The 71,054-nt window shown below is 43.3% G+C and overlaps 5 protein-coding genes and 1 long non-coding RNA gene across 9 annotated transcripts in view; 4 read left to right on the top strand and 2 right to left on the bottom strand.

Annotated features, from left to right (window-relative positions):
- The first annotated feature begins 20,607 nt into the window (after positions 1 to 20,607).
- Positions 20,608 to 27,676, top strand: LOC134092635 (cytochrome c1, heme protein, mitochondrial). The gene is made up of 7 exons (XM_062545654.1): positions 20,608 to 20,753; positions 22,252 to 22,442; positions 22,574 to 22,700; positions 22,956 to 23,113; positions 24,215 to 24,375; positions 26,966 to 27,066; positions 27,232 to 27,676. The coding sequence occupies exons 1-7, from the start codon at positions 20,673 to 20,675 to the stop codon at positions 27,334 to 27,336; spliced, it is 924 nt and encodes a 307-aa protein (XP_062401638.1). The 5' UTR covers positions 20,608 to 20,672; the 3' UTR covers positions 27,337 to 27,676.
- Positions 27,677 to 28,076: 400 nt separating this feature from the next.
- On the top strand, positions 28,077 to 39,635 carry stau1 (staufen double-stranded RNA binding protein 1). Of its 4 annotated transcripts, none has more exons than XM_062545653.1 (15): positions 28,077 to 28,241; positions 29,226 to 29,591; positions 29,823 to 29,944; positions 30,569 to 30,713; positions 31,104 to 31,254; positions 31,539 to 31,710; positions 32,825 to 32,920; positions 33,185 to 33,397; positions 33,670 to 33,813; positions 33,949 to 34,095; positions 35,606 to 35,681; positions 36,042 to 36,364; positions 36,648 to 36,770; positions 37,119 to 37,192; positions 37,755 to 39,635. In XM_062545653.1, the coding sequence occupies exons 2-15, from the start codon at positions 29,399 to 29,401 to the stop codon at positions 37,840 to 37,842; spliced, it is 2,067 nt and encodes a 688-aa protein (XP_062401637.1). In that variant the 5' UTR covers positions 28,077 to 28,241; positions 29,226 to 29,398; the 3' UTR covers positions 37,843 to 39,635. The 4 variants fall into 4 exon arrangements, with proteins under 4 accessions (XP_062401637.1, XP_062401636.1, XP_062401635.1 ...); XM_062545652.1 differs by having other exon boundaries at positions 31,101 to 31,254; XM_062545651.1 differs by having other exon boundaries at positions 30,569 to 30,725.
- Positions 39,636 to 39,951: 316 nt separating this feature from the next.
- rdh20 (retinol dehydrogenase 20) lies at positions 39,952 to 44,402 on the bottom strand. Its single transcript, XM_062545649.1, has 5 exons — positions 43,834 to 44,402; positions 41,980 to 42,078; positions 41,060 to 41,208; positions 40,822 to 40,953; positions 39,952 to 40,657 (listed from the first exon to the last, which is right to left on the bottom strand). The coding sequence occupies exons 1-5, from the start codon at positions 44,284 to 44,286 to the stop codon at positions 40,537 to 40,539; spliced, it is 954 nt and encodes a 317-aa protein (XP_062401633.1). The 5' UTR covers positions 44,287 to 44,402; the 3' UTR covers positions 39,952 to 40,536.
- Positions 44,403 to 48,281: 3,879 nt separating this feature from the next.
- si:dkey-7k24.5 (somatomedin-B and thrombospondin type-1 domain-containing protein) lies at positions 48,282 to 56,718 on the top strand. Its single transcript, XM_062545422.1, has 5 exons — positions 48,282 to 48,680; positions 49,008 to 49,199; positions 54,856 to 54,934; positions 55,048 to 55,230; positions 56,601 to 56,718. The coding sequence occupies exons 1-5, from the start codon at positions 48,461 to 48,463 to the stop codon at positions 56,716 to 56,718; spliced, it is 792 nt and encodes a 263-aa protein (XP_062401406.1). The 5' UTR covers positions 48,282 to 48,460.
- Positions 56,719 to 58,842: 2,124 nt separating this feature from the next.
- LOC134092412 (uncharacterized) lies at positions 58,843 to 60,900 on the top strand. Its single transcript, XR_009940220.1, has 3 exons — positions 58,843 to 58,964; positions 59,138 to 59,227; positions 60,491 to 60,900. It is a non-coding gene; the product is annotated as an uncharacterized LOC134092412 (long non-coding RNA).
- Positions 60,901 to 66,266: 5,366 nt separating this feature from the next.
- The window catches only part of kcnb1 (potassium voltage-gated channel, Shab-related subfamily, member 1), a 22,669-nt gene continuing 17,881 nt past the window's right edge, over positions 66,267 to 71,054 (bottom strand). Inside the window, exon 2 of the mRNA XM_062544939.1 lies at positions 66,267 to 68,246. Coding sequence (XP_062400923.1) covers positions 66,267 to 68,246 — 1,980 coding nt within the window. The remainder of the gene's footprint in view (positions 68,247 to 71,054) is intronic.

The raw sequence follows: 71,054 nt of genomic DNA, 5'->3' as shown, positions 1-71,054 counted from the left end.
CAGCACATGTATGAAGGTTTGTGATGGACTTGTAACACTCTGCCATCACGTTAGCCTGTGTCTGTGCCATATTTCTGTGCCACTCTGTGCCACACTCTGGCAACATCTCTGTCCGATAACAGCACAATTTCTTGCTGCCAATCTATTTCAGGCCGCTGGCAATGTGTGTTTAGTGGTCCAGCAGGTCAATATCCCCCTACCACATCTCCACTAGATGGGAAACATTTGGTTCTATATTGGCTCTACGAGATGTTTTTGTTGTTGTTGTTGTTGTTGTTGTTGTTGTTGTTGTTTGTTTGGGGAAGGGGGCCGAGTTGAACAGTGTAAGAGGAACAGTTTTCTTGTTTTGTGAGTGATGTCTGCACAGTGTCCAAGAATCCATTTGTCATATTGGTGGCCTCAAACCCATGTGAATAATGCTTTGACGAATGTCCAGACGTTTGTAGCTCATTGCCAAATGTTAACCTTTATCTGTATATTTTTGGCTTTGTCAGAGAAACATGGGAGATAAAGGGTGAACAATTTCAGCAACATAATAATCTTTAAAGCAAATCTCAAATATGCGACGTGAATCTTTTAAAAGATAACGTTTTATTTCCAGCAACCTGCATTTACAATTGCCAGAGACATTGGTTTGAAACTGCAAATGATTAATCAGTATGAGTCCAACATTACTGTAATGCGGATTCTGCTGTAGCATATTCACTTCCTTTGTGCACTGGCCCCAGGTCAGACCAATGTTCCCTGACTTCATCCCACAAATTTTACAATTATGGAGAGCAATCAAGAAGTAAATTAGATTATATGGATCATAAAGGCCTCCACCATGCTTTCTGTTGTCCCATGGAGAGAGTCGGTCTGAGAGGCTGGATGGAAATGGTTATCTACTGTAAAGCCATATGTATGCTGGCCAGGAACTACTTGTAGTGGGGGTCGGGGGGTGGGAACGCGCTTTCCATCAGATGAGCACATGCACATAAGACCTTCCTGCCAGATGTAGTTATCAAAGGAACAGTTCAAAGGATGTTTTTTGTTGTTGGTTTTGCTCAAAAGGGACAAATCGTCAGTGAAAAACTTTTGGCACCCCGATCCCCCTGCTGTTTCTCGTGTCTTGTGTCTTAACACCCGCTATTGCTTATTTCAGCACTTATTCCAGAATAATTAGCCTGGCTACCCCACCGCGCCTCACCTGCCATCACTCAGAGAGCCATTAGAGACATGAGCGCCCACTCACCCCCCTGAGGTGTGTGTGTGTGTGTGTGTGTGTGTGTGTGTGTGTGTGTGGGGGGGGGGGGGGGGGGGGGGGGGGGGGGGGGTACAGTATGTGTGTGTGGTCTGAAGGAGGCAAGAAAAGCCTGCATTAGATTAGATTATAATCTGCTTTCCTGCCCGCCTGCTGGGGATGGGAGAGAAAGCCCATGTCTCCCTGCACAAGCCTTTGAATACTCTCTCTCTCTCTCACACACACACACACACACACACACACACACATGCACAGAAATATACACATGAGTGAATATGATTATTAGTCCATAAATATGCTCCAAATATTTTAAGAAAGGAAAACAAAAAGGTTTGAGTAAAAGTGGAAAATCTGGAAATCACATTTGCACGATTGTGCATTGCACACTGGTATCATAGAGGATAAAAGAAATGGACAAAGCCATTGACTGGAGGGCAATGAAGTCTCCTCTCTGGGTGGGCTGTGTGGTACAGCTCTGCCTCGAGCTGAGTTTGGGGAGATAGATGTGGCGTTGAGCAACACACTGAAACACAGGCCATTTGTCTAGTAGCAGCATCCAGAAAATGATGACTGACATCAGAATGTGTAGAGTGCTTCAAGTTCGAGTGCAGCTTTTGGCAGTCTGTTCTGACACGGCACCAATCTCACCAAACGTCACTGAGTAGCATTTATCAGGTGCTCTCCTCTACGGTGCAGTTTCTTTGGAAAATAATAATGGTCTCTTCAAGGTACAGAACACTTCAGATGTAGTTATTTGAGGGGTCAAAGGAATGCTAACTCTATGTAGGCCTCTTTTAACTTCAGACCCTCCCATAGGTGATATTATTTCCGAATGTCACCGCACTCCCCTGATTGTTGTGGGCTAGATAAAAAGAATAGTCTCTATTTTCCTCCGTAATCTCTTCATTCGACATATCATCCCTGTAAAAATCTACTTTTTCGATCTAACCCATCCTGCTATTTCCTGTTATTCGTGCCATGCCCTTATTTTAACATAATCAGAGAACTACTGCACCCAAGAAAGCGCTACACTCAGCTAGATCCTTGAGGAGTTGAACACTTCTGCCTGAATTAAAAGAGCATGCTCCACTATTATTCTATATAGAGATGAAAAATAAATATATAGTTGAATACAGTTATTCAGAGATGTATGAAAAAATAATTAAATACATAAAAATGCTGATGAATCGTATGAAACAGCTAATATTCCAATTCATTGCCTGAACTGATTGATTATGTCCACGAGAAGCTTGTGTTTGCAAAATGGACCACTGTAGTCTGCAGATCCACAGCAATAACATAACAAACTAGAAAATGTAATTCCATGGAAGGAATTACCATTGCATGCAAATGCAAAAAGGTTGCTGACTGTGTAAAACATTGTATTAGGCCTATAGTTAAAAAGACAACTAGGCTACACAGAAGAATAGATAAATAGCCTAACAATAACCCAATTACAATTCCACTGAAATTACTTGGAAAGTCACATTTAAAAAGTGATTTATGAAAATGCATCAAAATTGTGGATATAGGCTATTATGGAAAATAACTCTTCATTTAGGCCTATTCGAATTTAAAAGACTGAAATGAAGTTGCCAACAGTGGCGAGGCGTGAGGAAAATTTCTGAGGAAGCCAAGTGACGAATGCATATTTATTTATTTATTTGTTTGTTTGATTTTTTTTTTTGGGGGGGGGGGGTATACATTTTACGCCATGCATACTCTGACCAACAGACCACGTAACAAAACAGACTGGACGAGGGACATTGACTGCAACACACGCGCGCTGTCTCTCTCCCTCCCTCACACATCTCCACACAAAGTTACTCGGTCACTACATTAGGCCTATGCGTGGACATAGCGAAGACTACGGAGATATGAATAAGCTATACAACTACACGCATTTTCAAGGCAATGTTTACAAGCTAACAACGCAGCTTGGAGTAGCCTACTGCCACTCATAACTCGCAACAAACAGGGGCCATCTCTCCCTCCCTTGAAAGTTCTTAACACTTTTACCCTCTCAATACAAACCTCCAGATTTAGTAGTGGACTGCTGTCGGATTTAATTTGAAGTCGTTGTTGAAGAAATAGTTTACTAAAATAAAATTGTAGGCCTGCTAAAATCTCCTCTGTCCTTAAAGACACTTGCTAACGTGATCTGACCTCGATGAAACTCATAATTATCGCATCTAACGAAACGACTGGTAGAAAGGGACAGACGAGGTGGATGGCTTCCCTTTCTAAGGTGCTGACGAATCACAGTTTGAGCGCGACCGTGACATTCCCTAATTTGATTGGTTGATCGTCTTTTTTGTTTACACGTTACTTGGCGATAAGGAATCCAACTCAGGCTGGGTGCCACTTGGAGACGACGGGAGTGTAATTACTGTGTTTCACCACATTCACATTCATACAATTTATGGGGGCGCTGTTTCAATCATTGCAAAATACAAAATGAAAACGGGAGATGACAGCACAGAAAGAATGCACAAAAACGTAAAACGATTAGATGTATTTACAATAGCGATTTTCGGACGAAATAGGGGAAGCATGGCTTCCCTTGGCTTCCGGGAGAAAACGCCACTGGTTGCCAACTTCAAACGAGTTGCAAGAGCTGACACTTTAGTAGCCTACAGTGAAACGACTTGTAGGATAGCATATAGCCATATCTACACTAATGCAGGTTAAAAGTAGGACATAAGCTATTAGACACCATTGGAATACGGAATACAATCTCAAACAACGCCAATCAACGATGATGCAGCAACAGGTAGGGTATCTAGCAAATGTAACGTTAGCTTACAGTAGGATATTTTATGGGCTGGACCAAGTTTGGTTGTCGTTAGCTAAATAGGCCTACAGGCTACAGTGTTTACGTTGACGTTAGGTTAGATTGTCTTTAGCTGTTGATAACGTTACCGAGAGCAAACCGGTTAGGCTACTGTAACGATATAAACAAATCAAGTAAGGAGTAGGCTAGCCTAACAGGAGACAAGACGATAACGTCCTGGTTTACAGCAGCTGCAGCTGCCTGTTACAGCTTAATGAGTAGACGTAACGTAACATTCACGTTTAGCCTGGTTCAGCGCAGCGGCGGTGGCATGGCTTTGGATCAGAGATCCTTGATTACTGACAGCTGCGCACTGACGTAACAATTAATCTTTGCCGCCAAAGGGTCTCAATGTAAACTCTATGGGAATTTTAATTTCTTTTATCGTAAATATCTCAAAAAGTATAAAGTTCACACATTTGAAAAATACATAGAACAAATCTCCGTTACAAGAGCTGTGTAAGAGTATTTGAATGACGTCAAACGGTTCAGTGGTTTTAGAGCCTTTGATCGTTGATTTTGGTCGGAAGATATAATAAGAAGAAGAACAGTGATAACAGTACATTGCATTTGCATGCAATGTAATAATGCTGTCTCACCTGAAGGCCCGGAGCAAAGGGAATTTGATAATTAAAGTTACATTCATTTGTATTGATTTGGCCCAGAGCATTTAAATTATTCTGGGCTGGAAGTGTTATGAGCGTGGGAAAGCCTAATGAAGGGCCCTGGACTGATGTTTTAGATATGCTTTCACTCTTCTAAGCGTAAGTATTGATTCTGAAAGTGCAGGATGAAAGAGGCCAACACATTGCAGGCAGAAACATCAAATATTTATGCGCAGAAGCAGGTGTAATTAACTTGCAGATATAGCAAAATACCAACCTCTCAACTACAGCCTGTATGCACAATGACTTGCAGTAGACATTTTTTAGTCCCACTTTCTGAAGTTTCCTTGAAAGTATGATGTGTGTCAATGAGGTGTTCATATTTCAGTGAGATTTTACACATCGTTAGCTGTGATCCCTGATCCATTCCTACAGAGTTCTAGTCAGGTGTGGGGTGAAGCAGTGGCAACATTGCCACCCATGAAATGGTTTGCCAGGATTTGATACACTGCAAGTACCTGTAGGCTAAGGTGTCCGCTAAATCCCATTAACTTTACTTTACTTTAACTCAGAGACATGTAACATATAACATTGTTCAAGTAAGCATTAAAGGTATACTATGCAACGTTTTTCAGTTCATCAATTCATTCCATATTGTTATATATGATTAAATGAGTCAATACCGGTCGAACAGTGTTTTTTTCGGCCGCCCTAGTTGTCTGTAGCGGTAGAACCACGCTTGCAACTTCAGGAGACCTCGGGCACGCACCCATGCTCTACTCCAGGAAGTGTCATTTAAAGTCTCATGAAAAGGCACGGCAGACTGACCGATTGAGGAGTTTTGTAAAAAAAATACACGCTAAAGCTATAGGGGAAGCTCTGCAGAGACATATGCATGCATAAAATGAGTGAAAACGAAAATTGAAAGCGAAACCGGCGATGAAATCGCCAATCCTGCATAGTATACCTTTAACTATAGTCCAGTATAATAGACTATAATAGTCTCATACACTTAAATGCAATCTGTCTGTCTGCTATACATGCATTGGTATGCAAAATCCAATGGTATCCAATGCAAAACAACTTGGTAAATACTTCCCAACAACCAGAGAGAGAGAGAGAGTGAAAAGAGCAGCTATTAGCAACGTCTGACTGTCACGGCCTCATCATCTCTCGTAGATGCCTGTCAGAGCGATGTACTAAAGATGGCGGGAGCGGTCCAGGAGGCACACCCGGGGGTCAGAGGTCACAGATTTGAGAGAGGATGGGAAGTGGCAGTTGGAGCACGGACTGGCATCCAGGAAATCTTGGGATCGCTACAGCAAACCAGATGAGACAAATTGACAGGAAAAGAGCAATGCATGGGAGTTGGGGGGGACTAATCTAAAACAGGCTGTGACCAAACCAGAATGGTTGGAGCGAACAGTGGCGAGGTGAGATTAGCTTCTCAGGGAGTTTGAATTGTCTCCTGCGTGATTGTGTTTGTCACAGTTTTGTTCCCTTTCTTAAAGTAAATCACACATGAATGCACCTCAACAGTGTAGCTCTTGATAAAGGTATTCTGTGTTTCCCGTGAACACAAGCTCCTTTCGCATCTTCATGATAGCTGTCTGCTGACAGACTTCTCACAGACAGCAACAACAATGAGAGCTCTGACTAAAAGCATTTTCAGTGAATAGCATTAATGTGGTATTATGTGGTATCATTTGGCGGGACTACATTGACTCAGAAGATGGTTCACTTTAATCTGGAGCCTTTCTGATCTTCAAAATTGCAACAGCAGCCAGATAGACAAAGCAGACAGGAGAGCGGAGGGAAATTTGCATGAGTAATTTTCCTAATGGGATGCCCTTCTGGTGTCTCTTTTGCCTTTCATTTTCTGAAAAGCTATATTAAGACCTCTGTTCCTTTGATACAAGCCTATTTCCATTCCAGGCAGATAGAGCACATATTGACTGGGAAAGCTGGGCACCTATGTAAATATAGTATTTTTCATCATCATATAGACATTTCATGTCTTTAAGAGTCAATGTGATAGTATCTACAATTGACACGTTTTCTCAATAGACCAGTCTAGACAGTGTTTATGATTTCTACCTTTCTGCCTTTTTTCATGAAATATATGGTGCATTCAGTAGCCTACTTTTCCATTTCTACTTTTATACACTTTATTTAAGATATATGCAGGACTGCTCTTCAGCTTGATGATTGACAAATCACAGATTATTCATGACAGAACAAGGGGTCAGATATCTTAAAATAGTCTCTGAAGTGAACTTAAGTGAAATAATAACAGTGATGCAGGGAAGCAGTGCATTATTCAGTCAGCTTAATGATGCCTACCTTAATTTAACTCTCTCTCTCTCTCTCTCTCTCTCTCTCTCTGACACATGCAGTCACACACACACACACACATACAGTACACTCTCTCTCTCACATGCACGCACGCACACATACACACACACACACACACACACACGTGCGCACACACACACACACACACACACACACACACACACACACACACACATGATTATGCACCACAGCAGTTAAGTAAAAAGTATGATTGATGAAATGAGAAAATATTCCTCATCTACCCAGCATGTGTCCCCATCTAACATCCATCACATTATCGCAGATATAGCTGTCATCTACCTCGGAGGCCCAGGTCTGTATCAGGTGATTGAAGAGTTATCCCAGTGGAGTTATGGGTGACTGACAGCCATCAGCTCAACTCATATATTATATACACCAGTCTTGTCCAGTCTAAATCATCGTTTGGAAACTCCTGACATGATATTTACAACTTTCCCTCCATTACTGGGAGATTACAGGTGATAAATACCCTTCTGGTCTCAAACTATCACTGTATCCAGTCACCATGGCAAACTTTATAAGAATGTGCAAGCGTAAATAAGGAAGTAATAACCATCAAACAGTAATTAACAAAAAAAAACAACAACAAAACATATATAGCAATATCTAAAAACATAGCATGTGCTTTAACTTACAAACAGTACAGTGACAATCTATCCATGAGTTAAAGCATATCCATAGTCACTTCAGGCACCTCATCTACAGAGCATAGTGACAGAGGACCATGTCAGTTCCACACGCATGCAGCTGTGTGTGGCAGAGCAGCACTGATTTCTAGGTCATCCAGGGGAGGTGATGTAGGGCCGGGCCCTCCTGGTCTCCCTCCTCCATAGGTTCCTATACTCCCAGGATGAAATCTGCATACTGTACATACACAAACAGCACACAGACGCAAGTCTGCCTGACGGTGCCCTTCCTCTTCTCTGCAGTGCTCCACTGCGCAGAGGCTCCGCTGGGGTTCATTAGAGCGGTTTGCAGGAGCACTGGTGTGCTTCAGTGGCCCTTGGAGCACTCCTGGAGCATTAACAGCGTTTGACCCTGCCGGCCCCACGAGCTTTGCCCCACCAGTGAGCTCACGCTGAGAGAGAGAGAGAGAGAGAAAGAGAGAGAGAGAGCAGGAGAGAGAGAAAGAGAGCAAGAGAGAGAGGCGGCTCACTTTTCTGTGACCCTTTTATAGGGATAACACTGAGAGGAGGATCTCAGGAACTAAATCATTTCACGGGTTGCATTTATAAAATCACTTCCGAGAGTGGCACTGGGTATGACTGTGCTTGTTTTCAAAGTTCTAAATTCAAGCTGTATATTTGACAGGTACTTAAATGTATTGTTATTGTAACCTTGGCATCACTGAAAATGAGAAGTACCTTCAATACACTTCTGGGAATAAATAAAGGTTGAATGAGCACTGCTATTTACTGTGTACAGTAAATGTTTGTTCTATTTTTGTAAGTCAGAAAATGCATGTCTATGTAAACTCACATCCAACACCGAACTGCAATCCAAACTGCAAACTGAAGGTGTACACAGGCTTGATCACCCTGCTTCTGTAGATCCTTGGTCTGTTGCCCTGACCAGTTGAGGTGTCAGCGAAAGCCTTTAGCTCCATACGGAGGATGAAATGTTTCTTGGCACCCAAAAGGGCTTTTCCTACAACTCAAAATGCCGACCGCATCATAGGAAGCGTAAGAGATTAAAAATACATGATAGAGATCGAAGGCATGTGAAGTCAGTGTGCTACATCTCCAAGGTTAAACTCCCCCATCCCCCCCCCGCCAAACCCCCTCACATTTATGCAGGAGGAAGATTCTTCCATCCATTCCGTCCTGTGTGTCTGCAGTGCTTGTGGGCCTGCTCTTGGCCTGGGCGCCTCTCCTCTGGCTTAGGTAGGATTAGGGCCTCTTCAGCTCCTCAGCCGTGGTCAGGAAATGAGCTGGGAGGGATATCAAGATCAAGGATCCCGTCACTCTCCAGCAGCGCCTGTGACCGTCCCAGCGCCGCCGCTGGCAGCTTAGCGCCAAACCGGCTATCGCACACACCCACGGCTTTTCTGCCCCCGCTAGTCAAGAGATAAACAGGGCTTGGGTTTATCACCATTAAGTCACTCTCTTAAAAGCTCTTAATGTTCTTGACTTTGACCTGATGAGAGGCTAAATGTACATTCCATATATTTGGGGGGGAAAATAGGTCGCATATCTTGGTGCCTCTTAATTATTTTCAGAATCTGATCATGATATACAGTATAGTTTACGTGTATCACATTTGATTATCTTTGCCACATAAACTGACATGGCTATCTAAAGAGATTAATGCCATTCAATAAATATTCACTTAAAATGGCATGTATGTCACTCTGACCCACCAAGTCTTAAAAGATGTGAAGGAAGGATTTTGTGGCTGACATGACGGATGTTCCCATTACCATTTTAATAGATGCTCAATATGTACAGAGCAGGTAATGTATTACTATTGCTGAATTGATTTTTTATATTTTTTTATCAAAGGCAATGAGGTCTTAGCCTGGTGACACCAGTCTCACTACTTCCTTTCACTTTATGAAGAGAGTCTGGCTTGTCACGATTGAGAGGCGTTTCCAATTCGCATCCTAACAGGCATAGACTTTGCGTTGACTTTGAATCATTGGTCCAGCCTAATCAATCGCATTGATCAGGGATTCCTGTGACGATATTTCCTTCTTTGTCTAACCTCTACAAACTGATAATAAACTTCACTGGTCGTCATGTACTGGTAGTCCTACCTTTGTGTACATACAGTACATTTACACAATGTATAGATCTACCTTTGTTGCAGTATACATTTACACATTCTGCCGACTGCATTTTTTAAGTTTACAGGTGTTCCGAACTACTGTTTACCACAGCTTTTGATTTAGAAACTATAGCATCATCCCCTCTCTACACTGATTGGCCTGTCACCTTTTGACCCCAAGAAACATGTTGTCAAGTGCCACACTAGTATCTCAGTGAAATGAAAATGACCAGAGATCCTAGGCCGGGCCAGGCCAGTCTAATGAAGTCTGAGGGAAGTGATGAGTTTAAAAGGAACAAAGATCAAAAGAACAGACTTCTCTGCCGCTCTCACATTGTGCTGTAATCATGATTGCTGTACCGTATTTCAAAGTGACATTGTATTCTGCTAGGATCATTTCAATTCATAAAACCTTAAGGCATTGTAGTACCCAAAAGAAATATGGGACAATGTGTGAGTGGCTAGCAGGAACACACTGTCCAATGTGAAGATGTAAGGCCAACTAGGAAGAGCCAAGGCCAGGGTTATCAACAATAACTCACAGCCATTCACAGGATGACTTGTTGAATTATGTCTACAAGATTGTCCACGGAGTTAAAATGAATATTTTGGAAGAATGTTCTAAATCTACCCTGAGCATATAACCCAAGCATGGCCCCTCACAATTCATCCAGTAACCTACCTCCACCATGATCCATGGCTCCTGCCGCGCTGCACCCGAGTGTAGCTGTGCCAGTCATCATATTTAATGCTAGCCCAGAGCACGCTGACTGGTGCCAATGACAAAGTCAGTGGCATTTCCCCACATTGTGTGGCGTACACCTTTTGCACCAGTCAAAAGCTCACGTGAAATACACCGCATTTTATTAAATGATGAACAAGACATCGGTGAGATCAGCCTCATCTATAAGACATAACATCATTCAAGAAAAGTGCAGATATTCCCACTCTTTTGTTACAAATTATGGCTTGCAGATCTCTGAGCATCATTGGTTGAGTGTGATTGTGGGTTGGTTGGCATTAGGTGCACTTGTGTGGCAGTGAACTGCATCTGTTGCAATAGACCTCACCGGATCCCTCACCCAAGTCAAAGGCCTTGGACCAGGTCTCTTGTGACTAATTTGATCTGGACTGTTGGTGAATTCGATCTGTGGACTGTTGGTGTACAGAAGGTCACAGACAACTTCTGCTGTGTTTCTGTTTCATTGATGGAGGCTACAGAGGTGCAAAGACATAACCTTGGATGATGTAAGTTTTGTTCAGTGTATTTGATGTGATACATGTCTCAAAGACAGACTGGGGCAGCCGTGGTGTACTGGTTAGCGCATCGGGCTTGTAATCGGAGGGTTGCCGGTTCGATCCCCGACCAGTCCACCACGGCTGAAGTGCCCTTGAGCAAGGCACCTAACCCCTCACTGCTCCCCGAGCGCCGCTGGTTGGGCAGGCAGCTCACTGCTCTGGGTTGTGTGATTCACCTCACTGTGTGTTCACTGTGTGCTGTGTGTTCACTAATTCGGTTAAATTGGGTTAAATGCAGAGAACTGAATTTCCCTCACGGGATCAAAAAAGTATATATTCTATTCTATTCTATTCTAAGATTACCTTAATGACTCTTACAAGCTCTTTTCCTCGTTTTTTCTAGTCTTGGGTTAGACTTATTCTCGGTGCACAATATACAACTAAAAAACCTGCCTTTTAGTTTAGAACAGTGATGAAGTCCTTATAAGGCAATAGCAATAATGAACAGCCATACCACTGCTGTTGTCTGCTGTAGCGATCAGTAGGCGCATGCGGTGGAAGTGTGCGGCGTCACTATTCCATTTTCACATGGCAGTAATAATCATAAAAACTGTCGACAGGGCCAGAGGGCAAATCATCCAAATTAAAGCCGCAAACACAACCACTTTATGGAAGCGTAATCGGAATGAGATGGCTTGTGTTGGCTTATACAGCATTGCCCACAGGTCACAGTCAACACTTTTTCCAAACGAATGAAAATCGTGTTTGTTTTCTCCATGTACAGAGGAGTCTGCTAAATGTTCAGAAGGGCAAAGGCCCAGGAGCTACAGTTAAGCTGTCTGTATTATGACAATTCATGGGATGTTGTCTTACAAAATTAACTTTTTAACTTCGATACTGGTTGTAGAAAACAGCAGACAACATGGTCGTGTTTCCACTAGAGTGAATGTTGTAGTTTACAGTATATGGGAGCACCTTCATTTGTGTTGTCAAGCTGAAACCAGTCTCCGGGCTCCTACTGTATATCCTGCTGGAATGTGCATATAATGATACATCCTGTAGTTGCATCATTTATGTCAAGCCATTAGAGCCTTCCACCCAAAGCATATACACTGTAAGGCCTCGCTACAAATGGACACTGGCACCAGCAGCAGTTGACATCATTCAGGACACATTTGGTGGATCGACACCAAATTTTTCACGATGCTCTGCATCACTCATTTCCTCAACTAAAGGGACACCTTGAACAAAAATATCCCCCCCCCCCTGTCCTTGGTAGTTGCTATACACACACTGGTCTTGTAAGAGTTGTTGTTATTCGTTCGCCGTTATGTACAGTAGATGGGCTTGAACTGTGCCTGATGACAAATATCAAATAAACATCATCACGTATCATGCACGCCCACGCCCATGCACACACACAGACACACAGACACACAGACACACAGACACACAGACACACAGACACACACACACACACACACACACCTTACGCACACACACACACACACACACACACACACACACACACACTTATACCATATCATTGTCAGATCTAGATTATAGTAATATGAATATGTGCTTACTGTGTCTCATCACCAAACATTCACTAACGATACAAACAGGTCAGGCAATGGTCAGAAGAAATTCACTCCAGTCACAGATTGTTTTTATTGGAGCTTAATGCTCTATCAGTGAACACCTGTACTCATCTCACAGGCAATGCCAGATGACAAGGTGATGGATCAGCCCCATATAATTGGTTGTCATCACTGGCTTGTTCTCTTCCTGTTGTTACAATATATGGCTGAGAAGTATAGGAAAGTGAAATCAAAATATACTATTTGGAAAAGAAAATACAAATCTGTCTCATGAATCAGTTTCATAACCAGCTTCATGATATGGTAATTTAGAATGCAAGAGTGAAGAATTTTGCAGAAATAAATGCTCAACATGTATGTAGAGCTCCTTTAGGACTGTGTAAAACCATCACCAATGTCTAACTTCAGGTGGCTGAGAGAATGACATATGAAATGCTGTCATCACTACAAAGGTTGGCTGTGAAATGCTGTCCTCACTGCAAATGTTTACTACATAACCCAACATGTGTTATCTGATAGTTTTCAGGTTTGTTCTACAATGTACAAATAGTTGGAAGAAGACCCATAAAGGAGTGTTTCCAAACTTTAGACCGGTAGTGTACATTTGAAGACAATCTTCAAAAAGACAGCTTTTGACATTTTGAGAGCATGCCCATTGAAAACAAGGCTGCAACACAAGACAGAACATAACTGCTGGTCAAGACACTTGCCTACATATCGAGTGCATATGGAAATATTTGTTCTTCTGCCCTCATCATGAACTTTTTCTTCTCGAAGCTTCAGACCACTCCAGGCACATGTGACTGAAGTGTTGCTCCCTTAAATAAATAAAATGTCAAGTGTTTAATACTTCAGGCTCTCAGAAATCAAAGACGCATGGTTGCTTTGAGTCATGACATGAGAAAGCATGAGTTCTTAGCCATGGAGGTGGAATATATAGGCCACGTAACACAAAGTCTTTCCCTCACGTTAAACACAAGCTAATTTTGATATGGATTCCTTCATTTACAGTATTCCTGTAATGGACGCTTGCTCTTTGTCCAGCGTGCCTGCTGTGTCTGGCAATGAGATGAGCTGTGATACACATGGTAATGGGTGTGTGTGTGTGTGTGTGTGTGTGTGTGTTTGTGTGTGTGTGTGTACGTGAGAAAGACACTGTAGCACCAGGCACATGCAAGCTAACTTCTGCATGGCATGCCAACCGAGACTTATACTCATTCAAGCTCAATTGACTCCCAAAGAGTGGGGTTGATAACCTTAAAAAAAATGCCTGCCTTTCACTCGCATCTGGGGAGCTAGTATACTGCACTGAGTGGCAGCTTGAGGTTAGGTGAAGTGTGTGTGTGTGCGTGTGTGTGTGTGTGTGTGTGTGTGTGTGTGTGTGTGTGTGTGTGTGTGTTTCTGTTTGTGTGTATTTACGTATGTTTGTGCGAATACGTGTGCCTGTGTGTTTATGTGTGTATATGTGTGGGTTTGCGTGTGTGTGTGTGTGTGTGTGTGTGTGTGTGTGTGTGTGTGTGTGTGTGTGTGTGTGTGTGTGTGTGTGTGTGCACGCGTGCTTAAGCTGTGTTGACGTGAACAGGAGAGGCCTCCTGCAGCTAGCGAGTAGCACGGAGGGTCGCTGGCTGACGTTGGAAGACAGCAGGGCCGACCGAGCAGAAACTGATCCGGGCAGACAGCAACAGGAGCGCACTTAATGGATCCAGCCGACCAGGCTCGGCTCAGAAAGACAGAGCGAGAGAGAGAGAGAGAGAGAGAGAGAGAGAGAGAGAGAGAGAGAGAGAGAGAGAGAGAGAGAGAGAGAGAGAGAGAAGCGGAGGAGAGCAGGAGAGGGACAGCCTGTCAGTCCAAGCAGCTTCAGTGGTGGCGGTTAAGAGGCTACGATGCCAGAACTCATCCCTCCCTCTGAACGCACCGGCCAGTCAGTCAGTCAGCCCTCAGCAGTCACCTTCTGCACATAGACACAACTCCTCTCCAACCAGCCCACTGTTTCCAAACAGTCTGGCTTCATGACAGGATGAAGGATTTTCTTTCCACTGGGAGTAACATGGAACACTATTACATCATTGGACATAAAATGTAGTCACATAACCATTAAAATGATCAGGCATATTAAAGTGTTTTTCAAAGTAAATATTAAGTGTATAACCGGGTGCACCAGGGGTGTCTCGATGTCAAAATGAGGTGGGGTCAGGTATGGGCAGATCACACATTATTATTTTGACACAACTGAAAATGCCACTGGCCATGAAAAACCTGTCTAAAGTGAAATGCACAGTATGTCCTTGTTATTTTAAGAGCACACTGTCAAATTGTGTGATCTGTGGCAAGACCTTAGCAATCAGTCCCTGGCAATGCAATGCAAAGACTCTGCTGTGCTTGATGAATGCCTTTAGGATTTTTCTTCAGTCATTTATATGTTATTTGAGGAAGTGCTGGTTATTTTTTCAATCTATATTGTCAAATGTCTACATTTCTATTGTGGAAGTAACTTGTCAAATATACATCCTTGGCAGCCTTCTGACTGAGTGAACAGTACGGTGAGAAATTATCCATCAATCAACCTCCACCGATTTTAGAGTATTTCACACTATAAGCGAGGTTGATTACGTTCTGCTGGTCACACATCTCTTCTGGCTCACTGATGAGAGAGTGTGAACTGTGAATCGCAAACTTGTGAAACTTGTGGTTTCACACATCAGCAGCAGCATCCAAACAGGGTAGAGTCTATACACACAAACTCCTTTTCGTGTTGTGCAGATGCCCGCCGGGGACTTTTATTTCAGCCGCAGTTTTCTTGGAGGACTCTGTGGTAGCTCAGCTGCCTGGCAGGACATAAAACAGAGAGCTGAGAAGAAGAGCCCACTCTATCACAATAGCTGGAGTGCCATCACAGCAGAGGGAACAAACAGTGAACAGTGATGGACGCCAATGATTCCGCATCAGGCCCAGCCTATATTTATTATGACTGTCATGTCTGGTCCCCAGCTAGAGATGCCTTGCAGGATGCTCGCTCTTCCGAGTTTGAGCAAAACTGACCACATTCTCAGGATTTTGGTACGCCAAAATTGAACATGTGATTGAGTTAACAGCATGTTTATGATGTAGGATAGTGGCATCTGAAGAGACCAAACCAGGAGGCCAAGTTACACTTCCATTGTGGTTGTTGCCATGGCTTTCAGGTTTGGCAGTATAACTGTGCAGTGAGCTGTCTCTCTCTCTCTCTCTGTGTGTGTGTGTGTGTGTGTGTGTGTGTGTGTGCAGCACAAGAGTGGTGTGAATGGAAGATCACATCGAAGACCACATTGGAACGGGCACTGAGAGCAAAATATGTAAACATCAGAGAGCAAGATGTTTTGCTGGTTGTCAAAATACTCTGCCACCAACACAGACAGGTGTGAAAAGAGCCTTACTTTGGGACTATTCACTAAGAGTAATACTGTTGGAGGAGCAAAACAGTGTCATTTGATTTGTGTAATTACGCATTTGTCAAGCGCATCGTATTGAATATTTCATACAGTGTCTAAAATAGTTTTTGTCACCCAAAAGGCAGATGTAATTGTCCACTCTCGGAAGAAAAAAAAAAAGCTCTAAAATAAAACAGACGGTTAGAAAGCAGCTAACCTCAGGAGGATCTTGTTGTTTACAGTGGGATAAGCTTGCAATGGTTTTAGATTGCCACGGTAAGAAACAGAGAAATCTGTGGTCTCTATCTCATCACTCTGTAAGATGTTGCCCCTAAAATACCTGAGCCACTTGGGAAATTGCAAGGATTTTTTGGTGAGCATTAAATTTTAAAAAATCTCAAATGCATCTCTTTCAAACCTTAGAAGCCCCGGTGTACACACACTCACATACTCACACACACACACACACACACACGCACACACACAGGGGTGCTGCAAGAAAATGAGGGTCCTATGACTGGTAATATATCGGGGGAGGCTTTGGGGCCCCCTTTCAGCGCTGGGCCCTTAGAATTGCCCCCCCCCGCCCCACACACACACACACACACACACACACAAACACAAGCACAAACACACACACACACACACACACACACACACACACATGCACACACTCTAAACATCTCTCTATATATCTTCTACAGATAATCATTTTTGATTCCTGCATTCCTCCACGAGAACACAACATGTCAGAGTAATGCCACTGGGTTACAATATAGTATTCAGCTTGACTAGATGAAAACAAAAAAAATAAACAAATATTGAATCCGTTGATATTGTTTTCTCCACCATCCTCTTTTCCTTGCAGACAATGTATTGCTGGTATTCATTATTAAACAAAAACACTGCAAAATCAACTTAGCATTTTGTATTAAGAAATGACCTGAGGTCATCATGTTTGGATTCTCTTGAAATTATAATGAGACATTTGTATAATTTGGTGTAGGCCTAAATGGTGCCCTTTAACAGAGCAAAAACCAACAGTATTTGTCAATATGCATAGCTAAAAGCAGTCAGCTGAAAAAAGTGTTTGCTTGGTGACAAATGGCACCTGAAGACATTCAGTGTTCCCTGGCAAGGGCATTTACTGAGAGAAACTCTTATGAGGACAGTACTTAGCTTATCCGTCTAGTCTTTAATCTTATTCTTTAATGACAAACATTTGCATGGAAATATTTAGCTTGGGTATCAACTTGGGTATACATTTAAATAGATTCCAAGGTTATTAACATTTTTGAAGTATACTGTACAGTGAATACCACCAACATTTTGTAATGTATGTGTATGATGTTGAAGAAAGAAAGAAAAAAAAAAAACATTCAGAAAATAATGTTGTAATTTTTACCCACCTCATGACACTTGCACAACATAGCACACATTTACAAGACCAAACATTCTCTTACAAGGAAATGGTGTGTGGTTGGGGGTCACATTTCAGATGTTACTGTAACAGCTCAACTTTGACTTCTCACAAGGTTATAGTAATTTCAATAAATGTTCAAATGATTCAAAGATTCACTTTGTTCTTTCTGATTTCCCCTTGCATCAATAATCTTACAACATCTCTACCTGATGTCCTTTTACAAAACTGTAAAGTAGAGCTGCAGATCCACTTCTGCATGCCATCAGCATGTATTAATAATCTCAAATGTATCAAAGGGACCAAACAAACATTTACTGAACTACTGCTGTTACGATTTACTAACATTCAAGCTGCTGCTATTTTACTTTCTGAGCTCCATATAACATATCTCAATAGATATCTCACGCATCTCCTTGCCATGTAATCAATGTTTAAAAAATTAATCTAGGCTCCTAATTGGGATGCAATACTTGCACACATGTATTTCACACAAGAATGATGGGTTGAACTTGGTGTGGTAGAAATGGGCAAAAGACAAACATCATCTAAGTCATCACATGCATGCAGACAAAACAATATAGATGCAAATCATGGAAGCGTTAAGGGCTAAACAGTTTGTGGAGAAGCATGATGTACCGTGTTGAAGAGAAGGTTGAGAACCATTAGAAACTGAAGTGGTTCCTGTGCTTACTTAGTGTCATTTAATAAAATGAGTGCACATCAGACTTTGTTTGTAGTGTGCTGCCTTGATCATTAGCCTGTTTAACTTTTCAATATTTCAGTTTCCACCTTTTGTTTCAATACCCTCTTTCTACCAGTGTAAGGTCCTCTTCAACATTGAAAATGAAAAAGGAAACAAAAATGAGCATGGCCAACATAACTGGTGCTCCACTTTCAGGCTTTCTATTGAGATAGCTTCAATATTGTTGAGTTGTAGATTAGGAACCGTAGAACAAAGATTCTAGCGGAGCACTCTATAATCTTAGAACAAGAGAATATGGTTTGATGAGCCAATTATATTTTGACCGCCTGCATCATACAGTCATATAGGCCTACAAACATTCACCTGCCATTTGAACAGCTTTTACCAGCTGAGGACTCCACATAAGACCTCCAAGGGTTTAGTTTAACATTCACTAATTAAACATTCAAATGAACAGGTATGTCCTTCATGTGATTCAAGGCTTGTTTCTAAAATCTTGGAAATTAAACTGACTTTACAGCTCTCTCTGAGAATACCTTGTAGCATCAGATGACAAGATGGTATCAGCATTCATCCTTCCAAACATGCAAACAGGGAGGTTAACCATGGACTTGTCATTCCACCACATTCCACAGATGCTCAGGCAGACTGACTTTTAGGGCATCTGAAGGTGAGGATCTTGAGCAAGTCTTGTAGTGCTTACTGGTGCATTGTTCAATTGAAAGATGCTGCTGCCATCAGGTAATGATATTGCCATGAAATAATGTCTCTGGCCTGCGACAATGTTTTGGTAGGTAGGTTAAATGACACGTGTCAAAATGACTTATCACATGAATGAATCAGTTTAACAACAAATGAAAACTAGACTGCATTTCTACAGAAAATTAAAGTTTGCATGCTCAGCTCAGCAGTATAGCCGAGGGTCACCAAAAGTAACTGGATCAGACATGAATAAGCAGAATAACTGGATCCAATTTGACTGAAACATTAATGTCATTGTTTAACTGGCGTGTTTGGTTCAAATCTTTAGGCTAGTCTTTGGGTAGCCTGTGGTGTTGTATCATTGTTTTTTATTATTCATCAATCCACAGATAAATTAACAAATAGATAGATAGATAGATATTTAGATAGATGGATTATACTCACTCCTTCTAATGAAGAGAGATAAATAGCACCTACAGTGTAGCAGTCAGCACCTGGTATCAAGATCCCAAACAGATGTTTACTACTATGCACAGATAAATCAAAGCAAACAGGTCCATAGCAAATGATATAAAACCTTTTTAACTTTCTCTTCACTAGTAGTACAAGCCAGACTAACTATGCTCATTTTAACGTATAAGACACGGTACCTCGTTGAGCTGAACTTATTAGCCCCTATATATCAGTACACTCTTTGCTCCCTTGATGTGGGTCTTAGTCAATCTATCCGTCAAGAAAAAACAAAGAGCATTTGTCTTCTGTGCACTCTATCTTTGGAACAGCCTTCCATTAGGCTACATGTAAGGGCAGTGTGCATACTGTTGATATTTTCAAATCCAGATATATAATTTTCAAAACAGTATTGCTTGGGATTACAGTAATATCTCTTTTGATATGGTTGTTTTTATGAACATGTTTGCTATAATTTCAGTGTCAAGTCAGTGACACTGTTTGTTGTTCATTCTTGTTTTTATTTTTTCCTTCAGTTTATAAGTTTCTTCTTTATTATTTGACGTATTGGTTGTTTTATTTTAATTCTTATTTGTAAAGTGTAATGGTCATATTGCCCTATCAGATGAACAATAGAGTGCAAGGCCACAACCAAAAATACGGCTGGTACCACAGTAGCTCCTATTAGGCCTACGGTAACATGGGCTATAATGCAATTGCCAGGGCAGCACATTCTGTGTGATTTTTCGAAACTGTAGGCCTATAACAGTAGCCTACTTTTGATGTTATACTGACCTCTAAAGGTGATTAAAATATCCTTCCTCTGCTCTTTCTCCTCAAGTTTCTTTTTTCATAGGCACACTACCTCCCTGTGGAAATAAACACAAATAGGGCTATTCCTACTACCAAATAGTTACATATGGTAAGAGACCATTTAAGAGCTCAATTAAAACAGTTGCACTTGGACTTTGGTTCATGTAGCCAACCCCAATCTTTGTTACAAAATTATTTCGAGTAGGAGCTAGATTTCGAGCGCTCTAATGGCCTCCAATGCAATAGATGGCGCTCTCCAAAATGGTAAAGTTCACTAGGTTGAATAATAACGGAGTAATAACTTATAAAATTATCAATCTATGCTCAAATCAAGCTTCCTGATATCCTACATGTCCAATACATAATATATATATTGTATTTATTACCAATTCAATGTTTGTGTAACGAGGTTGTGTAACCGACTTTTTTTTTTTTTTTTTTTTTAGGTAACAAAACCACCCACCACCCACAGACGGCTGAAATCTGTAGTGGGAGAAGATCCGGCGAGAAGATGGCGGCTCTCAGAGTGGTCTCGACGACAGGGTGTGGGAGAACCCTCCTAAACGCAGCAAAATCAAGTCACACACAAAAGGTATGATGCTGGATAATGACAATGCACTTTGAACATCACATTTCTGTATGTTATAGAAGTACACTGTTTCTTAGCGCCCCGCCGTTGAGGACAGTAAGGTAGCTAACGTGGCTGAGGTTGAGCTAGCCAATGCAAGGTCACGCCAGTGGTTGAATTAAATAGCTAGCTAACATTATTTGTGACAGCTACAAATGGTCTAACGCTACATGGGATGATCTATTCATTGAAAATGTGTTTTTGTTATCTTGTATCATCATGTGAAGTGTCAGGTTCGTCCTTGCGTTCGATGTTAGCCTGAGGTAGTGGTGCAAATGAACTAGCTGCTAAAGCGTATGCTAATGTTAGGCAACAACATAGCTAGAGCTCCCTGTTCGCACCGGTTCGCACTGTTAAAAGCTAGCTGCTACAGTTAATACGTGTTAGCTCACTGTTAAGTTACTGTAAAGTAGATACTTGTCAATGCTGGACGTTTGAATACTTGTATCTTAATAATTCTGAGCAGCTCTGTAAACTGAAAAGTTTGAAATTATATGGCATGTAGAGTGTGTGCTACTAGGAGGTCAGTACGTTAGTTTTCGACTTGTGGAACTGATAGCATGCTAATATTGTTTTGATCCTAGCTTGCTATCGAAGGTAACCTGTCTCGGTCTCATAAGGACAACCCAATGAAGCTAATGTCGGCTAACTGTTTACAGATTGTGGTTTACTAACACATTGAGATTGTTTCAACACTGTAACATTGTGTATATGGTTACGCCTTGCCACAACAAATTATGCGCCAGGACATCTAGCAGTAGAATCGCCATCGGCTCAATTCGTTATTTTCTAGCCCACATCCTTAGGTAGGCTAACAGTTAGCCTCACCTCATGTTGATGTTAGATTTAAGTAATTGTTGAGTTAGTGCTACATTATTGCGCTATATGGTTGTCTCGCAACTAATAACATTTACATGGCGTTCATCTCTGTATGAGATATAAAGTACAGTACAGTCTTGCTGTGATGATCCCTGGCAATCTAGGATATCAGCCCCCCCCCCCCCCCCCCCCCTCCCCCTCCCCCTCCCCCAGCGTTGCACAAGCATGTGAGGTCACACATTCGTAAGGAGTTATATGACTGTCATTCAGTAGATTCTTTATGCAACATGAGAAGATCAAAATATTGCTGTTTTGTTCCTTTGTCACTTCAAGCAGAACAGTGACATAACACAGTTGTACTGTACTGTGGTTAATATACACTTTCTCAGCACATCAGTTATTGACTAACATGAATGCCAGGTTGTGGGGATGTCCATGATTCCGTCAGGCGCATCTCTGTATTGTTCTGGAATTTATATTGGAATTTTTGTTTGTTTGTTTGTTTGATCATTTTAATCATGCTTTTGGATTTTTTTTTGTTTTTGTTTTTTAACCTAGGCTAGGTAACTTTATATATTGCATTTTTTTTTTTATGATACAGCTGCTGATATAACATTAAGCTAAGACCTATACCTTTCCATAGGCTCCCATGTCATTTGCCAGCTTACCCAAGGGCAGGAAGCTGGCCCTGACCACGCTTGGGGTCCTGACAACCGGAGGTGTGGGTCTGGCCTTGGCCATTAATCAGTCGGTCAAAGCCTCGGACCTGGAACTGCACCCACCCAATTACCCATGGAGCCACAGCGGCCTTGTGTCCTCCCTTGATCATGCCAGGTGAGCCTGCCAGGGGTTTCAATCTTGATGTTCTCATATTGAAACTTTGCGTTTGTAGTGATCAGATGAATGTGACCAATGATGACCGCGTGCACTTTGATAATCATTTTCCTCTTTGACGTCCTCTGCAGCGTTCGACGGGGGTATCAAGTGTATAAGCAAGTGTGTTCGGCATGCCACAGTATGGAGTACCTTGCTTTCCGTAACCTGGTGGGAGTTTCTCATACTGAGGCAGAAGTCAAAGTATTAGCTGAAGAGGTGAGAGGTTGCAAGTAGACATTGCAATTGTTTTGTGAAATATCATCTATCTGTATTTTCTGTATCGATCTGGAATCCTATATCTATTGATTATGATGACTTGTTTCGACAAAACCATGGTAATCCGTTATGCAGTTCAGTATTTCAGTCTTTTAGACAGATGTTTTTTCACAGTCAGTCAGATGTAAAGTTGCTTATAATTTTGATGTCTTGCTTGACTCACGCTGTACACTGCTCCTTCCATGTCTTGTGCAGATTGAGGTGGTAGACGGTCCTGATGATACTGGTGAGATGTTCACGCGGACTGGAAAGCTCTCTGACTATTTCCCAAAGCCCTACCCCAACCCAGAGGCTGCTCGCGTCGCCAACAATGGAGCCCTCCCACCAGACCTTAGCTACATTGTCAATGCCAGGTATCATTCTGCTCACCTCACCTCACTTCACCCTCAACGCATTAAGCTTAAAGGGATAATCCGGAGTGAAATGCACTTTAGATCAATTTTTCGGACTATTGGGAGTACATACGTTGAGTTGACACCAAAATCATGTCATTCGGATGTATTTTGAGAAAGTTCGCGCTCACCGTTTTTAGCCAAAACTCGTTAGCATGGAAGTGACCGGGGCGTGTCCTTTCGCCGCTACAAAACGCTATTTTTATACCTCTTCTACTGTTCCAAACAACACTACACTTACGTGGTAGTGAGTAGAGGTTCCCTAAAGCCAAACCGAAGTATCAGCACGTCTTTATGTGGTCGGATAGAGAGTCCAGAATGAATTTAATCGAGTCCGTACCTTTCCGGAAATGTTAGTAAAGTGTTGTGAAAACGTTGCTAGCTGCAACAGCGACATTTCCGGAAAGGTACTGACTCGATTAAATTCATTCTGGACTCTCTATCCGACCACATAAAGACGTGGGGATACTTCGGTTTGGCTTTAGGGACCCTCTACTCACTACCACGTAAGTGTAGTGTTGTTTGGAACAGTAGAAGAGGTATAAAAATAGCGTTTTGTAGCGGCGAAATGACATGCCCGAGTCACCTCCAGGCTAACGAGTTTTGGCTAAAAACGGTGAGCTCGAACTTTCTCAAAATACATCCGAATGACATGATTTTGGTGTCAACTCAACGTATGTACTCCCAATAGTCCGAAAAATTGATCTAAAGTGCATTTCACTCCGGATTATCCCTTTAAGACAGCTCGAGTTGATGAGCTGAATTGTGCCTGCTGATTGTGTAAGGCTTGTATGGTGTTTATTATATTGCTCGAAACTCATGTAAAGCAAGCAGTGTTATTAGAATTTTAGTTTGTTTGTTTTCAGTTCCGTTGTAGTGAATTTTACAAGTGTAGATAGATGGATAGATAGATACTTTATTGATCCCCAAGGGAACTAGTGCACTAGTGTGTTGAGGTTTATTTTTATTTTTTGAGAGAGTTTCTTTTTGCTCTGTGTGTATGTGTGTGTGTTTCCCCCGAGTCAGAAGTGTAATATGCATTGTGTGCTCTGACCTCCACAGGCACGGTGGAGAGGACTACGTTTTCGCCCTGCTGACGGGCTACTGCGACCCCCCCGCGGGTGTGGACGTCAGGGAAGGACTGTACTACAACCCATACTTCCCTGGCCAGGCCATCGGCATGGCACCTCCCATTTACAATGAAGTCCTGGAGTACGACGACGGTCAGTATTAAATATGACTCTGCAAGTTAGCTAAATATTCTGTTAATGTTCTGCTTAAGGCAGAGGTATACTTCTGCAGACACAGCTGTGCACATGGGGTCTTCAGTGTATTCTTTCTGGTGGTGCTGGGTTGTCTCATCTCAGCAATGCACACATAATTTAGGCATGGTATGGATAGACAGTATGGACTATATAGATGATGACGTTTGATTCAGGCGAATCACCAGTTGTCACCCCCTCCCAAATAGTCGGCCTGGGTTCAAATCATGAACATGCCAGTGCAAGTCTGTGTTGTTTTGGAGGATAGCGTCTGTCATTTTACTCCATGTACATTTAGGCAGTGGGTAATGTGACCCTTTGGTTTTTCACAGCATTATACAATATGCCCCAAGAACATCTCACACTTAAATGTAATTCATGCAACTGCTGACTTTTAATGTAATTGGGAGGGGGTGTAGATCATCCAGCTCATTGTATTTAGTAGTTAACTATTCAGAGATTTATTCAGTAATCTGAAATTGGTGAACTTACATGTTAGATGCTGATAGAAATGAATTGACTACTTCTGAATTGACTGAACTTGTCTTCAGTTAACCATTTGACCATGACAAACATCTTACCTTTTCTGAAGGAATATTGGAGTAAAATTAAATCGATAAAGTTTTATCAAAAGACAGAAGTGTTTGAAGACTTGATACTGAATTGGGGCTTGTGTCATAATCAAATATAAGGCCCCAAGTGATAAGCAAGTTTTATTACCTCTTCCAAGGATGCTATGTTTTAATTAATAGAATGGCAATTCTATATGATATGAAGTACGACTTCATGATTCAATTGAAACAAAAAATGCATATGAAAACATGTAACATGGGTTATACTGTATAATCGAACAGCTAAGGGGGTTTTAGGCACTCCGCTTCGCGTCATGCTAACAACGCCCCTTAGCTGTTCGATTATACAGTATAACCCACGGCCTCTCGGGGCTTATTGCTTAATGTTGCAATATGATTTGTTTTAAAATATATATATATATATATATATATATATATATATATATATATACAGTACAGGCCAAAAGTTTGGACACACCTTCTCATTCAATGAGTTTCCTTTATTTTCATGACTATTGACATTGTAGACTCACACTGAAGGCATCAAACTATGAATTAACACATGTGGAAAACAAAAAAGTGTAAAACAACTGAAAATATGCCTTATATTCTAGTTTCTTCAAAGTAGCCACCTTTGCTCTGATTACTGCTTTGCACACACTCTGCATTCTCTGGATGAGCTTCAAGAGGTAGTCACCTGAAATGGTTTTCACTTCACATGTGTGCCCTGTCAGCTTAATAAGTGTGATTTATTGCCTTATAAATGGGGTTGGGAATCAGTTGTGTTGTGCAGAAGTCAGGGGTGATACACAGCTGATAGTCCTACTGAATAGACTGTTAGAATTTGTATTATGGCAAGAAAAAAAGCAGCTAAGTAAAGAAAAACGAGTGGCCATCATTACTTTAAGAAATGAAGGCCAGTCAGTCCAAAAAATTGGGAAAACTTTGAAAGTGTCCCCAAGTGCAGTCGCAAAAACCATCAAGCGCTACAAAGAAACTGGCCGTCCCAGGAAAGGAAGACCAAGAGTCACCTCTGCTGCGGAGGATAAGTTCATCCAAGTCACCAGCCTCAGAAATCGCGCGTTAACAGCAGCTCAGATTAGAGACCAGGTCAATACCACACAGTTCTAGCAGCAGACACATCTCTAGAACAACTGTTAAGACGAGACTGCCTGAATCAGGCCTTCATGGTAGAATAGCTGCTAGGAAACCACTGCTAAGGACAGGCAACAAGCAGAAGAGACTTGTTTGGGCTAAAGAACGCAAGGAATGGACATTAGACCAGTGGAAATCTGTGCTTGGGTCTGATGAGTCAAAATCGGAGACCTTTGGTTCCAACCACCATGTGGACTGCAGAGTGAAGGCAAAAGGGCCAACAAGTGCTAAGCATCTCTGGGAACTCCTTCAAAACTGTTGGAAGACCATTTCAGGTGACTCTTGAAGCTCATCAAGAGAATGCCAAGAGTGTGCGAAGCAGTATTAAAAGCAAAAGGTGGCTACTTTGAAGAACCTAAAATATAAGACATATTTTCAGTTGTTTCACACTTTTTTGTTAAGTATATAATTCCACATGTGTTAATTCATAATTCTAATGCCTTCGGTATGAATCTATAATTTTCATAGTCATATAGTATGAAAATAAAGAAGGGGTGTCCGAATGAGAAGGTGTGTCCAAACTTTTGGCCTGTACTGTATATATATATATATATATACATATATCAGAATCCTGTGTGTGTTTCGCAAGGGGAAGGTTAACGATGAGTTGATGAAAATAAAAATAAAACATTCAAGAAATAGTTTCAAAGAATTTTAAAAAATATGTACTTATGTATGTAATTTACATTTATTGCTAGCTTTCAGAGCTGCAGAAAGATGTACATGTTAGAACAGACATCACATGGAGTAAATCTGATTACTCTCTTTGTTATGCTGGCATTTGGTGTTCTAAATCCTTTACGTCTGTTTTTCTCCTGCCATAGGAACCCCTGCGACTATGAGCCAGGTGGCTAAAGATGTGTGCACCTTCCTGCGCTGGGCAGCAGAGCCTGAGCACGATCAGCGTAAACGCATGGGCTTGAAGGTTAGTCAGAGAGCTGTTGTAACCTGCCATAGATTAGAAATAATGATGTTTCCCTTGAATAGCATAGTGGTGAATGTGGTACTGCACACATTCTACATTCTCTCATTGAACCTGTTTTTGATTGGTTTTCTTTCTCCAACCTTCTTTATCTTCTGTGTGTTTTAGCTGCTGATGGGTTCTGCCATCTTGATCCCTCTGGTCTACTACATGAAGAGGCACAGGTGGTCTGTCCTGAAGAGTAGGAAGATCGCCTACAGGCCTCCCAAATAAGCCAGGACCCAACTTTGCTCATTCTTTGATGCGACCGATTTCCTTAACTCTGTGTACATTCATTGAGCTGCGGTCGCCTTAACCAATAATATCACATGTGCTTTCAAAGTGCAGGTTTCTCCGTCAGCAGAGAGGAAGAGAAATGTGCATGCACAACCTCTACAACATTTTTACTGTAAAAAATAAATTATCTGATAAAATATATGTGTGTTGTGAGTGACCTGTATCAACCTCTGGAGAGACCATGTCTGATGGTGTTCTGCTGAGCTGGTGTCATCAAGTACGTCTAGACATGTTGTGTAAATATTTAATAAAACTCTAGTGTACCTCTTAAAATAAAGTTGAGGACATTGTTTTTGTTTTGTTTCATGAGTGCATCGAAGCCAGTGGTATGTATTGTCTGGTATACTGACCCACTGAAACTTTTTTTTCAATGGTTTGCATATGAATCTTAGTGAATGGGTGTGCCACATCATTCCCTGCATCAGATATAATCAGTTACAACTTGTAAAATATCTGTTCAATGAAGTAGTCTACATGAAGATATATTTATACAAATTCAACACAATATCGGGATTTGAAGACGTGGAGCAACATCAGTCAATGCTACTGTTGGAATTTCTACATTCGATGATGGGGCTCATGAGCCGTATGGATAGATGTTCAGAGAAATTTTGGTGTTACTCTTTCAAGAGTTGACCCCCCAGTCGTGACGTCATTTCCTGGAAGGGGCGGTCGGAGTTGGCCATTCTCTTTAGTGTTTGCCCTGTCTATCTTTTCCTTGCCACCTCTTCAACAATAATTTAATTCAAAATTAGTAGCAGAACCCCCAAACGGGAGAGATACAAACATATATTCAAAAAAGTAACCCATGGAGTAACACAACTGGGCAGAATCATTTCGAGGTGAGATTCATTCAGTCGTGAGATGGGTTCTGAAAATCGTCTGGCTAGCTGGCTTGGCAATTACCGCTGACTAGCTAAGGATAACTTACGCATCTAGCTTCTACCTTGTTGTGTACATAACATTTCAGTCGTTGTCAATAAGAGTGTCATGACATGCATGAAGCAGTTGTCAGTTTGATTCGGAAATACCCCGAGATTCTGGGGGGGAAAGCTATATCACCTTCGAGGCTCACAACAAGACAATAATGTTACACCGTGTCTGCGATGCAGCTTATCTGGCTGGCCACTAGTTAGCTTTCAAGTTAGCTAAGATGGCTTGTAATGACAGCTGATCAGAACTGTAGCAGTTGGAAGTGCAACCGAGTGTAACGCTAAATGTCACCATGACTGGTTGTCTTTGTCAGTCTGGTGCCTCATAAACCTATGATTCGGTGTCGAGAATTATGATGTGAAGGAAAGTATGAGAAGCCTGCTAGTGCTAAGTGTAGGTGGTAGTGAACCTCGTTACAATTGTTGGTACTGGACAGTGAATTGCGCTTTGATAACAAAATACCCGAGAGATAGACATTCAGACAATAGTCATGTTTCATATACTGTCTGGGATTGAAAACTCTTCCGCAAAAGCAGCATTCCACAAGACTGAACCGTCAATGGTATGCCTGTCACGTTACCCCAATATTCCAGTCTTCTTTGGCAGAAACAAAAATGGAACTGCACAGAGGGTTTTTAATTGTAAGGTATCTTAAGCATTAGTTATGTGACTGATTGATTGATTGCTTATCAGTAGTGCTTGCTTTAAACGGTGGAATGATGCAGAGTTTGGAAATTGTGTCATTCCATTCCAGAGACTCTAATGCTCTAAGTCACATTATCCTAACAGGAGCAGGGTGATCGATCTTTGGGTGAGGTAGTGGAGCTGCAACGGTATTTCCATATTTTGTATAACCTGAATTATTTTTCTCCCCTTTCCTTCCAATTCTTTAGGCAGAGCTTCAATCTATTCTAGTCTTTCCTCCTCCTGCTGTCACTTTCCGCCACACTACTTTGCAGTCCAACACAACCTTGCACTACCTTGTGGCCTTTTTCTGCTGCCGTGCTGCTAAGCTCTTGCCTCGACTCCTCAAACAGAAGACTAGACCCCTCTCCAAACAGCCACTATGTCACAGGTTCAATTCCAGTCTCCCGGCAACCCTCTGACCAGCTCTGTCCCCATGGCAATGGCTCCACCTCAGCCAGGCTTCAGCATTCCGTGTGCTGCCGCCCCGACGCTTCCCTCGGAGAGTGCTAGTCACCCGCTGCGAAGCTCTGCCCTGCCCTCTGCCTCCGTCACACCCTACAGCAACCCTACAGGTGCGTAACCTCAGTGTTTGATCTACAATTTAGGAGAGTGGAGGTTGACCCCAGTGATATTCATCAACCCCCCCCCCCCCCCCCCCCTCACCCCCACTCCCTGTGTCAAAGGAGCTATTTCGAAGGGTTCATGATGACCTGTCTCTGCCTGCCATAGTTATGACTCCGTTCAAGTCTGAGGCAGTTAGTCCAGATACTCTTCTGATGATTGTTACTACGTTCTCTTCCCAGTTTCTAACATGGCAAACCCTAAAGAGAAGACCCCCATGTGTCTGGTCAATGAGCTGGCCCGCTATAACAAGATCCAGCCAGAGTACAAGCTGCTAAGCGAGCGGGGACCAGCGCACTGTAAGGTAGGCCAGAGTGTCCACACACACACACACACACACACACACACTTACACACACACACACAAGCTGCTGAATGAGCAGAGACCAGCGAACGCATTGCCCTCCCACCCTCTCACACTCTGACTTGGACTCTTAATGCATTAACTCTTAATGAGTTAAAGCACACACACACACACACACACACACACACACATCTACTCTCTGCTACACATCAACTCAGTCTCCCCTCTTTCTCACACATCATACTCACATGTGCAGACAGCAGACTCGTCCATTGAACCTGAAAACACAGCACATACGTCCACATGTTATAAACAAGCTAAAGTCACATGCCCTTGTTTTTGAAACTCCCAGGTGACAAACACACTAGTTCAAGTACAACCTCTCACTCAACAGTAGTACACTGATGTTTTCTTCATAATATCTCTTGCAGTATAAATCTGAGTAGGAAATGGAAGCTCTTTTGAGCTAATTTATGGAAAATACATCAACGTGCCTCTTTGCATCTAATGCACTCTATAAATAAACTTGCCTTGCCTTTCATCTCTCATTCTCAATTTCCTCTCTCTTTCTTTTCCTCTCTCTGTCTCTCTCTTTCTCTCTCTTTCTCTCTCTCTCTTTCTGCAGATATTCTCTGTGCGCTTGACACTGGGAGACCAACACTGGGATGCAGAGGGGACCAGTATAAAGAAGGCCCAGCACCTAGCCGCCTCCTGTGCGCTGAGCCAGTCCACCCTGCCCAAGCCCACCCTCCGATCCCCCCGACACCCAGGCAAGAACTCAGGTGCGTGCCTGCCTGCCTGCCCTTGCTGGGGGTGGGAGGGAGGCTGCTCTTTGCACAGAGTGCATCCCATTCAGACAGATATGTGTACTGTTGAACAAGTGCAGTACATGTAAAATGTTAAACACGTAGCATAATGGCTTTTTTTATGACCGACATGGAGGTGAGGTCTGTTATTCACACTTGGGACTGCGACTCTTGTGAAAAGCTGTTGTATGTATTTTTTATGAAGTTTTCAGTTTGTAAGAAAATTGATGTTGTGTATAGACAGAAAAAGGGTCAATGCTATCTAACTATTTTTACCTGGTATGTATGGCCTTGTAGCCCTCCGATACGCCTATAGTGATAGTGATTTCCGATTTTTGTTCTGCCTGTCAGCAGACAGCCTCACACACACGGTGGAACTGAACGCACTGTGTATGAAGCTGGGTAAGAAGCCCACCTACAAGCCTATAGACCCTTACCCCGCCATGCGACCCAGCTTCAACTACAGCATCAGGCCCCCGGGTCCCTACGCTCGCTCCATGCAACAGTAATGGGACTTAATCATACTTCTCTGTCTACCTTCCCTCCACATCTCTGACCCTGTCCATATAACCTTTGACCTTTCAACTCTCACCTCTCCTTATGTCCCATCCTCAAATATTTTTCCTTTCTCTATTTATACCAGATCAGTGTCCCTCTGTAGCCACTGAGGTTATTTTTGGATGTTTAGTTTATCTCAAAGATAATATTCCTTGACAGTATTGTACAGCTCTTGTTTTTAGTGTGTGCCAGTGCTTGCCTAACGCGTGTCTTTGCTCTGGACTCTTTGAGGTACTACTACCCCTTTCCCCCAGTGGGCCCTGTGGTGTATCACATGGAGCTTTCCATCGGGGGGCAGCAGTTCTACGGTAAGGGCCGCACGCGGCAGGCCGCCAAGCACGACGCTGCTGCCAAGGCCCTGAAGAGCCTGCACAAGGAGCCGCTGCTGCAGCAACTACCTGAGGTCAGCTTGACAGCCTCGATCGTGACAACATTTTTAGCATAGTTTAAAAAACAAACACTATTGTGGAGCCTGAAAATGAGTTATGAGCCAGTTATGCAGTGTTTTGTTTCTCAAAGAAAGGAGACAGAATGCTTTAGATGTAAATATATTTGATATCAAAAAATGCGAAAATGAAGGGTGGTCAATGGAATGCTAGCACTACTTGGGCCAGTTGTGACCGAGATTCCTTCCTATGAAGTCTACGTTTTCCATACATTTACTTCTCTCCCTCGGGTTAGTTCGACCTACTCGCTCTGCTCCTCTCACACAAATAGTGGTGGTTAATCATAGCTGGACCTTGAAGATATAAGCCTAATACCGAACCAGCTATTATTTGGGCAGTATATTACGAAGTGAAATTAGTGGTATGTTAAGCCTAAAGCCTGAAATGTGTTCACATTTAACAAACAGAGGTGAACATTCTTGGCAGAGTTTTTGTTTTTGCACTTTTACATTTGAGTGTTTTTGTGTAAAAATGGCCACAAATGTTTGCCTCTGCTTGCTAAATGTTAACACACTTCTGGCTTTAGGCTCAACATATCACGTCTCACTTTCCATAGCATACTGCTTACCACTGTTGAGTCCTCAGCATTATGTTAATCTACACGTAATGTGTGGATTTAATGTATATGGATGTAAATCCACTCCTGTGTTTCTGCACTGATACAGTATAAAAGCTGGTCATGAATAGTCATTCAGATGAATATACTCATAGCAGAAACAAGCTTGTCCTGTCTCAGTTCTACACTAATCTCACTACAAATCTCAATTGAAGCATTGTGTAGATTCTAGTCTCACCACGTTTGAGTCCTCAAATGTGGTGACTTGCTATGGAAGTGTTATGGTACCTCCTTACTTGTAACAGAAAGACAAAGAAATAATTATTATATGCAAAGTTTTTTTTCTTCTTGTTTTTCTGTTTCCGAGTCATAACTTCGGTCCAGCACTCTCACAACGGCAAAAAGATCGAGTGAACCCTGCTCCAGTCCTTGTTTTACCTCCCAATTTATGTCCATGTTAGAGTTGAATGCTTTGTGTGTTCCTAAACAAGTGACCATGTTCTGTCTGTCCACAGAATGATGAGGAATCTTTAGAAGAAAACCTCAATAAATCGGAGATAAGCCAGGTGTTTGAAATCGCCCTCAAGCGGAGTATGCAAGTGAGCTTTGAGGTATGTTCTCCAGAGCTGTGGGTGAAATGGATCAGTGAGTGGGCTTCTGATTAAATGAACAAACAAATGAATGAATGAATGAATGAATGAATGAATGAATGAATGAATGGATGGATGAATGGATGAATGGATGAATAAATGAGTGAATGACCAACTAACTTTTGGTGGGAGAGAACAAGTGCTTTGTGTACTCCCACACCTGCTAGACAGTCGAGTCCCTGATGTCCATCGGCCGTTCGTCACTCTTGTTTGTGATTGGCTCAGGTGCTGAAGGAGGTGGGCCCGCCGCACATGAAGAGCTTCGTGGTGCGGGTGTCGGTGGGCGAGTTCGCCGGGGAGGGGGAGGGCAAGAGCAAGAAGATCGCCAAGAAGCTGGCCGCCACGGCCGTGCTGGAGGAGCTCCGGCGCCTGCCCCAGCTGCCCAGCGCCGAGAAGACGCCGCCCCGCATCAAGAAGAAAGCCAAGTCCATCGTCAAGGTCAGAGGAGAACCATTGGTCTTGTAAAAAGGGCTTTTTTTTATTTGGAGGCTGTAGTGAAGCGGTAGCATTGGTGTGCACCATGTACATGCTCAGTGCCCATTAAAGGGGTTGTGTGTGTGTGTGTTTACTAGGGCTTATATAACACTTGTAGTAAGTAAAGTGTGTGTGTGTGTGTGTGTGTGTGTGTGTGATTGTATTAACTAGGGCTTATATAGCACTTGTAAGTAAAGGGTTTTGTGTGTATCTTGTGTTGCGTTGGTGGTCTCCAGCTGCAGACCAGCCCTGAGTACGGGCAGGGCATGAACCCCATCAGCCGTCTGGCTCAGATCCAGCAGGCCAAGAAGGAGAAGGAGCCCGAGTACCTCCTGGTCACTGAGAGGGGCCTACCCCGACGCCGAGAGTTCATCATGAAGGTGGGGGCCACGGGGGACACTGAAACATTTAATTTCCCCCGAAAGCCAGACATCCCTAACTTTGTGTGAGTAGCGCATAATCGGTCTTGTATCAAGGGTGATTTTGTGGACATTGTCCCTCTGCTGCTGGATCAGGTGTCTGTCGGTGGGCAGTGTGCGGAGGGGATGGGGCCCAGCAAGAAAGTGGCCAAGCGCAACGCTGCTGAGAAGATGCTGGAGTTCCTGGGGTTCAAAGTGCCTCAACCACAGCCTCCAAAACCTGCCCTTAAGACCGAAGAAAAGGTAGCACACCTCCGGTCTACACACACACATACCACTCGATAGAAGTTGATAGAAGTTGTGCTTGTAAATATATAAAGCGTACTGTAACTCCCGAGTAAAAACAGCCTATGGTCTATTTATGGTAGTTGACTTTTAAAGCACAATTGCCCTTATTGGTGGAGTTGGTTTGTTGCATTAACATTGAATTATAGTGAAGGCTAAAGGGGCAGCTAACACATCAAAACGCAAACTCTGTTTTATACTACTGACAGTGCGCACAATATAATTACACTTCTATGGTAGTGTGGTTAGGATCCAGACAAACTGTAGTATTGTACATTTTGAAAGTGTACAGACAGGTTATAACAAGAGTGAATAAGACCTATCCTTGGCTTTGTGTTCTGGTAGTGTCAAATCAGTGAGTGTGTTCAATCTTGCAGCGCTGCACAGATTTGGCTAAAATCATACAACAAGCATAGCTCACACTGCAGTGCTGCTGATTTGATGCTACTGCTAGGTTGTTTTCACTCTGGAGTTACTCTTTAATATTTAAACCTGTGCTTTTAAGATTTCTTTCAAGATGAAAGAAAATCTAGTTTTAACATGGTCTTTCCTTTTGTTACGTAGTTTCTCATTGTAGCAAAGGGACAGAGCAGTGACCCCACCTGGTCTTGAACTCATGTCTCCTGGGTGCTAATCCTGCAGCTTGACCACAACACCAAAGAGCCAGCCCATTGGTGCCCGTTGGTATGGCAGTCACAGCGCCTACTCAACTGTAGTGATGGTACTCCGTCACATTGCCCACCCCTTCGGGAAGCTTGCCCCATGCACTTTACGCATACTGGCGTCCCTCATGCAACCACCAGCCTTACTTCTCCCATCCCAGGCTGCTTCACCCATCTCTGGGGTCCCTCACACCAGGGTCAACCTATCCTGGGGGTCCCTCATACGGCTCACACATCGGACAAGCTACCGATGTCCTCACGGCAAGCGCTTCTGAAACTATTTGTAGTGAAGGGAAGGGACAGAGCAGTGACCCCACCTGGAGACCTGATCTTGAACCTGGGTCTCCAGGGTACCAACTCTGCAGCCCGACCGCAACACCAAAGAGCCAGGCCCGTTGGTATGTCAGTCACAGCACATACTCAACGGTAGTGATGGTACTCCGTCACACTCATCTTGACTGTATGTTGGAGTTTAACTCATTTACGGAGCTTACAACAAGACAAAAAGTGTCCATTTTATTAAGAATCGGTCAGACAGACATACAGACAGACAGGGTGAGAATACCATTAGATTGCTGTATAGATGGAAATGTTACTGTGTGTGTGTGTGTGTGTGTGTGTGTGTGTGTGTGTGTGTGTGTGTGTGTGTGTGTGTGTGTGTGTGTGTGTGTGTGTGTGTGTGTGTGTGTGTGTGTGTGTGTGTGTGTGTGTGTGTGTGCGTGTGCGTGTGTGTGCCCCTACGTCTCTCTGTATGTGTGGTTGCGTGGAAGTATGCCTGATTTGACTATGCGTGTGTCTTGTTCAAGCCTCCCCTGAAGAAGCCAGGAGATGGCCGCAAAGTGACCTTCTTCGAGCCCGGCTCAGCGGATGAGGCAGGCTTAGGTGAGTGTGCTCCACTTAGCCCCATGGGCCTTTGCTGAAAAATAAATGAAAAAAAAAAAAAAAGAAAAAGTCAAACACATGTAGTCCAGATTTTTCACATGACATGAGCAAGCCAAAGCTATTAGTACACTTGCTGTGTTTTTAGATCCATCATGTTATTTTTGAGAGGTGATGGGATGCAAAAGAATTGAATAGTTTCCTGCTTATGAAGATTCAACCGTGAAGTTTAATGTTCTGTGTGCGTCCAAATCTTTATTGATGTTAATCAAAAAATGTGTTTCATCCGTCTTGATTACGGCTAGTAATGTACTGTCACGATAAATAAATCTATCTTAAAATATATCTTGGTCTTGCTCACAGTTCCAAAGGAGGAAGACTACCGGCTGCCCTTCCTCAACCACCCTCAGCTGCCTGCGGGCATCCTGCCCATGGTGCCTGAGGTGGCCCAGGCGGTGGGGGCCATCCAGGGGCCTCACATGCAGGAGTACGGCCGCCAGGTTGTGGTCAACCCTGCCAAGGCCTCGCTGACCGCCCTGATCGCCAAGGAGCTGCTGTACGCGGGCACCTCCCTCACGGCGGAGAGCGTGCTGAAGGGCAGCAACAGCCTGGCGCTGATCCCCCACGGTCCACTCACACGGCCTTCAGAACAGCTGGCCTACCTGTCCTCCATACAGGGCCTGCAGGTGGGACCTCACACAACCACCCACCCACACACACACAGTTTAGAGGGGCTATGTGCTTGTTTTAAGCTAAACATTTCATCTATAGGCTTTAACTCATAGCTGTCATACCTGGCTTTTTCTATATTGGGCTTCTGGATAGGGCCACATGCATCCAAATGCACAAACAGGCACATGTTAACCTTACAAGTTGACCTCTTCACAGATGTCATAGACACTCACACATGTTCATACAGTCTGACAGTGATACTGCTTTGTTCGTGATGCCTCCTGTCTGCCTTCACAGGTAGAATACAAGGACTTCCCTAAGAACAACAAGAATGAGTACGTGTCCCTCATCAACTGCTCCTCCCAGACCCCCCTCATCAGCCACGGCATCGGCAAAGACGTGGAGTCCTGTCACGATATGGTCAGTACCAGCAAGCACAGGTCCTTCATGAGTCATGATGTGACGAATAGTTTTAGAATTGTGACCTTGATGTCTATGGGTTTCATCAGGTCCCTTTCCACAGGTGTATTAATCAAGCACCTTGATTATCAATGCAGACTGCATGGTGCTTGATTAATACACCTGTGGAAAGGGGCCTGATGAAACTCATGAATAATCAGGAGCAGTGATAACTTTTCTCTGGCATTATGCCTGAATTCAGGTGTGGGCCAGGCCGTTTAGGATTTAAGAATATGTAGTAAATATAGATGTAGCGCTTTCGAACATTTCTGATAACCCTGGTGACTGTGCCTCTCTCCACCCTCCTAGGCTGCTCTGAACATCCTCAAGCTGCTCTCAGACCAGCAGCCAGCTGAGCGAACAGGAAATGGACCAATCACGGGGTCAGTCTCTCCGCTCGTGTAGGGCTTCTGTGCTGAACATGTGTCTGTCTTGGGGGGGAACTGTGGCCTAAATGGCAGCATCCATACCGCATTCGGATCTAAGTGCCCACAGGGAGGTGGATGCGATATCGACCCACAGTCACTTCACAATCTTACTTCCATCTCTCCCTCCCATCATTTCCTGCCAACCTCTACTCTCCTGTCTGAATTAAAGGGACACTTCACCGATTAGCGTTAAGCTTTGTATCTTTAGAAAACCAGTCATGTTTTTGAATGGTCGTGCATCATTCCCTCAGTTTGCCTTGAGATGGGAGAAATACAGATTTCAATGAAACCCATGAATAGGACTTCCTGCTTTCAATGATGTAAAATGATGATTTTTACATCATTGAAAGCAGGAAGTCCAACATTGAAATCCGTATTTCCTGTGTCCCTTTAATGAGCCCCCCCACCCCAAATAAACAACCAAAATAAACTACCTGTAGGAAAATGGTAGGTGAATCTAAGGTGCATGGCTGTGTGGGGATGTGTACTAACAGTCGGCCTCCTTCCTCTCCCACAGGTGTGCCAAACAGGACCTGGAGACGGACCCGCTGATCAAGGCCACCAACTCCAGCCCCATGGTCCAGACTCTAGACGGCACGGTGTAGACATGTCCATCCCCCCCTCCCCCCCCACCCACCCCCATGCACACCTCGAGCACTGGAGCAAACCCACGCACTGCCCACGTGCCAGTCAGCCCGAGAGCTAGAGGGGTTAGTGAGGAGTCCCCCCCTAGCATCTTGAGCTCAAGGCACGCCAGAGGTGTCTACATGGGGACTGTATATCCCTGCCACGGCAAGGTGTAATGGGTCTATTTATTTGTAAAGAAAGGACAGGAATTAGAAATACCAAGCGAAAAAAAAAAGCCCAGCTTGGCCAAGCTTCATTATGTCAAGAGAAATGGTGAACCGTTTTGTGTTTGAATGGAATCAGAAATGCTAGAAGGTGGTTTCTGAGTATAGAGATTATTTAGTTTTCCTTTAACTCTGTGTTTATTACTTTATTGTTTCACTACAGGAGATTCAGAGATTATGTATCAGTTTAGTGAAGACTGAAACTTGAGAGGTTTATAGAGGTAAGGCGTTGATGCGTTGGTCAACTTTTTTGAGCGATGTTGCTGGGCAGTTTATAGTGTTTGGGACAAATGACCACGGATCTCTGAAGATTAAAGTTCTTCAGAGAAATCAGTGGAATCAATGGGAACGTTCTCAAACGTGACTCACCAACACTGCCTGGTAATATCGCTCTAATGTTGCTCTGTGGATCATCCCTTCGATATATAAGTCTATGGGGGCACCATAGTAGGACATGATGAAGCTTGCCTACACTGTGACTATTGGATTTTCTCCAGTGCTTGAGAATAAAACAATGTTAATAATACTCATTGCCATGTACTGTAGGTCGAAAGGGTCTTCATTTTTCTTTAACTGTTACTCTAATCACAATCTGTGTTTTTCTCTCTCTCTCTCTCTCTCTCTCTCACTCTCTCTGTCCATTCTTTCTCTCCTGTTCCGTTTTCTGTCTCCATCCTTTCAACACTTGTTTCTGTCCATCTTTCTAAACTGTTATTTTTTTTATCCATCTCTAAGTCCTCTCTTTCTCTCTTTCACACGTCTGCCCCACATATTGTTGTGGGAGTAGGATGGGGTATTGTGAATTTCAGTGTAGGGTTGCAGCAGTATGTCAACATTTTGGCACACTGTAATCCGAAAATCAACAGTTACCATACCGTGTGTATTTGTCTGGTACTGGTATTGAAAAAACGGAACGATTACAGTGGCTGCCAAAGGAGAAAATTAGCAAGTTTGTCTTTTGGAATGCCGCGCAGATCAAAGCATTTGTTCTGTGAATAATTCTAATCCCTAACAACAACATAAAGGTGTGAACGTTTCTGTGTTCATCCTAAAATACACTATTCAAGTGATGTGTTTCCACATCCCAGCCTTCCTGTCGAAATCTGTATGTCCGTTTGGTAATCTCTGACATACAGACACCCTATACACAAATACTGTGAAACCTAGTGGCATTGTCTGAGACGGTGAAACCGCTAAAATCACATACTGTTGCAACCCTATTTAAGTGTAGCGTGCGTGTGTGTGTGTGTGTGTGTGTGGTGACGTCCTGTGATGTCCCCCTTTTTGTGTTATGTGCGTGTGTGTGTGTGTGTGTGTGTGTGTGTGTGTGTGTTTGGGGATATGTTAGTGAGTAAGTATGGTTGGTTGTTAGTGGGTGTGTATCTCGTGTGTGTGTGTGTGTGTGTGTGTGTGTGTGTATGTGTGTGTGTGTGTGTGTGCGTGCAGTGGTCATCAGTCAAGTGGCCCACCTCCCATTGCCCTCAATGTAAGAGTGCTCTCCTGGATGCCTCACTCATTAAAAAGGTGTCACTGTGGCACAAACTCAACATCTGAGCCTCTGGATTTTGTGATTGTACGATATGTCTAGAGTAGTGAAAAATGATATTCACATAAAAGTATCTGGTGTGTGAACACATGTTTGTGGTGTGCACCGTGTTTAGGAGCTTTGAGTTCTTGGTGTGCATGCAAAGATTTCTGGTGGATTTCTGGTATATGTATACATATTTATATATTTGTCCATATGTCCATAGCTATCTCTGGGTATAGAAAGACACATACTTGTAGATGCGCTGTGTGTGCGTGCAGGGAAGTGTACTGTTCGACTCTTTAATATAGACACACAGCACTTATATTAACATCTGTGTTGTGTTTATTTTATAGAAATGTTAGTTTAGAAAGTTTTTAATTCCAAGGGAGAGGATTAACCAATTACAAAATATCGAGACACACTTTTGTTTCAATGGCAAGCCATAGTGAGTCTCGTTAACCTCATCCTCCTCTGTGCTGCTATGCTATTCAGGTTCGTAGCTAAACACGTCAATGAGGCAAGTCAGTGGTTGGTGATTGTCTCAACATAAAGTTTCTACCTAAACCTGAATACATAGCAGGACTCAGAGATGGATCATATCCAACAATTTAACTTACATCGTTCATTATCAATTTGGCATATTGAAGTTCAGTGGTTCAATGGGCATTAATGGTCAACTGGTTTCAGGGCTTTTATGTACAAAATTATATTCTAGAGAGTTCCAATTGGGAAGGTGTGTTTGACTGCATTCCAATGCTCTAAACAGACATGAAGGATGACTCAATAATAAATACATCACAACCAATCAGGCACTCTCGTGTTGCTCTTCACGTCAGCGCTATGATTATAACAGCAGGAGTTCCAAAAAGAATTATAAAACTGTGGGTAGACATGACATGTTCACAACTTCTATGTGGTGTCTATGCAGCGTTGATGGCTCCATTGGCTGTCTTGTTCTTCTTTTTCTCAATGAAGGGATACATGCTCCTGTCGGACCCCACAAAGCGATAGGTTGCCACATTTGCATCCCAGGGAAGCAGCCTGCAGGGAGGAGAGAGAAGGAAGCTTAGCTGGAGGGAGGAGTAAGAGGATGTATTGGAAAGACTGCAGAGCATTCTTAATCACTCAGTCACTGTAGGCTTACATGGACAGCCTGAATCTAAAGGTTTGTGTGTGTGTGTGTGTGTGTGTGTGTGTGTACTCACGTCTTAGCTATATACGGGATGTATGTCAGTCTTGGAATGCAAACAAGTGGTTGGTCAATAAGAATTGCATTCATCGCCTGCTGGACTACATAAACAGGATCCTGAGCCGACAGAACCATTTCTGCTTCATCCCTGCAGGGGGCAGAAGAGAGTTCAGCACACTGCTGTCTTACCAGATCTGCCTTGAAGATGTTGTGGCACTGCCCCACTCACGAGTGTAGAAGAGAGCATAGCCTACCTGATCTTGCAGCCGTCAAACATGTCATTGTCAATCAGGTAGGGACAGACCAGTGTGGTCTTTATGCCGTCATACTCTTCCTCTGTCAGGAGCTCGTGGGCCAAAGACTCATGGAAGCCAACAGCTGCAAACTTACTGGCACAGTAATCCTGCACATTCACCCGACATCATCGATCACAAGTAACGGCATGGATGAGAGAGAAAAGTGAGACCCTCTGTAGATCAGCTATCAGACAGCATTTGATAACACTCATTCTTGCATTGAAATGTCTTCCCCTTGCTTATAGCATTATAGCATTTCTGTCACAAGTTTGCACTTTACAACTGTCTGGAGTTATCACAGATGAGATTGCAGTGAGATTAACTGTACTGAACTTAGTTTGACAAACAGATTACAGTGAGGTTGTTTGTACTGTACTGAATTTTAACACAGATTGCAGTGAACTTGTCTGTACTGAACTTAACTTGACACAGACAGCAGTGAGGTTGTCTGTGCTGAACTTGATACAGAAGGCAGTCAGCTTGTCTGTACTGACCTTAACTTTGCACAGACGGCAATGAGCTTGTCTGTACTGAACTTAACACAGATGACAGTGAGGTAATCATACAATAACAGTGGCAGATAATCATACAATAACAGTGGGAGACTTCAGGAGACAATCAGTCTACTCTAATCAATGTTTGTTGATGTGAATAGACACGATAACCCTGGCGCCTTATATTATCCATGTTTAGAAACAGTACAGATATCATACAGTGCCACTAGAATCATTCTTTTAGTGTCAAAGTGACCCACTAGTGAAAAAGGCAAAGTTTTAAATAACACATTAGAATATGGGCATACTGCAGAACATTAAACCACATATTTGAATATTGGACATAATGATCAGTTCCACTTTCTCTCACCCTGCCGGTCTTACCTCCACACCGGCCGTGGCAAACAGGCCCAGGACGCTGGCCACTGTGACAATGTGGCCATGGTTATTAGCCTTCATCTGGGGCAGGAACGCTTTCACCGTCTGCCGTGGACAGATCAGACAGGGAGAAGCATTAGGAGAAGCAGCTCTGACAGTGAGGAGTGCCATATACGCAGAGATCATACTGTATCCCTTTAAATCCCCTAAAAAGACCAGATTTAAACATACAGTAAATAAGTAAGTGGTACTTGTTGAAGTTAAACAGTGCATTAGTTTGCACATTGAACTCAGAAAAAAAGGGTATGGATTATTAAAGTGACTACAACAAAGCAAAAGTAGAGAACTATGTAAAGCCCTTATGCTCTCTAGGCTTCTTAATGGGTCAGAATCAGGCTTGATGTATGCTTCTCATTCTAACTAACCAGTAAGAGGATCACCCTGTGTGAATTGTACAGATTTTTCATAGGCTGAATGTAAACGTGCTTAGAGAGGTCAGGCCATGTGAAGCTATGTGTTTTTAGCCACGGCGTGTCACGTGTTGCAATGTGGTTCAGAGCCGAATTATTAGCTACACTCTTCCATTCATAGTTTTCCACCCACATAATCTCATGAGCTAGTGGTCAAAGTAATTGATGACGTGATGATCCTCCTACATTGCAACTTGTGTGACTGGAATTTTTGGAGAGCCAAAAAGGCTCCAAGTGGATGAAGTGGCTAATGCTATAGCCAGGTCTTGCTACTCATAGATTATTTATGGGAGTTGCTGTTACATTTTTTATGATCCCACAGAAAGTCATCGAGAGATCACCAAAAGGCAACATTCTGCTGCTTATGGCAGACTGAGATATAAATGATACACGCCAATCTACATGAGGTCCTGGGGCATTGATAAGAGGGGTGAAATTTAAATTGGATTGGCTGTCGAGCACAAATAAACAGCTTTTATTGTTTTATAGACTTTGACTACCGCTGCTGGACATAAAGTTGGAGCTGCTCTGTCCTGTCCTGCCCTGCCTGCCTGTGACTCAGAAACGTCATTAAACTCCTTTAATGTTACCGTGACTCATGGCTGACTTTTGGTTAGATTACCTCCCAGAATGTGGTCATGTGCACCCCTGCTCTGCTCATCCAGTGCAGTATGGGCTCAGTGGCTCTGGAGGTAGAGGAAGAGCTTGCCAGTTCGACTCCAGCTCCTCCTGACCTTGCTGAAAGGTCCCTGAGCCAGACAATGAACTCCAAACTGCCTCCAATGCAGTTAAAAGAAAGTCCTTACAAGGCCATACATTCTATCTACTGGTTTACTGAACACAGGTGATATATTATCTGATCTACCTGGCTGCTAATTAGGACGAGCTGGTTTACTAAATGGTTGGCTCAAATACTTGGCAGGACTTTAACTTTCTCAACCCGGGATGTCCGCCTCTGCTCCAATGAGCAGGCTGGCACCTTCTGGCGGCCTCTACCATCAGTTTATGACTATAGGCTCTTCTCATTCGTCTTTTTATCTATCCTCCCTCCCTTCCCTCCTCGGTCCTCTGGCTCGTTCCCACTGATATATAGAGAACGCTGGATAGACTATCCCATTGTTGCCGCCCCATCATTCTTTTATAGATCAGTTGGAGCGAGGAAGGAAGGAAGGGAGGATAGATAAAAAGACAAATGAGAGGAGCCCTATGTGTGTGAATGAGTAAATGTGAGGGCTAAAATCGTATTGTGAAGCGCTTTGAGTGCTTGGAGGAGTAGCCAAGTGCTAATATGAATGCAGGTTTTCAGAAAATAGAAATGAGTGATCGGTTCTGACAGTAGGACTAACAAACCATCTCAAAATCCTCTACCCACAAGACCAGGAACACTCACCCAGAAGTGGGCATGGCAGTTGACCTTCAGTGTCCTCTCCACCAGGTCATCTGGGCAGTCCAAAAGCCGGTACCCTGCCACCACGCCGGCATTGTTAATCAGAAACGTCACATCCCTGCCCAGGTCCTTCCTGACGAGATCGGCCATCTTGTACACCGTGTCCCGGTTGGTCACGTCCACCGTGTACGTGTGGGCCGTGCCGCCGGCCTCGCGCACCAGCTTGGCCGTCTCCTCGTTGCTCTCGGCGTTCACGTCCCACAGCACGACCTCGGTCCCTTGGCGGACAAACTCCAGGGCGAAGAGGCGGCCCAGGCCCCCGCCGGCCCCGGTGATGAGCACCAGCTCCCCCTCGATGTCCTTGGTGCGCGGCCTCATGACGATCTGTAGGCACCCGCGCAAGATGAAGTAAACCACGTCCAGCAGCATCATCTGCATGTCCATTAGGATAATCATGGCGGCTGGCTGTTTGGGGCTGGACAGATGGCGGGTTTCTGGGGCTGGCTGTGTGTGTGTGTGTGTGAGAGTGCAGAGCTGCAGACGGCCAAGCTGGGTTTCCCTGTGAGGATCTCGCTCGCTCGCTCAGTGGGTCTCTCTCCAGGGTGCGCTGGGGCCTCGGCGCGGGATTTATGCAAGGATTTCTGACATCACTAACCCCATCCACGGATTAGGGTGGAAATATGTTGAGCTACCAATAAAAACACCTTTGTTGCGAAATCAACGATCATATTTACCAGTGTCACCCGTAAAAGGCACCCTTTACTCTCTAGATTTAGAACTTTCCAGACTTTTTAGAACTTTCGAGACTGAACGTAGGCTATATAACAGGAGTCATGTATGTAAATCAAATAGGCCTACACACTTACATTACATCTTTGGCTATGTGATCCAAGTTCTACAAACCCCATTAATACAGTTTTGTGCACCACAATAAATAAAGTTATTTAGTAATCTGAGTGCTCCGGTCATCTCTGGGTTATGAACTGAACTCAGTGACCTGTGAGATCACTACAACTGAAGAAATGAATCAGTTTATAATGGAGGTGTGTTCCTCATCCAGTCATGACATTCTTACAGTGGCATTCACACCCTATAGATCAACAAGCAGCCACTCTAACCACTCTGCAGAATCAAAGCCTCCTCTAATCACTTCAGTCCTCATCTCTCGTCCAATGTGAGCTTTTACTGGAAAGCATGGACTCTTTCTGATCTAAATCAAGTTTGGAGCTCTCTGGAGTTTATATGATAACCTTATTTAGTGCTGTACATTTGAAATGTTCAGTCAGTCAAAGAAGAGCGCAATGTAACAATGGAAAAACATTTTGTGGGAGGTATTTCTGTTTTTTTGTGGGGAAAGTTGTGGGGAAAGTTGTCCTAAACTTCGTTTTGTTTTGGTACCACTGCTCTTAAAAGCAAAATTTCAGTGAGTTAGTAATTACCTCTAACCCCAAATAGTGTCTGGAGAAGAAACACTCTGTGATGTTCCTCTGTATCATATCATGTTGTTTTTGTCTTTCCTTTGTCTGTCTGTGGCTGAACCATTCATCTATTATACACACACAGTATATTGGCGAAAAGATGATTGTTTGATAGATATTGGTCTGTACTCAATGCATAGTGGATCAGTCAGGAACCTCTGCTTAATCTACAGTATGTCTGGTAATGTCTACATCAGTGGTTTTAGTTTGCTTATTGAAAGCAGTGGTGACCTAGTATGTACTCAATGGGCTAGATTTCTTTCTGTGTGCCTGGTGTGAGAGGGCCCCACGTGTCTGAGTAGAAGTAGTAAGGAGATCTGGAAATGTATATGCATGTGCAGTTAATCCTTTTGAACGGGGGCAGGGAGTGGATGCTAGATTCTTTAGTGGGGGGACATGTAGAGCGGTTTGCCTTCAGAACAGTGTTTCCTTGTGTGGGATGTTAATCATCACTCAATCATATACAAGGTTGCCATTTACGGAGCAGGCAAATCTGGAACTTAAACACTGAGCTTTTACCAGTGAGAGAGAACTTTGTAGAGCACAAACTGAAGCTAAAACTAAATATAGCTAAACCTAAAATACTATCACAAGATAGCACTTTTTCAACTGTAGTAATAAGCTTTTGTTTTTTGTTTTTTCACAGAGAAAGTTGTTGAAATCTGAAATGTTGTGATACATAGTGGACCTATTCCTCTAAACTTAAAGCAGCATTCCTGTAAGAGGGTGGACAAATCAAAATCCACACCATTTCCCATTCGGGGCTGCTAGTTGCTGTGTCTTTACATCAGGGCTATTCAACATCATCACCAAGTGGGATAGACAGGACGACCACTGGGTCTTCGTGGGCCACCCAATATGCTGGGCATCTATATGGGGGCAGCCGTGGCCTACTGGTTAGGGCTTCGGACTTGTACCCGGAGTGTTGCCGGTTCGATTCCCGACCAGTCCACGGCTGAGGTGCCCTTGAGCAAGGCACCTAACCCCTCACTGCTCCCCGAGCGCCGCTGGTTGGGCAGGCAGCTCACTGCTCTGGGTTAGTGTGTGATTCACCTCACTGTGTGTTCACTAATTTGGTTAAATTGGGTTAAATGCAGAGAACGAATTTCCCTTACGGGATCAAAAAAGGAGATATGCTATACAATATTCAGCTAGTTACAGTGATAAGTTCGGTATTTGTAAAACAAACCTCAGTGAAACTGACAAACAATAAGCAGCTTTGTAATGCCTCAATCAGGTGATATATCATATGTATTCTTTGTGAAAGAGCCTTGTAAAAGGCCTCTAGCGTCGGGTGACAGGTCAATGTCCAGGCTACATGAAGGGACGCTATTATAGCTGACCGAGTGACCAGGGGGCAACTTTACTCCTTTGACTTGCATAGTGCCACTTAACAGTATATTCCTTCTAGCGGAGTAGCCCTGCTAGTTGAATAGCCCTGCTCTACATCATCTCCTCAATTGGAGACTTTTAGTGGACACTGGACAGTAGTTCACAGTGTTATACCTCCAGCAGGTGTTATTAGAGCAGCTCTGACAGGACAGCTTACCTGGCACCAGATGAGGTGTCTGAGACAGCTGGGCGCAGGGTCGCAGGAGTCACCTTATAATACACAGACCTCGGTTAGAGCTCAACACTGATTGCGATCAGATGGCAAAGTGTGTTTTACAAAGAGAAAATAAAGCCTGTTTGTGATATTCTAAATCGATATAATTCTGCCAAGTTTCAGAGAAACCTTTTCTTTTCACACTTACAAAGGTAAAAATACTCTTTTATCTGCAAGGTCTCTCTCCATAGTATCATTAAGAAGTGCAAATGTTTTGAGTCACTGGCTTAAAGTTCACACATACACACACATGTACATTCACACGCCTGCACGCACACATACATTCACACAAACACTCTCTCTCTCTCTCTCTCTCTCTCTCTCTCTCTCTCTCTCTCTCTCTCTCTCTCACACACACACACACACAGGGAATGCCTGGGAATGTGTACATGAATAGAGGCCCATATTTCAGCCTGCACTGCGGTATTGTTTTTTCTGCATGAATAGACCCCAGTAAGGGGAATTAAATTAATCCACCCCTTTCACATGTTTGAGCATGAATGGCCAGTAGAGAAGAGTTAAACTAACTTGCATGGAAGGGAGGGTTTTGAGTGTGTTTGTGTGTGTGTGTGTGTGTGTGTGTGTGTGTGTGTGTGTGTGTGTGTGTGTGTGTGTGTGTGTGTGTGTGTGTGTGTGTGTGTGTGTGTGTGTGTGTGTGTGTGTGTGCATGTGTGAGGGACAGAGAGAGAGAGAGAGAAAGAGAGAGAGAGAGAGAGAGAGAGAGAGAGAGAGAGAGAGAGAGAGAGAGCCCATTCCAGCCTCAGTAGACTTGTTACACAGTTGCTCTGTTGGTAAACATTGCAAACATCCAATGAGATGCACTTGGTATTACATACAGTACATCCAATGATGTCAAGTCATAATGCCATAATGTTTATATGTTGTATAATGTTCATAATGCCATAATGTTTCACCAAAACATATGTTTATAAAACGAAAAAGTGTCTACAAAACCCAAAATAGTTAGTAAAAAGCCATTCTAAATAAACCCAGAGGTGCCAACAAAGATGTATAATAGTGTGACGCCAACAATGTCTACAATTGTCTACATATTTAAGGAATATTTGTAAAATGTTTGTAAAATGTAGGTGTCAAAATAAGCTGTATTCGCTTGTTCTGTTGGGCTACCTTGTGTAAAACGTATTCGGTATGTGGTGTATGAATTAATAGTAGGTGAAATGAATGAGTCATTTGGGATGAGGGAAACTACTATTACCGGACGCTCTTTCCCTTTAAGGGAGATACAGTGAGGATTCACAAGTCCACCAAGAGGCGAAGGTCAGCACCGTCTGATAACACTGCGCGTAGTGTGACTGTGTCCATCAAAAACTCCACGAGCAGTGACACATAAGGCCGGCATCTCTGAACATTTAACACGCAAGGCGTGTTTAGGTTTCACTTGAACTCTGCTCGGGTCATTTCCAACTTTGTTGAACCTGTTGAACTGAAAGCTGTACTGGACTGAGACAGAAAACCAAAACATTTTAACAACGTTTCCGATGGGTGCGTAAAATCGTTGTCCAGGAGAACGGGCTCGCTCGTTGACATGTTACCTGGTCGTGAAGGTGTGTGGGCACTTGTTGTCCTTCTGCTAGTTCGGCGAGGTGAGGGAGGCTGTAGGAGCGCAGGCCTGTGCTGCCCTGGACGAGATCTGTCTTGTGTGACTCAGGACAGGAGGATAGACGGGGGCAACGGAGACTGCTTCTGCGACCAAGCCTGTCTGTCTACGCTGGACTGCTGTCATGACTACGAGTTCGCATGTCCAGGTATCTTTCTTTCCAAATATGCGATTTTTTGCATGACAACTTGAGGACAACTTCCTCTTGCCGCACCCCTTTTCATTGTGTAGCCTCATTGTAAGGTTTCATGTTTTAGGGTTTTAAGTTATAGCCTACAGAAATAACGGTCATCAAAGTTATTTTGTCTAGGCAATCGTGGTTTTCGACGAAATAAGCAAATAAGCTAAAAGGTTGTGTTACACTTTTAATTCACTGTAGGCCTAGTAGATGTCAGCCTGATGGAATGATAAAATCCTGGCAGCTGACTAAGCAAAAGTTAAACAAACTCTATGTCTCCCCCCTTCCGTCTGCCAGCCGTTCCGTGTGTCGTGAGTGAATGGACTCACTGGTCGGGATGTGCGGAGCCGTGTCGTGCCACAGTGCGCGTGCGACAGAGAACCGTACTGCAGGACTCCCAGAACGGCGCGCATCCATGCCCGGCGCTACAAGAGAACGCAGGCTGCGCGGAGTACCACGATCGACAGCGCCAGTGTCGTCAGACTCTCGGTATGGTAAATAGGCAAATGCCTGTGTTGTTATGGCCCTTTCATTTAAACCAACCCCAGAATTTGTTGTTAGATGTAATCCATTGTAATCCATCATAAGGTAAGCAGTAAACTAATTCATAATCCCTAATGTTGGCATACATACTGTACACATAATGAATTCATAATGACCTGGAGATTATGTCAGTGTTACTTTAGGTGAATTCCTCACTTTTAATTAAATTATTCAGATTTAATACATATAGGTCTACTGTTTGCCAGCCAGTAGACAGTCCTGTGAAATAAATACATCTCCTCAGGCACATTAGAGACCGGGTATGTTTGCGCGATGTTGCAATGCAGAGGCCTGTGTAGTAGAGATAGGTATATACTACTATATGGACACATGATGAATTCATCATGAAACCTTTACTTACCTTTGCTTTTGTGTAGGCCTACCGAGAAGTGACACCCTGATACTCCTTTGTTTATGGTTACTTCACATGACTAGTAAGACGCATTTGTTCAATAGGAGTTCATGTGAACACATGAATGATTTAGCATGACATCACCTTTACTTACTGTTTTTGTGTGCCTTAAAGTGAAGTGACACCCTGATACTCATTTGTTAATGCCTACTGAATATAACTTCTCTAGCAATACACATTTGCAGAGCCTTTATAGATCCTCTAACCAGAGGGCATAACCAAAATATTGAGAGGTCTTGGGGAATATATGAAGGGCAAACCTGGTGACAGAGGCAACCGGGATGAAACCCAGCTAAAAGATCACTCGACTCTCATTGAGTGGACAATGACATATTGTCTGGCCAATAAACATGCTGCTGGTCCAATAGGACATCTGCTGAAGATATAAAGAAACTAGCAGTCATGTTTTCATAAGTTTATCATTAGGTAATGATTAATTGAAAAGTAAGCATTATGTAGTCAAGTCAAGTCAAGTCAAGTCAAGTCAAGTCAAGTCAAGGTTTATTTAATCCATTTACATGGAAATTACATTGCTGTGCACTCCGTCATGCCCACATAAAACACACAATAAAAATAAAATAGCCTCCGTGGAGGGTACTCTAAGACATACCTGCGCCGGTAGTTACAGACACTGATAATATTTAAAATAGTACAACAAATACATAGGATACCAGTAGTAGATAAGTTAGGACCAAGCTCAAGGTTCGGAGGAGCAGTTTGTTGTTAAATAGTAATAACAAAGAGGAAAGACCTTACTCAAGGTCTCTAAGGTGCCTGAGAAGGAGTGTAGAACCTGATAATGTAATAAATCCCCGATAATGTAATAACCCCGATAATGTAATAAACAAGTGGCACTTGAGTCCATTGAAAATGTAATACAACCTGATAATGTAATAACTTCCCGATAATGTAATAAAGTGCATTTCCCAATAATGTAACACACTTTTTACCAATAATGTAATAACGGATTGCATTAACGGGAGGTTATTACATTATCAGGTTAGCCTTCATTTCGCAGGTCCTGATAATGTAATAATCCCCAAATATTGTAATAATTTAACAGCAGACCACCCATTTCTCGGATTCAAGTGGTGATACTGTGTAAGCAACGCAAGCTCAAGAGCTCTAGCGCCGCCAACAGGTCTGAGTTGGACATGCATGAATGTTCATTAACTTTTGACCTGTCCATTCATTTTTAACAAACAATGTATCACTGGAACCCTTGGGCCATATTGAATTTTCTGCCATCTATGATTTGATCCATAACCTTTAAAAGGTTTCTCTTGTCACACAATTTTGTAATCTTCTCGAAACATCTTGAAATTCAAGGGTGTTTGGCCGTGACAGCCAATCAAACAAGACGTAGAGATCACGAAAAACAGGAAGTAAGCCAATTTCTCAGCAACGCTTTAACATTTTTATTATGACCGTCGCTAGCATAGCTAGCGAAGCGATCATATAGTCGTTGTCAAAGTTTTTTTTTTTTTTTCCCCGTCATATTTTTGGTCAACAATTCCCGGGACACCGTAACACCGGGACACATGAAACTTGGTGGGCATGTAGCCCCAGTAGACTTTTACGGAAATATTTTGTTTTGTCCCCAAGGGTCACTCCACCCCCGCACATACATAACTACCTGAACCGTGGCACCGAGGATGACAAAATGTTTATAGTATATTGGTCTCAAGAGCCTGCATCAACTTAGCTTATAACCAGTCATTTGTGATTTGCACCCCCATGGTAAAAATTGAAAATGCAATGTAATATTACTTTAATTGCCCCTATCTTCAGATGAGATGTTATGAACTGCACCAAATTTCAAGTGTATGATTAACCTGACATCCTCTGGGAGTATGCCAAGTTTTGTGGAACTTCATCCATGGGACTATAACATAAATGGATTTATGTGTGCATTCAGGACTGTATACCCATCGGCCCATAGATGGTGGTATTAAGCGAAGGGTTGCTCTGGGTACTGGATGCTACGGTCATACACACACACACAAACACAAACATGCAGGAACACACACACACACACACACACACACACACAAACAAACACAGACAAGCACAGGCACATACACACACACACACACACACACACACACACACACACACACACACACACACACACACTCACACGCATCAGCACACACACACGTACATAATCGATTACACAAACACATGCACAAACACGCCCACACGCATGCACACACACACCCTCACACACACCTCACACACACACACAGATGCACAGTGCACACACACACCTCACACACACACACACACACACACACACACACACACACACACACACACACACACACACACACACACATACACATCTTTGAGTACGTTTTGTGAGATGCAGCACTTTGTGAGACCACCGGAGCTGAGAAGTGAGTGTGTGTGTGTGTGATATACAATAGCCTGTGTGTGTGTGTGTGTGTGTGCATGGATGCGTTTCTGTGTGACCGTGTGTGTTTGCATGTGTGTGTATGTGCATGTTCTGTGTGTATTCTGTGTGTGTTCTCTTTCTTTCTATCTCTCTCTGTGTCTGTGTGTGTGTGTGTGTGTGTTCTGTGTGTATTCTGTGTGTGTTCTCTCTTTCTCTCTCTCTCTCTCTCTCTCTCTCTCTCTGTGGGTGTATCTGTATGTGTGCCTGTGTGTGTGTGTGTGTGTGTGTGTGTGTGTGTGTGCATGTGCGTGTGTGTGTGTGCGAGTGTGTGCCTGCGTGTGTGTGTGCGCGAGCACGTGCGCATGTGTGTGTGTGAGTGTGTGCCTGCGTGTGTGTGTGTGTGTGATCTGATATTGGAGTAACAGTGACGGCAGAGAACATAGTGAACATATACACATAGAGACACATAAAACACACACTAACAGACAAGCAGACACACACACACACACACACACACACACACACACACACTCATAGACAGAGAAGCACTCATACACAAAAGCAAGCGCACACATTCACACACTCATTTACATACATAAAAGTGGCAGTAGGGGATGGAGTGGGTGAAGGAAACAAAAGCGTGCTTGATATTTGCAGAGAGAATGTGCATCTAGTTTTAATGGCTTTTCTGGATATAAGTTACTTTTGTTGTGTGCTAAATTAAATAAACAGTTTAAATACAGTACCATTGGAGTTCAAAGGTCACCATTTCTGTGGTATCAGATGATCTCATGAATCTATGTAACATGTTTGATTATGATATGTTAAAGGATAGCTGAGAAATGACCTTACTTCCTGTTTTGCGGCCATGGCGTCGTATTTGGATGGATGTCACAGCCAAGCTGTTTTGATTATTATTTTTTTTTTTTTAAAGCTGTTTGACACATTTGCTCAGCTTGGCCTGAAGATCATATGCCAAGTTGCATAAAGATTTGACAGAATATGTAGCCCCCTAGTGGTCACAGGTCCCCAGGATGATGTTATGAGTCTATATACCAAATTTGGTTGAGATATGTTAAAGGGTTGCTGAGAAATAAGCTTACTTCCTGTTTTGCGACATCTATGGCAAGTTTTATAGGCCGTCACAGCTAAAAGCCTTTGAATTTCAAGATGTTGAATGCATTCGTGTGTCATGGTATAAAGATAATCTGGGCAACATTTTGGAAAGATTAGACAACATTTGTGTCAAGAGAAGCCTTTTAAAGGTTTTTGATAAAATCAAAGATGGCAGAAAATCCAATATGGCTGAAAAAGACATAAAATATACATTGAATTCGGCTTGGCCCAAGGGTTCCAGTGATACATTGTTTGTTAAAAATGGATGAACAGGTCAAAAGTTAACCATTCATGCCTGTTCAAATTTGACCTGTTGGTGGCGCTAGAGCTCTCCAGCTAGAGTTGCCTACACAGTATCACCACTTGAGCCCCAGTTACGAGTGGTCTGCTGTTAATTTATTACAATATTGGGGAGTTATTACATTATCAGGACCTGCAAAATGAAGGCTAACCTGATAATGTAATAACCTCCCGTTAATGCAATACGTTATTACATTATTGGTAAAAAGTGTATTACATTATTGAGAAATACACTTTATTACATTATCGGGAAGTTATTACATTATCAGGTTGTATTACATTTTCAATGGACTCAAGTGCCACTTGTTTATTACATTATCGGGGTTATTACATTATCGGGGATTTATTACATTATCAGGTTCTACAAGGAGATTTATGTATTGCACCCAGTATTGTCCACCAGCTGGCAAACAGTAGGCCTATATGTATGAAGTCTGAATAACATTGAATTGGCAATGAAATGAGTGAAGCATTCACCTAAATCTACCACATTAACATAATCTTTAGCTCATTAGGAATTCATTAGGAATTCATCATGAATTATATTTTGGTGGAGTGCTATTTGCACATATTGATTGTACACTAAGCAGTATGAATACAACTGATTAGGAAATTGGGAATTCATAATTTATAACAGAAGAAAACACACTGATAAACCCTAGTCAATGAGAATGTATTAGGGAGGAAAAGCACATGAATTCATCATTTGTTAATCCTAAATTAATGTTGGGGGGATTGAAATACTTAATAATGATGAATTACCGGATTTTTCCGGACTATAAATCACACTTTTTTTCATAGTTTGACTTATAGTCAGCTGCGACTTTTATATGAAATTTAACATGTTTTTCAATAATTCCGAAGTGAAAGAGGAGTAAACATTACCGTCTACAGCTGCGAGATGGACGATCTAGACTTGTGATAACCAGAGCTGTTATAGGCCCAACTGTACAACTGTGCAGGCCTACCCCTGAAACATTAACTTAAAGACAACTGGACTGGAAAGACTGGATAGGCCAAAGAATATCTGTTCTTGTTCTTGGATGCTCTGAAATACATTTCTAAACTAGAAATCCATCCATTTCTTTTTTAGTTATCTTGCCAACAAACAGACAGACAAACAGACAAACATACAAACATACAAACCCTGATGAAAACATAACCTCCTTGGCAGAGGTAATAAATGCAACTTGTATTCCGGTGTGACCTATATACGGATTTTTCCTCTTCATGAGGCATTTTCTGACTGATGCGATTTATACTCCGGTGCGACTTATAGTCCGGAAAATACGGTAAGTGTTTGTTCATTCTTAACTAGTGTGTAACTAATGCTAATTTGTGACCATTCTTGTAAAGTGTTCCCTAAACTCTTGCAGTGCCAGCTCTCATTACCACTGGTGGCTATGGCAATGCCAGAAAAAAGAGGGATGTCCTGGACACTGGGGACATTGCTGGGTGAGCTTTGAGAGCATTTTTTTTCTTAATGTATCAGAGTGATAACATATGATTTCAAATGTCAGTCATACCTTGTGTGTGTGTTTGTTTGTGTGATGGTGGGGTGGTGGCAGGTACTGCGTTGAATTCCAGCTCACCTCCCTGACTGAGGGCTGTGCGAGAAGCGTTGGCGCTCACACCCGCTGGATGCAGTACCTGCGCGAGGGTCACCACGTGTGTGTGGAGTGCCAACCGCCGGCCCTGGCCTCAGGACAGACACACTGCTCTGGAGATGGAGAGAACTCCACCGAGGACGGGTAAGTTGACCACAGGGGGAGAACTGAGCCAACCAGACTGCATGTTGTAGGAATAAAAGAGAGAGATCCAGAGGGAGAAAATGTACCTGGTTGTTGCAGGTTGGCTGTTGTGGTCTCAAAGGGGCTCTAAGATTGAAATGGGAATCAGAAGAAGCAGAAAGATTTGTGGGACAAGTTTGGGAAACACTTAGAGGGACATTTTGTTAACTAGTTTGGTTAATAAGCGATTTGATTGGGTATAAGAATAGAAATGCAGTCTCTGAGATCTTTGAAAAACTCCAGGCAAAAAAAACCTTTTAAGAATAATGTGGGGATTCATCATGTATGGAAGGCCTACATAATATCGTCAACAGAATCCAAAGAAATGCACACAAGGACAGGGCTGAAAAACAATGTTGGATGGCCATGCTCTTTGGGGCCTCGGGTGGCACTGCATTAAGAACGAACATGATTCTGTAATGAAAATCATTGCATGGGCTCAGGAGGAGAACTTCCAATTGCCACTGTGCTGCATTTGAACAGCCTGATGCTCCATTCACAATACTGGTTAAATATCCACCATGCAAAGAGTCATTTTAAACATGATCCGGACACACCACCATCTTCTCAGGGTCTGAACCCATTTAAGATTAACAGAGTCAATGTGGGAAACTGTCCTGTGACCTTTTGGATATTATGGACTTCGGACATGGACTCCAGGCTATACCCAACATATTAGTAGTAGCCCACAGTTCAAAAGATGGTTTGGGGGTGCTTTAGTGCCTATGCCATCGGCGGCTAGCACTTGAAAAGTATTTTGGAAACAGGGTTGTGGAGGGCTACATATCTGCATGGTGTCACAACCCCCTGTGCCCCCACCATCTCTGTGCAGTCAGTGTTAACTAGTCTGTTATGCACACCTGTAGAGGGGTGTTGCTGGGCATTTAAGAGGGGTCGATGGGGGGCATCTGTCATTTGGGCACTTGGTGCTGTGGAGGCGTTGTTTCTCTTTACTTCTCCCTCTTTCTTTCTAATAACTGAGGGATGATTCACACTCACACTGTCACATCATTATTTTTCTTTCTACTGGACTTTGACTGCAGTTATTTATTATTTTTGATCACTTTAGATTAAATAAATGTTTGGTTAACCTTACTCCTGTTCCTTATCGTTTTAAGCCAGTTGCAACAGTCATGTTCTTCACTCTATTTCAAACTATATTCAACCAGTAGATGTCACTCTAGGACCTCATATTGCAAAGGAAAAAACAACTAACATGGCAAACAAAATGTGTCTTTTTGTGTACTTCTATAGGTATTCGCAGATGTATATGTTATTCCATATGTATAGATACATTGCATAGTGAGATTTCTTGACCTCTGTGTCCATAGGAATGTGTCTCTGCAGTGGCAGGCCGTGGGCAACCCGAGGTGTAGAGGATTATGGAAAAGAGTCCGGCGCCAGGAGTCCTGTACCTGCCCCTCTGTACACAGCTTCCTGTTCATTTAGCTATTCTACTGTACTGTACTCCACACACACACGCACACACACACGCACGCACGCACGCACGCACGCACGCACGCACGCACGCACACACACACATGCGCACACACACACCCGGAACAGGAGAAAACAGAAGTAGTTTCACTGTCAATATTATTGCAGTAATATTTGTTTTGGTTGCACTGCACATACATGCATACATTTCTCTTGAATTTTCAAGTTTTCAAGTTTCTGTTGAATGTAATGCCTTATCTTTTGGACATCCTTGAATACTATGTTGGTAGGCATAGCTTGCTTTGAGGCAAATACCCTTGAGACATGCATATCCATTGTTAATATATTTCTGTTAAAAACAGTTGTCTGTGCTTGTGAGCTGGAAAATAAATATCTTTACTCGTTACTGTGGGGTGTTAAATGTCTGGCTTAGATATAAAGGGTGAATTCCCAAAGCTGGGAGTACTGCACTGAAAAAAATGGAAATAGGGGGTCATTGATGTGACACGAATTAATCTGGTAGATGCAACAGGATTGTTTTACATTCCGTTTGCAAACATGTTTTAATTTAGTAGATTTGAAGAGTTAATTTTGAATGTTGGATGTATTCATTTTTCTCACGTTAATTGGAAGTGAAAATTTCACGTTCAGATATACTCCAGAGCAGCAGGTGGCTGTAATGCCTAGTTAAAACAACCAGCGGTAGAAGAAGAAGCGTTTGAATCGTGGTCACACTGGATATTGTTGGCCAAAACCTAATCGCTGCTGGTGACTGTATGTCATGAAAACTGAGGCTCGAGTTAACCTACTGAAAGGTAAGTTTATCAACCTTATGATCATGTTATATTAGGCAGCATATCTCCTAGCAGTTTTCTTGCAGTATAAAATCGTTGCATTGTGAAGCCTTGATGTCTTTTTCCGCGGCTTTTTTTAGTTAGTCTAACCAGAGCCCGTCTACGGAACCTAGCTGCTACCATGAAACCAGCACTAGCTAGAAATGTGCTGCAACCGTTGGCTGGTTGGGAAATTAATAAATAAAGCTTAGAGCTAAATATTGTCCATTAGTTGGATAATGTACTTTGGAATTTCGTGGAGAATATGAATGTTAGGGTAGGTTGCATGAAGAATATTAAAAAGGTGTATGTTAATGAAAGCTGTGCGCCACGTGTGTTGCTAGCAAACTGCAAGGAAAACCTTTTACTGCTAGTGCTAGCATAGCCACGTGGACATATAGTTCCAGAAAGTTTGTACCCACACTATGAACATAAGTATTTTGATTTGTTTGTGCCGCAAAATAATAATAAAAAAAACGTGCTCAAAAGATTTCTTAAAGAAATCAAACTTGAATATGTTTAGTGACCTTAGTTCACTCTAGCCCTCCATCAATGTCCAAATGACTCCAAAATAGTTGGAATCATTTGTGCATGTTTGTGCAGTCAACATAAGCATTTTAGGAGCTTATATTCTTACATTATATACCGGTACTCTCTTTTTCCATAGTGATCCTCACACCCAAAATCATTTGTTTGCATGCATTCATTGATTATAGCTTTCCTTGTGCCATAAACAAAATATTTAGGCATGTTTTGATTTGTGCATTTGTTTTGTGACATGTTGATTTGTGTGCTTATGAATAGAGTTGATGTAATTGTTTTTTCTCTTCCATAGGTCCATGTTATTGCACGCACTTCCAATTGTAAGTACTGTCATCAGTTGTATTGCTTCTAAATCAAATTCAATTCAAAATTAGGATCTACAAATTTGTGTTTGTGTTAAAAATGTGTCAATTCACATGGAAGTCTGAATTTTGGTAGTACATTGTAAGTATATCATTTTGCTTGTTATTGATGTTAAGATTGACGTTTTAATAATGTGCCTATTGTCTTTTTTTTATATCTGTTGCAGGGTTAGGTGGTGGAAATCTGGAGCTGTAAGGGATGCAAAGAAACAGTATCAAGTAGATCCACGCTCCTAAATCATTACAAGCTTAAGCATCCGCATTTTGGACGTAGTGCTCCCTTTCCCTGTACATACCCACACTGTCCTTGCACGTTTAGAACGTGGAATTCAAATCTGCTTTCCTTCCTGTTAATGCTTTTATTTCAGATCAACGCAGAATTCAAAAGAATTACGACGCACTTCAATCCAAGTTCCTGTCTCAGATAGACCTTCACTCTGACAACCTGACAAAGCTGTTCCAAAAGAGAGGGGGACAAATAGGGAAAGGTCTCCAGTCATGTTCTCAATGATTGCTTGATGTGAGTGATACTGGGTCTTAAATCATGCAAACCTTACAAGGGATTTTGATCATATTGATATTTCTTCACATTGTATTTGTCAAACTTTTCTTTCTTTTTCCATGATCGTTTCCAGCAGTGGTTGACTTAAATGAAGGTTAGATTCACCTGCTAATCAAATTTTTTTATTTCAGTGTGATATAGATGCTGGCTGGGAGTGTCTCCTGAAGGGACTTTGTATGTACATGGGGGAAGATCCTGAAAACCTTGTGCAGGAATATGTGGTATGTACATTCTCAACACTCCACTTCTTGTATTACGTAAAGGGGAAATCTAGTGTAAATCCCATAGCCCTGTTTAAAGGAACATTTCACCGTTTTTTCATATTAAACTACGTTATTCCCTTAAATAAGACGAGTTGATACATGCCTCTCACATTCAATGCGTGCACTCACTGGCTCTGGCGTGCGGCGCAACTTTGATAGCACTTAGCTAGCCCAATGCATTCATTAGGATCCAAACAGAGATGAAGTTAGAAGCGACCAAACACCTCCATGTTTTCCCAAAATACAGTTACACGAGTAGTCACACGACCAAGTATGGTGAGACAAAATAAAACGTGGTGCATTTGTAAGCAGGTAAGAGGGATAACTATATTGTGTGGCGCAGTAATATCCTCACTTTTGCACTTTCAGTTTCACTTTGGAGTGAGGATATTATGGCGCAGAGTCTAAATGCTCCCAATGTTATTCCGCCACACAATATAGTTATCCCTTTTGCCTGCTTAGAAATGCACCATGTTTTATTTTGTCTCACCATACTTGGTCGTGTGACTACTCATGTAACTGTATTTTAATAGGGAAAATATGGAGGTGTTTGGTCGCTTCTAACTTCATCTGTTTGGATCCTAATGAATGCACTGGGCTAGCTAAATGCTATCAAAGTTGTGCCGCGCGCCAGAGCCGGTGAGTGCACACATTGAAACGTGAGAGGTATGTATCAACTCGTCTTAATTAAGGGAATAGCATAGTTTAATATGAAAAAATGGTGAAGTGTTCCTTTAAGCTCACCACATGCAGTCCATTGGAAAAAGAACGAGACAATATGGGAAAACATAGGCCAATTCATGGACAGGCAGCTTAAAGAAGACTATAGGGCAACTGAAACTGAAACTAAGGAGAGATGCCCCATTAGGTCCAGCTGCCTGTCCATATCTTTGTCTATACTGTGCCAAAGTCTCATTCTTTTTTCCTATGGACTGCAGAATGCTGTGATTGTTAAATCCTCAATGCTTATTGACTTAAGCCATGTAAAGTAATGTAACATTTCAGACATGACTACTTTCTGTAGTGGTCTCTTATCAATCTTTGGATCAAATCAAAAATTCTGGATGTTTTTAGTATGGTATCAGAATCATAAATTGGTGAAATTCAAGGTTTATATTGCCATTATGCTTTGCCTATTTTCACATACATTAATTTCTCAATAGAGCTTGGTTAAGGGGTCTAATTTCCGTACTGTTATGTGCATTTGTCTGTCTTAATCAGGGCATGGATGAAGTTGATGTCAGTGAATCCATTGAAGACGCTACTGTCGGGATTTACGTTCGGAGAGAACATGAATCAAGTGAACCGGAGGACATTTGTTTCTTTTTTTGATGCGCAAAGGACTTCAACACATCTCACTTTTTGGTCTCTTGTTCATCTCTCACTCTCTCTTTTTCTCTGTCACACCAACACACACATACTAACAAACACACGCACCTCACACCCATCCACATAACTCCAGCGACAAACTCCAGTGTAATTTTTGCCACCATGTTTGGCTCGCAGCATAGACCACCATTGTCTTCCTCTCTCTATCCCCTTCTCTTCCTCTCTTTCTCTTCCCTTCTCACTCTCTCTCCTTCCCTCTCTCACTCCTCTCTCTTTCTGTGTAGGATGTCTACTGTACTGTAAAGTGTTGGATGAAAGCATTGTGTACTCATGTAGCGTTCAATAAAAAAATGAAAAGACTGAAACTGACTGGCTCATTTCAATACAAAGATGTACTACTAGGGACATTTCTTTATGAGTTTAATTTGTATTAGCATTAAGAATTCAAGTTAAAAGTATCATTTAAATCTACTTCCATTAACATGATAAAATTACTTTTACATTACACAATAAATTGGTATTACATAAGTATGAAGGTAACATCTTCATTCAACATGATTTTTTTATGTAATACAATGTGATTGCATTGTGTAGGCTTTACAAGCAACGATTAACTAGAACCAAAGTGTAAAAATTGGGTCAGTTGGACACAATCTGATCATGTGGGACCGATGTACACAATAAAATCATGTAAATTCAACGATTTTTTTTTTTCAGTGTGTGCACTCCTGCTGAGATTGTCTGTGTGCCCCAAGGCTTAAGCCAGCCCAGCGTGACCCAAACTGGCCCAACAAAGCCCATCCTCCCCAATCAACCAGCCACCCAACTCATAAACGATTTCCTGAGAATCAAATCAATCATTTGTATGGTTTATTGAAATTTTAGCCAGTTGAAAGGAGGGAATGTTCGTTACCAAAAGAAGGTGAACAGTTTGACACAATTTTCCTTGTTTACAGCACATGTACTGGCTTGAGTTAGCCACGCATTTGAACGGTCACAGCTCCAGAGTTACAACATGCATGAGCAACAGAACATTTAGTACACAAACGACCTCATAGAAAGTCAACAGGTAAAAACGTACAAAACACAGCCTCAAGACCTACAAACAACAGCATAAGGAGAGGTGGAAAAACGGGGACTAATACTCTTCTCTGTCTCTCTATCGTGCACTCTGGTACTCTTTAAATACTCCATTTTCAATTATAGATCTATATCAATAGCTTTATACATTTTTAAATTCTCTTTCATGTATAACTTTTTTTCTGTATTTGTTTTATTGTACAATATCTTTAAGAAAGGAACATGAAGACTCTTGATTGTGCTTTCCAGTTTAAAACATGTAAGCGTACAAACCTTACCTACCATAACTGTCCTCCTGTTGACTATTTCATGTTTAAGGCGCTTCATTTCTAACAGTGGTTGTTGACTAATGGGTGCGAAACAAAAATCATGACAAAATATACAGCATTGAATAACAATGAGCTCACAGGTATGGTACGAAGAAAATCATCACAGTTTATCAGTTGAAACACCCAAAACACTTGGCTCAGTAAATCCCATGTTTATTTGCCTTGGAGCTCCAAGAGCCCTGTCTTTTTGTGTATCTATGTAAAGTTGTGTATCTGTATTTGTGTGTGTATGTGTGTGCATGGTAACTTGCCAAGAAAGACAGAATTGTGTGAATGGACAGAAGGCTGGCTCTCCGTACTCAAACCTTACAAAATCCTAACCAATTTTTGGAGTCGAAGGAGAATGGTTGATTGTCATTTTTGCAACCTTTCTGATAGCATTATAAAACAGTGCTCATGCTTTATGTTGTAAGTACCTTCCAAAATAACACCCTGTGCAATTTAGAGACATTTGGGATGCAGTCCTGCACACACTGGTATGGCATACCAAATGCAAATCCAGACGTGTCTGTCAGAGATGACAGATCTCAGAAATTCTTCGTCGTGAAACAAAAACTCAAGTGAGTACATTTAAGAGGACATGTTTTAGTAAACAGTTGTAACCTACTTCCCTGATAGAGTCGCACATATACTCTGTTGTCACACAAACACACTCAAAATAAACAAAAATACACAGTAAAGTTTTACACCTGTGTTCACTTTCACTCTGTTATCTCTGGTCAGGTCTACGGACTCTGTTTCCAGAGCAGGACCTCAGGAATGGCTTTTTAGAGCACAGTGAGAGAGGACAATTATACAGTAGACTCATCTGTTCAAATAGTGTGGAGCACAAGCTACAAACAGCAGCCTCTTGTATGTTCTGGTCAGTGGAGTGAATCTGCACTTTCTCCTTATTAAAAACTGAATTTGAGTAGGAAGATGAATTTGTCTGTAAATTAAGTTTGTGAGACTGAATTGCCTTCATTGAAATATATTTTGACAGCACATTTACAACTGGGTATGTAATGAGGTATTTTCATAATTCAGTTGCTTTACTTCATGTAACTGCTTTTGTTAGGCATGATTAACTTAGACATTTTGGCTGACAATTCATCTTGCAAATTACATAATACACCAATCTTACTTTTGTAATTCATTTTGCACATGGAATTGGGTAATGACACCAATAAAATATTTAATACATCAAACAATTTTTTATTTTTTATTTCTCTCAGAAAATTCACTGCCAGAACCTTGAGGTCCGAGTAATTGCAGAGGCATCCTTTAACCATCCCATCTCACTCATCTGGTGGGCACCATGAGGGTGAATGCAAGTTATCCACTGTCCTCGAACACATCAGATAGAAATACTGTGAGAATGTGGTGGTTGACTAAAATGTTTTGTTTTTTCACAGCTAAAAAACCCAAAACAAAACAAAACAAAACAAAAGAACAGCCAATCTCTCTGGGTAGCCGAAATTTGATGAAGCTGTCTGTGGCTGCTTTGGTTGCTTTGGCAGGGCACTGCTCTAACGTGTGAAAGCAGCCATTTTCCTTCCATTGAAGAATCCAACATACTGTATAGCCTTTTATTTTCATCACCCATTCTGGCCTCTGTGTTGTTCTCTATTCCCACTTTTCCTTGCTACTCTCTTATTCTCCAATACCCCCCCCTCCTCTCTCTCTCTCTCTCTCTCTCTATCTCTCTCTCCCTCTCCCTTTCTTTCATTGTTATTCTCCCCACACCTTGGCTCATTGCTCTCAATTCATTTAGACAGCAGTGGGAACACATACACATTACACCAAAGAGGTTTTGTACCAAAACACGGACAATTACACAGTCTCTCTGTCTCTTGCTCCCTACAACCCCACCCCCCACACACACACACACACACACACACACACACATATATCCACACCCAAACACACATATAAATATGCTTTCACTGACATTTGAAGCATATATCTGTATTCTATGTGTGCACGTATCTGATATGATCAAGACTCCAATAGCCAAGTGCTGTACAGTCCTGATAGCATCCTGCACTGGATGGGCTAGCTGTCACCATGGCAACTAGCTGTAGTTATCTTCAAGACACTGCATTCTATGTGTGTATTCAGTCTGTCACAGCACACACACACACACACACACACACACACACACACACAATGATAGTGGACTACTTTGGCTTTCCATGTCAAGACGGCATTGCACTGTACAAGAATGATTAAGTATCAAAATAACATTTGTCTCCATAAATACTACTGCCAAAATAAACCTCTGATTTAAAAGCAGAAATACAAGACAGCATACAACTTAATGCCGGCATTCTCTGTGCTACAAAATATCCTCGAAGCATTCTTTCTCTGTCAGCTCCTCTCCTCTCTTCTCCTCCATCCTCTTCCCCTCCCCAACCGTCGTTCCTCTCTCCTTTCCCTTTTTCACTCTGTTCCCTCCTTCTGTCTCGCCTTCTCCTCACTCCTCTCTCTGTCCATTCACAAATGGCTGGCATAGGTGTGTCCTGGCAACACACTGCAGAAAGGATCTCTCTGAGGCCAGCTTCCTGCCAGTTTAGGTGCAGAAGGTGTCAGTAAAAAAAAAGTAAACAGACTGTCTACTGCCCCTGGAAACCATTAACGAAGTAAAGGTGAGACTCACAATTCTCATTAACGCGCAAAACAAATGTCATCTCTAACGGAAGTTCAGAGGGGGCCTTAATCAAGATGATTAACGAGCTACACACTCCCCCCCTCTGTCAGCTTTGGGAAGTTGACCGTGCCTACCTTCCTACCTCATCACTAACGATGGCACCCCACCCTGTGCCCATCTCCCATCTTGCCAAACATGCTGTCTACACTTGTGAATTAAGAGGAGCAAAAATACGTGTTTGCTTTGATGAATGTCTCCATATAGTCATATTTAAACCTTTAGGAGAGGGCCGCATTAAATTAGCAATAGAGACCTTGGCAAAATGAGACCATCTGAAGAACTGGTGCATCCCTAGTGATACTGATAACGCTAATGAAACGCTCCACATGGTAACAGGCTCCACTGGCTTTCAGAGACCAAGTGACCAAACTAGTCTCTAGAATGGAACAGGAGTAATCCATATAAAAATAATTCATAACTGTTTGTATATGTCCTTAAGGGGTAAAAGCGCTTACACACAAATACACATACTAACATTTCAGTAGCACGCACACACACACACACACACACACACACACGTTCTTGCACACACAGAAAGACGCACACACAACATGCGCACACACACACCCATACACACATACACGCACACACACATGGTAAGTTAGTAAGGCCTGCACTTTGCTAGGAATGGGGGCAAGAGTAAACATATCAGCTCATTGGCTAGTCAGGTGTTGGTGTGTCTATGTGTGTCTGTAAAGCCTGATTCGGGACAGTGTGAGAGGTCTGGTCAGTGGTTAGCTAGAGGATAACACCAGGGAGGCTCACAGGGCAGTATTAGTCTCCCCTCACACCTCCGACCACCAGGCCTGTGTTCTGTCACCCCCAGCCCCCCCGTCTCCCCCCCAACCCACCCAAAACCCCGCCCTCCCCCAACAGTAAACGACAACCCTGGCAGCACCCGTCTTCTCCCCCTTGGTAAATGCTCACTGTGTCAAGTCCCACCAATCCCAGACTACTATGGCAGCTTCTTCCTCCTCCTCCTTCACCTTCCTCTCCCCAGTCTTCCTCATGTCAGAATGTCAGAGCCCCCTTCATCCAGGCCCCAAACACCACCCCCCTCCCTCTCCCCCCGCCCCCAACTCAGTCTAAGCCACTCTTCATTCCCAGACAGTGACTCCGTCCACCCAATCGGTCTGAGCATCACAGAGCAGGTGTTGTCGGGGAGGCTCAGTGCAGAGCACGCTGGCATGCCCTGCAGTTAAAGGGGAGTTTTGACAAAGATGGGGTGTGATCGGACGGAGGGAGGGACGGAGGGAGGGAGGGAGGGAGGGAGGAGGGGGTGGGGTGCAGCCAGCTGGCTGCTGTCAGAGGAACACCACACCACACCTGCAGCCCTACTGTACGTCTCCTGGCCCTGGCACTTTTTTTCCCCCTTTTTCTTGCCAGGTACCAAAAGGTTTGTAAACGGTCAAAGCGTGGCAAACACGTCCCTCTCTTGCCGCCGGCGATATGTCTCTCTCTCTCTCTCTCTTTCTCTCGGTCTCTCTCTCTCTCCTCTCTCTCTCTCTCTCTCTCTGTGGCGTCCTCCCTCCCCTCTCTCTCTCTGCGTTCTGATGCCCCTCGTGGGCTCTCAGTGGTTGTCATTGTAGGTCTGAGAGCGGCCCGATCTGTCCGCCCGGGGCCTCCGGAGCTGGTCAGAGCCCAGGTGGTTCTCCTGACCGCTGCCCGGACGAGCGCCTTCCGGGCGCAGCAAGCAGTTCTGTCCCAGCAGCCTCTGGGCCGCCTCCAGGTGGTTGGTTGCCGTGGCGACGGCGGCGTAACCCGCCTTGGCGCCGGCCCCGCCCAGCAGCCTGTCGAGCGGCCGGTGCTCCTCGTCGTCGGTGTCGGCGTCGATGTACCGGTTGATGGAGGCGTCGTGGAAGGTGAAGACGGCCGGGGCGGCAGCGGAACCCTCCGGGCTCTTGGGCGGCGTGCGGCTGCTGGCCGTCGTGTAGACGGACGCCTCGGGGCTCAGGAGCGAGCGGTCGGAGAGGACCGAGCTGTCCGACTGCGGACCGCCGCCGCTGGCCGGACTGGACTCCCCTCCTCCACCGCCTCCACCTCCACCTCCACCTCCTCCGGCCCCGCTGTGGTACCGCATCCTGTAGGCGTGGCCCGCCTTGAGAGGGTTCCCTGCGGGCCTGTGCTGCCCCGGGGGCTTGACGGCGGAGCACGGCGGGGTGAGCAGGGCCTCCTGGTGCTCCAGAGGGGTCTGCAGGCCGGGCGGACGCTTGCCGGCCGGACTGTGCGAGTAGCGCTGTCCCTCCTGCAGCACCAGGCCGCCGGCCGGACTGTAGGGGAAGCCGCGCGGGTTCTCCTGGAAGTCCGCGGCGCAGCTGATGTAGCTGTCGATGCTGGACAGGCTCTTCATGTCGGACACGCCGTCGCGGCCCCCCAGGGCGTTGTGCACCTCCGGGCCCGGCAGAGCCCCCAGCTCCAGCTCCTCGCGCCGGGCGGCAGCGGCGGCGGCGGCGGCGGCTCGCGTGCCGTTGGCGTTGTTGAGGTTGGGCTGCGACTGGGTCTTGGCCATCTGGTTGTAGATCTCCTCCAGCTTCTGGGCGCTCAGGTGCTGGGGCGGGACGGCGTCTCCGCGGGCCTTGCTGGGCGAGCCGTGCTCCATGTTGTAGGAGTGGTTGGAGCGCTCGTCCAGCGCGTGCTGCTTCACGGACCACTTCCAGCGGCTGGGCGAGAGGTGGTTGTCGTGGGGCTTGTCTCCCCCTCCTCCTCCGCCTCCTCTCTCCATCACCACCACGTCCAGCAGCTCGGTGCCGCGGGACAGGGCCTCGCGCACGTTCATGGACACGATGCTGCCGTTGCGCTTGGCCCGCTCCAGGGCCTCGCGTCGCTTGATGGCCTTCTCCTGGCGCTTCTGCTCCTTGTAGAACTCGGAGAAGTTGTTGACGATGATCGGGATGGGCAGCGCGATCACCAGGACGCCGGCGATGCAGCAGAGCCCGCCCACGATCTTGCCCAGCAGCGTCTTGGGGTAGATGTCGCCGTAGCCCACCGTGGTCATGGTGATGGTGGCCCACCAGAAGGAGGCCGGGATGCTCTTGAACTTGGTGTCGTCCTCGTCCTTCTCGGCGAAGAACACCAGGCTGGAGAAGATCATGATGCCCATGGCCAGGAAGAGGATGAGCAGGCCCAGCTCGTTGTAGCTGCGCCGCAGCGTGAAGCCCAGCGACTGCAGGCCCGTGGAGTGGCGCGCCAGCTTGAGGATGCGCAGGATCCTCATGATGCGGAAGATCTGGACCACCCGGCGCACGTTCTGGAACTGCAGCACGCTCTTGTTGGACTCGGTCAGGAAGATGGTGACGTAGTAGGGCAGGATGGCCAGCAGGTCGATGACGTTCAGCGGGCCCTTGAAGAACTTCCACTTGCTGGGCGAGGAGAGGAAGCGCAGCAGGTACTCCATGGTGAACCAGGCGATGCACACGGCCTCGATGTGCGCCAGCTGCGGGTTGTCGGTGGCCTGGCCGAACTCGTCCATTTCCTGCAGCTCGGGGAGGGTGTTCAGGGACAGGGCGATGGTGGACAGCACGATGAACAGGATGGAGATGATGGCCAAGATCTGCAGGGGAAAACAGGACAGAGGATGCTGTTACCTTCACAAATGGGGAAAGATTTGCAGCTTGAAGTGATGGTCATGGTTACTTACAAAATCAAATAATTACAATAAACAATAACAGTAAACAATAGACTAATATTGTAAGAGCATCAACAACAATGGTAAAACAATCAAATCTAGACTAAGACTGAAATAGGGCACTAATAACAGGCAAAGTGTCTGGACTGCATGGACTAAAGCTCTCATGAAGGCTATGGGAGCATTTAACTGAGCTCAGCTCCCTCACCAATGTTTGCACGTAGGATCTTGTCATGGGATCAAAATATCAAATACATTTAATCAACTTTAGACTTTGCATTCTGTTCTTTTTTTCCATGTAAAGTAGAGCTTTTAGTGTTCTTCATAAGATATGAAATGTCCTGTCTAATGGCCTCCCTATAAAGGAAGAGTCAAAAGGATGCTTCTACTGGCAAGAATTAAATCAGACACTGACTGCAGTTGTGAGTCATTTGCCATCATGGCTTGTAGTGCGGTAAATTCCATAATAACACAGTCACATTGACATTTTGACATTAGCTGTTGTGACCACTGAGACAGACATACGCACTCACAACACACACACACACACACACACACACACACACACACACACACACACACACACACACACACACACATAATATGTCCCTTCTATGGTAAAGAGTTCATAAGAAAACAAGAAGGCACTGATTGAGGTGGGTGTATCGCAAGATACCTGTGGCCCTTTAAAAGCAGGCCTGTGTAAGCAGCTGCCATTGCAGGTAGCTAGCAAGGAGCAGAGCCCAAGCAGAACCCCAGTAGCCATGGTAACATAATGCAGCAGCCTGGGTGCCGCTTTCTCTGAGGCAGTGCATATGCAAATGTGAGAGGACAGCAAGAGAAAGACAGAGAGAGAGAGAGAGAGAGAGAGAGAGAGAGAGAGAGAGAGAGAGAGAGCATGCATTAAATCAGTTGAATAGGGTTTTACATGTGCAACTGTCAAATAAGCCTTTTGATAAGTGTGTGCCTGTGTTTGCATGTGACAGCGGGAAATCGAAGAATCGTATATATTGGGTTGAAGAACACAGAATGGTAGATGCTTAACTGCATGCTTCATATGCTTGAAAGGGTAGCCATGCGTGGATACCTGCAAGCATATGTACACTCAGAGTCACTGAAAGCTGCTCCCATATTTACTTCATTCACACAGCACTGTTCCATTTTTACTACAATTAGCATCCACAGTGGCTTACAAAGTATGTTTGTTCCCAAGAAACCCAAACTAATTACTCAGCCCTTTACTCCTTGGTGAGATGACATAAGAAACACTGCTGTGTGCACGTCAGTGCCATCTGAAATCATTTTTGCACATTGAGAGTTTGAAGATAAATGTAATTTATGAGGACAGAATAAATTTCAGTTTCAACTCAACCATTTAACCAATATTAATCAAACTCTCCACTTACATGTCAGCTACACCCCACTCCCTTCTAACTCTAACCTACTGTAACTTTACACTGTATCATATCCTAACATTAAAGTAAGACCATTAAAACACTATCAGATACAGATACAGACACATTGCCAGTTGTTATGAGTCATTCAGTTGAATTTGGCCCTTTTCCATGACCTCGAATTACATGAATGTATCACCCTTGACAGCCACAACAAATTCTCTTTCAATGATATGCCAATATTCAAATTAGGTCAACGTCACTGAAATGGGTCAGTATGTGTATACCGTAGGTCATAAAGATCGACTTAAGTCCAATAGCTAGGCTACAAGGTTTATTGCGTTGTTTACTACTAAGTTATGACTTTATATCAAATATGCATTTGAAATATAAACCTTGATTCAGAACACCAGCTGAGCAACATACCTTGAATTTACTTGACATACATGTATGACTACATGAAAATATGGCAAAACTGTCTTTATCATACCACTCAGGTTTCTCAACACCAGTATGCAAATTGACATATCAAACAAAGTAGCCTACACATGCTTTTCGTGAACATGGAGTGAACAAAGGAGATCAATGAACATAGAAGAGCATATTGTAGGCTATTATGATATCCAGGCTTTTCTTTGCTGGGATTGTACACCTTCCCACTTTTCTCAAGCTCAGCCTAGCTAGAATATAGCCTACAGTATATATTTTAAGCTTGAGTGACGTGGCCACACAACCTCTTATCTCTGAGAAATTAATTAAACTACATGACTGGAGTGGAAAGTGAACGTATGATGTTCTTTGATGAACTTTGTCTGTGTTTGTAATTTCCTGTTGTTGCCAGCGACATGGTTAATGTGTGCATGGAGTATGAGTATTGCTGTGTGTTGCCGTTTGTGTGTATGTCTGTTGTGTTGATGTGCACATACAGTAGTAGGCAGCAGTGTGGATTACAGCAGTGACGGGAGCCCACCTCATCCTCCCTGTGGGACTAGTGAGGGGAAGAGATCATCAGATGTCTGCTTAGGCAAGCAATACAGAGCAATATCTAACCCCCTCCTCACAAAGGTCAAAGGTATACTGCTTAAACATGAGTGGTACAACAGGAGGTTTGCCTTCATTACCACACAGACGCAAGAAAAATCACCAGCAACACTTCTTGATTAGCCTTTCACTATTAACCGGGAGGGAAATACAGTGTTCTACAGTGTACAGAATTCTGAAACAGATTTTCACCCAACATGGAGAGAAACAGAGAGAGAGAGAGAGAGGGAAGAGAGGAAGAGAAAGAGAGAGCAGCAGAAACTAACAGGAGTGGTGTGACATTCCAAATTTTCTCCGT

This window comes from Sardina pilchardus, chromosome 9, assembly GCF_963854185.1.
Source record: "Sardina pilchardus chromosome 9, fSarPil1.1, whole genome shotgun sequence".
Classification (NCBI taxonomy): Eukaryota; Metazoa; Chordata; class Actinopteri; order Clupeiformes; family Clupeidae; genus Sardina; species Sardina pilchardus.
This window is presented reverse-complemented; position numbering and strand designations above follow the sequence as displayed.

Coding starts and splice junctions, on each gene's coding strand:
- LOC134092635 (XM_062545654.1), top strand. CDS start 20,673: ATGGCGGCTCTCAGAGTGGTCTCGACGACAGGGTGTGGGAGAACCCTC. Junction 22,701..22,955: donor TCAAAGTATTAGCTGAAGAG/GTGAGAGGTTGC, acceptor TGTCTTGTGCAG/ATTGAGGTGGTAGACGGTCC. Junction 23,114..24,214: donor AGCTACATTGTCAATGCCAG/GTATCATTCTGC, acceptor TGACCTCCACAG/GCACGGTGGAGAGGACTACG.
- stau1 (XM_062545650.1), top strand. CDS start 29,399: ATGTCACAGGTTCAATTCCAGTCTCCCGGCAACCCTCTGACCAGCTCT. Junction 33,814..33,948: donor GCCGAGAGTTCATCATGAAG/GTGGGGGCCACG, acceptor CTGCTGGATCAG/GTGTCTGTCGGTGGGCAGTG. Junction 36,365..36,647: donor CCTCCATACAGGGCCTGCAG/GTGGGACCTCAC, acceptor CTGCCTTCACAG/GTAGAATACAAGGACTTCCC.
- rdh20 (XM_062545649.1), bottom strand. CDS start 44,286: ATGATTATCCTAATGGACATGCAGATGATGCTGCTGGACGTGGTTTAC. Junction 42,079..43,833: donor ACTGCCATGCCCACTTCTGG/GTGAGTGTTCCT, acceptor TGTCCACGGCAG/ACGGTGAAAGCGTTCCTGCC. Junction 41,209..41,979: donor TTGCCACGGCCGGTGTGGAG/GTAAGACCGGCA, acceptor GTGAATGTGCAG/GATTACTGTGCCAGTAAGTT.
- si:dkey-7k24.5 (XM_062545422.1), top strand. CDS start 48,461: ATGTTACCTGGTCGTGAAGGTGTGTGGGCACTTGTTGTCCTTCTGCTA. Junction 49,200..54,855: donor CCAGTGTCGTCAGACTCTCG/GTATGGTAAATA, acceptor AAACTCTTGCAG/TGCCAGCTCTCATTACCACT. Junction 54,935..55,047: donor GACACTGGGGACATTGCTGG/GTGAGCTTTGAG, acceptor GGGTGGTGGCAG/GTACTGCGTTGAATTCCAGC.